The sequence below is a fragment of the Liolophura sinensis genome, chromosome 7, assembly GCF_032854445.1.
Source record: "Liolophura sinensis isolate JHLJ2023 chromosome 7, CUHK_Ljap_v2, whole genome shotgun sequence".
Classification (NCBI taxonomy): Eukaryota; Metazoa; Mollusca; class Polyplacophora; order Chitonida; family Chitonidae; genus Liolophura; species Liolophura sinensis.
This window is the reverse complement of record NC_088301.1, coordinates 5,643,740-5,715,828: the sequence shown is the minus strand read 5'-3', so window position 1 is coordinate 5,715,828 and position 72,089 is coordinate 5,643,740. Positions and strand designations below refer to the sequence as shown.

General features: G+C 40.1%; 3 protein-coding genes across 3 annotated transcripts; all 3 read right to left on the bottom strand.

The window, feature by feature from the left end:
• Positions 1-20,900: 20,900 nt before the first annotated feature.
• Positions 20,901-67,299, bottom strand: LOC135469894 (uncharacterized). Its single transcript, XM_064748528.1, has 6 exons — positions 67,002-67,299; positions 65,755-65,827; positions 61,249-61,412; positions 29,548-29,572; positions 24,750-24,823; positions 20,901-21,275 (listed from the first exon to the last, which is right to left on the bottom strand). The coding sequence occupies exons 1-6, from the start codon at positions 67,062-67,064 to the stop codon at positions 20,901-20,903; spliced, it is 774 nt and encodes a 257-aa protein (XP_064604598.1). The 5' UTR covers positions 67,065-67,299.
• LOC135469653 (pulmonary surfactant-associated protein A-like) lies at positions 30,361-36,782 on the bottom strand. The gene is made up of 3 exons (XM_064748197.1): positions 36,469-36,782; positions 34,390-34,462; positions 30,361-30,536 (listed from the first exon to the last, which is right to left on the bottom strand). Exons 1-3 carry the CDS (start codon positions 36,529-36,531, stop codon positions 30,361-30,363), a joined length of 312 nt encoding a protein of 103 aa, XP_064604267.1. The 5' UTR covers positions 36,532-36,782.
• Positions 56,395-59,180, bottom strand: LOC135469586 (uncharacterized). Its single transcript, XM_064748075.1, has 2 exons — positions 58,493-59,180; positions 56,395-57,072 (listed from the first exon to the last, which is right to left on the bottom strand). The coding sequence occupies exons 1-2, from the start codon at positions 58,503-58,505 to the stop codon at positions 56,579-56,581; spliced, it is 507 nt and encodes a 168-aa protein (XP_064604145.1). The 5' UTR covers positions 58,506-59,180; the 3' UTR covers positions 56,395-56,578.
• Positions 67,300-72,089: the final 4,790 nt, after the last annotated feature.

Genomic DNA, 72,089 nt, shown 5'->3' with positions numbered 1-72,089 from the left:
GTAAAAGCATGGGTAAAACACTGAACAAAGTAATGCTACTTTGGGCGACGTAAATCGTCACATAAGAGCTGAAGAAGACACTTAAACATCGACATCAATCACTTACCAACCAATGGCGGCTCTGCAATTCCCTGAAAAATCAATAAGGCCTTAATCAATGAAAAAAAAAAATACAGCTACCTACTATGTACATGTATTAAGCATTCTCTATGTACGTAATGCCATAATTCTTAGCCACGTTTAAATATTTGGCCAACCACTTTCTGTAATGTTCTTATAAATGACAGATCAAATTTAAACGTGCCTTAGCTTATACCTTTGTCCAAATGCAAAACAACACTGAGTAGAACATACAGCTTAAACTAGCTGTGAAAACTGATCAGTCAGAAACAAGAGTACTTTAGGGTTTCGCTGTTGTAATAAGTTTAACAGTGGCCTTATTTGTCTGGCACAGGTACAATTCTGAAGTTATACTGCAAAAATATTGTCTTGTATCACTGGCAACATACATTTAGCAAAGGAAAAACCTGTTAATTTTTCTGGAATTTGATGATATAGGATTTCTGGCTCTTCCTGCCGACAGAACCGAATTGTACAATTTGCCCTCCATACTTACCGGAAGTCCTGTCTGCCTCTGGGGACCCTGTCATCTCCCCTTGCGATCCTGTAGGACCGGAGGACTAGATGGGCCGGGCGTTTTGACAGGTTCTTATAAACCATCGCGAGCGTCTCTACCATTCCATCCGCGAAAAAACCCCGGCTATTGGAGAGTAGCACTACGAGTAAAGGCATGTTTTACTAGTTTTTCTTGGTATATTAAACAGAATGTGACTGACAAAGTAAGAGAACTGTGAAAACATTTCTCACAACTGCTCTGAATGATTCACTTGCATTTAATCTGGTTTTAATATTACTGGAAATATTTAAAATGTGAGTAGATCCGGAAACTACGTAAAACGGAAGAAGAAAGGGCAAAAATTGTAAGAGAAGTAAGCGTTTCTGAAGTCGTTTTGAGGTAGGGTTATTAATAATTGATCAAATTCTGTTTTGTTTCTATTGTGAGGCGGACATGGGCGACATGGCTTGAAATAAACAAACAAATATATCAATCAAATACTCTTCGTTTTGTTCGTTATATGGCAAAAGTGTGCACGCTAGTATGATTCTGTTGTAGGCCTCCAGAATATGGAGTGCACTAGAAAATTATTATAGATTTAATTGAACAAAGGAGGGCGTACATTATTTGTACAGCTGTATCATATGGTGTGTGTCAGTTTGCACACTTGGTCAATACGTTTGTTTGACTTAATTTTGGTGTACGTTTTTACGTTGTGCTGTGTTTGTCGAGTTTCACATAAAAACATGTATGTGATATAACAGTTATTTGAATCATTATTGTACCAACTGATACAAAATAACCTTTGTGCATTGTGCATGCAGCTTTGACCGGGCCCAGTGAAAGGTTCCAAAATGACAACGATAAGAAAATTCTTACTACAGTTGGTGTAATTCTACATGAAACGTCTTTTGAGCCACACAAGTATTTTCTTATATTTCTTTATATTTTATTTTGTCAAGCTGTATATTAGATAAGTTTAAATATATTATCGGAAATTCATATATAAGATATATGGTATTCTTCTAATCAGAGGTCAATGCAGCCAAAAGGGCGGGTGACCACATTGTCCGTCCGAGACCGTGTGCTACGTTTTAGGTTTCTACTGCAGTTCTGTCAGAATATAAGGTGGTTTACTCTTTAGAATTTCTTGTATGGAGGGTATATCTTGCTGGCAGTCGGCATACTGTGGCGTGATGGAGTTGTCGTCGGCATACAACAGAGTGACATATGTGATAAGCATCTACCTAACTGTATCGTGTCCATACTTGTTCATACTGAACACTACAGGGCTTAGAATAACCCTTATCACTTAGCGAATATACACAACATATACGAAGATTAGTTTAAGATATACCTAGTCCAGTGCTAATAGAATAGCACTGACTACAATATTGTGTAGGTCTACATCTCTTTGCATTCTTATGTACAGGCAACCTACTTGTGTTTTTTGGAAATTCTATAGCTGAAGATAAACAGTCAGCTTTCAATAGGGTGCTCTGGAGGGATACATGAGGCTGGCTTTGTCACGTACATTGTAAGGTGGGCCAGTGTTTAGGAAATGTAAAACGTTCTGCATGTATACTAAAGCCTACAGCACTGTCTTACTACATAATTACAAAGTAACGGAATGTGTTTAAGTGTGGGAACACTCAAGAATAAATCTGAAGATTTCTGACAAGTATTACATATAAGGATACTAGTTATATGGCTGACTGACACTCTGGTCTGGTCTGTGTGAAAAGACCCGTTTTTCGTTAACTTATATATTTTCAACATAAAGGCTTCATTAACAACTAATGTGTGTGAAAAACAAGGGTTATCATATCTGGTAGGAAGGACGTTATGAATAGAAATTTTAGGCTCTAGAAAATTATGCAAAACATTTGTTGCCTTTACACCTAAACTACCGGGCAAAAGAAACGTATAACTTTTAAATATAGTTTTTTCTATGGAAAAATAAGTTGAATAAGTTTGAACGTTGTGCGAATACGTTTGCACATAAGCACCCTGTGTACACGTCACTTTTTAACGAGATTCATTGAAATTGGTGTAAGACATCATGAAAAATCGGAAAAACAGAGATTCGGGCCCTGTTGAAAATTCTCGATAATGACCGCCGTATAAATACCGATGTAGCACATGGTAAGGGTGCAATACCATAAAAAACATCTAAGAGATGCCGAGACTCACACAAGCAGAACGTGATAGAGCCACTGGTATGGCCGACATGGGGGCCAGCCAACACCACATTGCCAGAACATTCAATTGCAGTCAAGCCACCATCAGCAGACTGTTTGGTCATTACCGCCTAACAGGCAGGACACAAGATCGTCCAAGATCGGGCAGGCCAAGTGTTACAACGCCTGGCGAAGACCGGTACATCCGCACAATCCACCTGCGTAACCGGTTTGTGACGGCGACGTCAACAGCGGAAACGGCGGAAACGGCACTGGGACACCCCATCAGCAGACGCACAGTCTTACGACAACTCCGCGTGAGTGGTAATAGTGCCTATCGCCCCTTCCGTGGAATGGCATTGACTCCTCTACACCGTCAAAACAGGCTGCGTTGGGCAAGAGTTGTACGTCGATGGCAGCGACGAGACTGGGAAAGGGTGCTGTTCACTCATGAAAGCCGATATAACCTCTTCAGAAATGATGGTCGAATTCTTGTGTATCGACGCAAGAGAGCGATTGGCACAAAACTGTATTCAGAATGTCCACCCTTTTGGTGCTGGAGGGGTGCTTGTATGGGGCGGAATTTGTGGACAGGTGAGAACGAGATTGGTCATCATCCAGGTAAATCTGACTGGCCAAAGATACCGAGATGAAATATTGGAACCTGTTGAGGTGGCATTCGTGCATCAACAGCAAAGGGGTATCCTTTTGCAGCAGGACAATGCACGACCTCATACCGCCAGAGTTATTCTAAATTATCTGGACACCGTTGATGTCAACGTACTACCTTGGCCAGCACGATCGCCAGACATGAATCCCTTAGAGCATCTGTGGGATCATCTTGATCGACTTCGGAGACATCGCGTCCCTCCCCCATAAAACAGGCAACAGCTCGAACAGGCTTTATTTGAGGAGTGGGACAGAATTCCTGATGACGTCATCCGGCAGCTGACGACTTCCATGAGGAGACTTATTTTGGCTTTAATTTATACAATGGGTGCTCACACACGCTACTAACGATCTGTCTTATGACATGATAGGACATTAGGTACACCTTTTTAAGGGAGTCCCTTTACTTGCATTTGTGTAATTTTTCAGATTTACCCCATGCCTTATTTACTCGCCCTAACAGCCCTTTACTCGGGCTCTGTAAGCGACCCTTATGTTTTGTGGGACCGAATCGGTGGAAGAAACAGCAAAACTTAAAGCTTAGGAAAGGTGGGAAACGGAGTAGCTTCAATATTTTGAGAGCTTTTTTTGTGTTATTTAACTTAAGTTCAGATCAGACAATGTATGTGATCTGCTTGTCGTCACACAAATATTTATTTACTGTGTTTATTTATTTGGTTGGTGTTTTATGCCGTACTCCCGAATATTTCACTTATATGACGGCGGGAAACCGGGCAGTGTCCGGGAGAAATCCACGATCATACGTAGGCCGCAGACGAAGCCAGCACGAGTATTAGTAGGAAACTCCTGTGCCTTTAAGCCACGCTGGCGCGCTTACCATTCGGCCAGGGAGAGCTGGGAGGTTTGAATGGTCATTTTCCCATTCGACACCGTTTTGCCGTAATGGGATGTTAAAGTTTGAATACTTCTTTTATACAACGAATATATAGACTAATATGATTATGTACCCGTACCTGTAGCACAATGATAAACTGCAGATAAAATGGCTATGTGTACCTGTGACAGGGAGCGTCAGGCATCAGTTAATTTTTCGCCTCCTGGATTCCACACAGCTCCATGGTTGAAAACTATTGACCATTTCTATTTTTAACGACCCTATGCATAGCTTCCATTGGTATTTTGTTTATATAATTAAGGATGTCTGCATTTTTTCGAGAGGGGTTTAGTTTGATAATTATAGGGCTTTTATAAATTACTACAGCCTTTATAATGATTAAGGTTTAAATGTCTCCGAACACCGCAGGCGGTACGTGTAGTCTGTAATTTTCGGTAAAAATACTGTAAAACGCTACAGAATACACCGAAGAATAGCTCTGTGCAAGCATTTGACAACGCAAAGCTTGGACACTTGTTTACTTCCGGTATTACCGTTTCTTGCTCCGATAAGACTTACGCCTCAAGGTTCGCGACACAGACAAAATTAATTCAAAAATACTTAACTAAATTTAACGTAACGCGCGTTTGATCGCAACATTTTCCGATATTAAACATGTACCATATTAACAGCACATAACTCCTGTTATGAACTCGACCTACCACCGTTTTTATTTGCTGTCAATGTCGGCTGCTTGTTCATGTACTGAAACAAGATAAGCACGTGTTTAGTAGACACGTGTGATTTGTCTGTCTGTCAACATACTTCATTATTGTACAGAATTGCAACAATAAGGCATAAATATTATAATGTACCGCTGATGGATAAATTAAAATAAAACAGGCTGCTGATCCAGCCTACTGGCTCTCCACTGTTGTTGAATTTTTATTCAATCCACTCAGCTACACTTAAATTTCAGGGGGAAGGGGGAGGGGGAGGGGGCTCAGACCCCCTCATCACCACACGCGCACTCCCCGCTTCTGCCGTCACTATTTCAATGAAAAATCACAATCAACCAGTCACACTCTTATATAAGGTATATTGACTACGCTTCGTTTTTTCAACCATACAACAAACAGCCACCGAGCTGTGACAACAGCCTCGTTGCTACATCACGGTAAAAACGGTTACAACCATGCAACAAACTGCTACATCTGTGACAGCAGCCCTCGTTGCTATATCACGGTAAAAACGGTTACAACCATGCAACAAACTGCTACACCTGTGACAGCAGATCTCGCTGCTACACCAGATTAAAATGTTTACAGCCATACAACAAACAGCTAACGCTGTGACAACTGCCCTCGCTGCTACATCAGGGTTAAAAGGGTTACAACCATGCAACAAACACCTACCGCTGTGTTAGCAACCCTTGCGGCTACATCACGGTAAAGACGGTTGCAACAATGCAACAAACAGGTATCGCTGGGACAGCAGCGTTCGCTGCTACATCACGGTAAAAACGGTTACAACCATGCAACACATAGTTACAGCTGTGACAGCAGACCTGTGTGTCACATCACGGCAAAAACGGTTACAGCCATACAACAAACAGCTACCGCTATGGCAGCAGATCTCGCTGCTACGTCACGGTAAATACGGTTGCAAGCATACAACAAATAGCTACCACTGTGACAGCAGGGCTCGCTGCTACATCACGGTAAAAACGGTTACAACCATACAACAATCAGCTACCGCTGTGACAGCAGCTCCAGCTGGTACATCACGGTAAAAACGGTTACAACCATACAACAAATATTTACCGGTGTGACAGCAGACTTGGGTGCCACATCACGATATAAACGGTTACAACCATACAACAAACAGCTACCGCTATGGCAGCAGATCTCGCTGCTACTACACGGTAAATACGGTTGCAAGCATACAACAAACAGTTACCACTGTGACAGCAGGGCTCGCTGCTACATCACGGTACAACCATACAACAAACAGCTACCGCTGTAACAGGAGACGTCATTGTTACATCAGGTTAACAAGAGTTTAGCTGAACACAACATATACCCCAACAAAAGCATTTATTTGAATTGTATAATAGAATACTAGCAGCATTCTGGTACGCATAACCCCTGAGGGGAATCTTCATCGCAAGTGACCGGCCCGGATAGCACATTTGGTAGAGCGTCCGCTTCGGGACCGGTAGATCCAGGATCAATCCTTGATCGAGTCACACCTAAGACTTTAAAAGAGGAAGTTGTAACTTCCTCGTTTGGCGTTCAGCATGAAGGGGATAGTGCAACGACTGGTTGACCCGTACCAGTATAATCGGGCGAGGCGGCTTACTTGCCTTCGGTAAGTCGTCTCAGTGAAGCAGCACTAAATAAAAGAGCGGTGGAAATCCGTCCTGCAATAAGGAGGCACATTACACGTGCATGCACCCTAAGGATTCCTTCGTCGTCATATGACTGGAAAATTGTTGAGTACGACGTTAAACCCCAAGCACTCACTCACTCATCCCAAGTGGACAAAGTTGTCCACTTCAAATCAAAACGTTATGCGGAAAACAGTTGGAGTTGTAGCCCTGACACAAAGTCAGTTCTATTGATGTCGTACACATATTTATTGATTTGATTAGAGTTTTACGACGTACTAAATAATGTTTCACTGATACGAAGGTTGCGTCGTAGTATACATAAGGAAACCGGCTATCTGGTTAACCACGGAAATGGACAAATGTGAGTCGTGACACATCGTCATCTATGTATCTATGCATCCACCAAAAATTAAAACTCTGCATGGAAAACATGGTTTCAGGTTAGTTGGGGGGGATGCTGTTGCCCGGACACAAAAATCAAACCTATTTATATATTATATATAAGGAAAATAGCTGTCTAGTAACCATGGCAACTGCGAAAATAGACTAATGTGAGTTACAATACATCGTCATCTGTGTATCTATGGATCCACCAAAAATGAAAACTCTATATGGTAAGCTGTTGGAGTTAAACTGTTGGAGTTATAGCCAGGATATGAAATCATATCTGTCCACAGTATGTATAAGGAAAATGGCTGTCTAGAAACCGTGGCAAGTGCGAAAATGGACAAATGTGAGTAACAAAAACATTGTCAGCTGTGTATGTATGCAGCCACCAAAAATTAAAACTCTACGTAGAAAAATGTTGTAGTTCGAGCTCGGACACGAAATCATATCTACTTATACAGTGCATCTGAGGAACATGGCTATCTGGTAACCATGGCAACTGCAAAAATGAACAATTGTTTAGTTGCAATACATCGTCATCTGTAGATCTATGTATCCATCAAAAAAGAAAACTCTATATGGAAAACTGTTGGAGCTATAGCCGGGACACGAATACCGACGGACGAACAGACGGACAGACGGACAAAATCGCACCAGGTTGAAAACAGTTATAAACAAAGTTAGTCCAACAGCTATAGATGCGAGAACAGTCCTCACTGCTACAACAGGTTAAAAACGGTTACAAACGAAGTTAGTCCAACAGTTCCCTTTGTGAAAGCAGGCCCCGCTGCCCCGCTGATAAGGGACATGTTTGCATAGCATGCACATTTGTGTAACTGAGATGTTAAGGTCTTTCTTAGTCACGATTATCTAGGTGATACACACATGAAGTCACAGATATTTCAGGATTAAAGGTAGCCTGTAATTTACAGCTTTGACGTGTTCAGGACTGCACACAAGAAAAAGACACAAGAAAGTTTCAGGTAAGTGAATAGATTATATCAAGTTACTGATTGGTTTGTCAGTGTTGGGCAAGCTACCCACTTCGCCCAATAACAGCGTGCTTTGGCTGAGGTATCGGTATTATTTCCGGAAAAGTTGGCCGTAATGCTCTCCATTATGATTAATTCGATATACCAACGTGTTGTGTGTGTATACGGCATGATATTTCGTCTCGAAGATCAATATTTTCACTCGTATTTTGAGCTCGCAAAAATATTGATCATTTCGACAAAATGCCAGGCTGCTCATCACGCCTGTATATAGCTTATAGTATTTCTGAAAGCTAACCTACTTCAAACCTCGCTACTGTGATCTGAGTCAGGTTGTGAGATCGTGATTCTACGACAGCATGTTGAAACACATCAGTGCGATATAAAACTTTTGTGCTCACGTTTTGGCCTCCCTAGAAGGGTGAAAGTTCTCGCGCTCTTGTCACCAAACACGTTACGTCTAAATCCAGGTTAATTTTTTCGCCTGCTTTTCCTGGTGCAGCATTTTTGATATTTAGTCGTACTTACAGGGCCCGTTTCACGCTGGCCTAGCTGACAGGGTTAGAAGCGAGTCCCCACAGTGCCTATACTCAGAGGTTTTACGCTGAAGGTAATTAGTTGTTTGTGCGGTTATAGAAGGTCTCACGAGACATTATAAGAGTATTGCAACTGGATATGAATTCTCCTATGCTGTTGTAGGGCGTTTTACCTGAAAGGCTTCACAAATCTATGCGTGTAGATTCTAAGAGGGCCTGGACTGGTATGACACCGTAGAATACGGCATCCACCAAAGCCTCAAATCGCGCTAACATGACATACATATATAGTTTATTACACAGCCAACTGTACCACTCGTTTTGCTGAGATAACATATATTACACAAATCTGGAAAAATCAATTGTGCCGTCGACGAATTGCTTATACATGTAGTTGTAACTAAGATATATTGATATTATTTGATACCCCTATACTGAGGTCAATCATTACATCAATGCTAATAGATTGTAAACTAAAACATTTAAAACAATAACAAATTGAACACTCTTCTTCCAGGAAAATGGGCCGATGTACGAGCATCGCTTTCCAAGCAAGTGTCCTCTTTCTTCTAGTGCCATTGGCAGTGCACTGCGCCAAAATCTTACTCGTGTCTGCTCCTATAAACAGCCATTGTTTGGAGGTGAGCTCAGTGGGATAGGACGTTTCCCTGTTGTTAGGATCGAATTTTAACCACAAAAATTACTTCCGGAAAATTAGTCATAACCAGGAAACAATTCACCCAATCATAATTAAAAGCAAACCCGATTTGAAGACCATAGAGCAGGCATTGTTAGAATTTTCTGCACTCATGGAAAACGAGGAATTAAACATTTTCAAGCATCTGGCTACAGTGGATGAGTTTACGAATTTATTGTGTCAGAACCTCTTGTGGAAAAAAGAAGGTATATACAGTTTGAAGAAAGAAAAGCTCGACTTAGCTATAGTCGATGGGTTTTACCTCAGTTATTGCATATATCTCATTACTCACGTTCTAGATTTGCCACATATTTCTGTTAGCACTGCTTTTGATGATTGTACCCGCGCCTATGTCAAAGTTTACTACCGACATGTCCTTCTGGGAGCGACTGGCAAACGCCTTCTCATACCTTATGTGTTATCTGTTAAGCAGATACGCCATGCAGCCAGAGGTCATGAATAAGTTTGCTCCGGGGATATCTTCACAAGATGTCCTTATATAGCGGCAAGTTCTCGATTGTACCGTTCTTGGCTACCCTGTTCCCACCATGCCCAACCATATTCTCGTTTGTGGTTTGGCAACCGGACCGGCAAAACCTCTAGGCAAAGAATTCGCTAAGATTTACAACAGATCAAAAAAGCGACATTGTTCTGGTCATTTTTTTGGTTCCTCTTTCGGTTTTCTTCCAGAAAGCGTGGAAAACAATTTGGTCGAGGCTCTTAAAAGGCTTAACGTTACAGTTGTGTGGAAATATCCGAAGCATGGGGACGACGGAAACATTAAGAAAGTTTCCTGGCTACCTCAGAGTGATTTACTGGGACATTCCACAACCAAGCTGCTCATCAGTCACGGTGGGACAACGGTCTCTTTGAGGTTCTCTACCACGGTGTGCCGACTCTCTACACGCCTCTTTTTGGTGATCAATTTGCGAACGCTATGAGGGTTCAGTACTGGAAGGTAGGCCGATCTTATCACGTCTGCAGAAGACGATTTGTACGCTGACATTACTGACATCATGACAACTCCTATCTACAGCGAAAACATGCAGAAAGCGTCGGCCATTTTTCACAGTCGGCCAATGAATCCTCGTCAGCAAGCGGCATTTTGGGTAGAGCACGTGCTGGAGTCCGGCTGAGGACATCTGAGATCACGTGGTTCAGATTTATGTGTTGTGTCGTACCTTGGATACGACTGTCTTAGTTTGGTGTTGTTTGTGCTTTTCCTATTTTTTATACTCGTTATAAATCAATAGTTTGTTGTTCTCACTGTGTAAAAGCAAACCAATATAAAATCAAGATGAGTTAAATTGTTACCACTAACCGCCTTAATACAGCCTTCAACGAGGTGATCGGATAAGTTGTATAAAAGCCATTGTTTAGTCCCAGTAAAACTCAGTGAACTTGTATGCATTTGATGCATATGTTTGCAAATTTCATACGGAAAATTTTAACCCCGTAAATGTCGTGCGGCAATGATGTCAAAAGTGTTCATCGATTTCCCAAACAGATACTGGTATTCAATCCTTCATTTTGGAGCCTTATCTTCTTTCCCAACCATGATATTTCCAGAACTCTCAGAAAAGAGGGTAGTATAATTCCTCATGTAAACATGTCAGCTTAGTTTAAAAACAAAACTGCTGTTGTCTCTCAGGCCAATAAAACCACTTGTGATTATCTCTGATGTCATCATCAAAAGTAGCTGTAAAGAAAAGGGACCGCTCGTGTTAATTGGGATACAGAAGAGGTGACCAATTCAGTGCGGCCTTAAGCTCGCTTCTCACAGTTCCACAATGCCTGTGTGCGCCACCCTCCTCATTGTGTTTCTATTTGGTGTGTCATTTGAGGTATTATTGTGACTTCATACGGGGTGTTTTAATGTAAATGTATACAATATCCTGTGCAGTGTTATATTGTAACTGTGTGAAGTGATGTTCTGTAACTGTGTGATGTGTCATAGGAGGTGTTTTTCTGTAACTGTGTAAAGTGTCATGAGAGGTGTTATACTGTAACTGTGTGAAGTAACATGTGGGGTGTTAAACCGTATTTATGTGGACTGCTCTGTGGTATGTTGAACTGTAACTGTGTAAAATGCCATGTGTTACATTGCGCCGTTACTGTGCGGACTGTTATGTGGGGATGGGTTTTATACTGTAACGGCGTGTTCTTTGAGGATGTTGTACTGAAACTCTGTAAAGTTTCATGGTGGGTGTTGTAGTGTAACTGTGTGAAGTGTCATGTTGGCTGTTATACTGTATGTCTGCGAACATTCATGTAAAATGTTAAATTGTAACTGGGTGGAATTAATTTATAATTTTATAAAATAGCTGTGAGGTGTTTACTGTAACTGTATAAAATGTCCTGTGGTGTATAATACTGTAACTGCGTGAAGTGTTATGTGGGATATCATATTGTGAGTGTAGAAGTGTCATTTTGGGTGTTATACTGTGACTGAGTGCCATTTGGGGTATTATACTGTAACTGTGTTGAGTTTCCTTTGGGGTGTTATACTGTAACTGTGTGTTATAATGCAACTGCGTGAAATGTCCTGTGAAGTGTTGAACTGTAACTGTGTAATGTGTCATTTGGGGTGTTATACTGTAAGTGTGTGATATTTTATGTGGGGTGTTATAATATAACTGTGTGGATCTCAATGTGGGGTGTTGTACCGTAAGTGTGTGGATTGTCCTTAATAATGTTTTTCTGTAAATGTGTGGAGTGTCAGGTGGGGTATTACACTGTAAGTGTGTGGAGTGTCCTTTATTCTGTTGTACTGTAACTGTGGGAGTGCCCTTTATTCTGCTGTACTGTAACAGTGTGGAGTGCCCTTTAGGGTGTCATACAGTAACTGTGTGGTGTGTTATGTGGGGTGTTATAGTATAGCTGTGTGAAGTAGGGAGGCGACACCTTGCGATGAACGAAGTCAGGTCGTTTTGGAACAGTCTTGTTTTTGTCAATTTTGACTGTCCTACTGTGCATGTAGATTCTAATGTATTCGTTTTTTCATCTACGTATGTTCGCTAGTGGAAAACTGTTTTCATTAGCTGCTAATTTTTTCCTGTGGTCCTCTTGTTTTCATAGTTTCACAGGGTGGTGGACTAAGGCTTTGTGCCGGTGGCGCATGCAGCGTTCGTCAGTGCTTTGCCATCCGATGTATAATATAGTGTAGTTAATATAAGTTTATTAGTGGAATAAATTAAGGATTAATAAATATCATCAATTATGAATGGACTGTGTAATTCTGACCATCTCTCTCAGGGCTTCTGTCGTTTGATCCCAGGCCTTGGGTCGCCCCAGGGCTAACCTATCTGTCTGCAGGCATAAATAATGCTGACGGTTTTATGTAATAACCTTCGCTGTCTTTTGCACACAGATATATTTGATACAGTGGAGAAAATTCAGAGTGGCCGATGAGGATACCAGAATGGCGTTCTCTACATCATCTCCATGAGGAAACGGGGTGCGAGAAACAGGTCGGTAAATGAGGAGAGGGGTGAATAACCTAGACGACCAACAGCCAGCCAGTATGCTTAGGTGAAGAATTTAAACATCATTATTTCTGCAATAGGTGACAGAACTATAGGAAGCATTAGTCTAGTAAAAGTAGGGGAGTCCTTGTACAGTGCTGTTGGCAATGATAAAGCTTGTTAAAGTCAGTTGTGGGAGAGACCTTCTTGTTACTTGTACTTCAGGCCTCAGACCCCCCATTAATTTTCCAAAAGCGACAATGTTAACATCTAGAGCTGTAGCTCAGTCCCAAACATTCCGTGGCCAATAAGCTTTGGTGCATACCTGGCCCAGCCTGTGAGAAACAAGCCATAAAAACATAAAAATCTTCACATAGGTTGACTGTCAAAATCTGGACCTTTCCATGCCGGCAGCTGGGAGGCGTGCCTTGCAACGCTAAGGGGACGTCACTCGCAGCCTCATCACTACCTCACACCTTGTGTCCTCTCGCCCAGAATTTCAAACTTTCATCAATGAATCTCATACCTCCTCAAAGTTTAGACAGTTTCCAGCATTTTAATACCAAGCATGCAACTGTACACCAAACATGGCCGCCTGGGAGCAAAAAAAGACTTTATATCCTAAAATTCTCAGAACTACAACCTACCGAAAAAACGGAAGTTGGAATGGGGGTCTGTGTCCTTCTCCAACCCAAACCAGGAAGTTACTGCAGATAACTAGCTTGGTATGGTATGATGTCTGATGTTGACAGCTGGCTAGGTCATTGTGTAGGGGAGTTATTTTTAAGAAAGTAAAGTGTAGCAGAGTCCAACGATTTCCGAAGATCAGGGATGAATTACCAACTTTGGGTGTATTGTTGTACTTTGATACTGAGACTCTGCCTTCTGATGTAACACTTGGTTATCACCTTTTCAAGTCAAACCATACATGTATATACCACCCGTGCTTAGATCCTTTAGGTGTCAACGTTACAATCACGTGATCTCAGAATGTAGGGCAGCGCAAGATGGCCAAGGTAAGGTAAAAACATGAATTTAACACCTCTACAAGCAGAATAAACAAATGAAAATTCGAATTTCTCACAGAACCCAGACTTTGATGAGTCTGTATATCCAGAACCTCAGTCCCCTGCTAGCATGACTAATTGGCCAGCTGCCACTATCATGAGCTGCTCTATGAGGTCAGAGGCAAAATCAGGGTGTACTTCAACAGATCTTGATGCTAATCTACAAACTGATGTGTATTCTGCTGTAACAATGTTAGATATAATTGCCTTTTTCACTGAAGTTTTATTCCATTTTGTTAAAGTCGCAGAATTCGAATGTAATGCTCAGCACTCTGATAATCAAAAGGGTAAAGGAATAATTAAGTCAGAAGAGTTAAAGTAAATATTCCATACTTTTACAATTTATGCTTTTCCTACATTTATGTTACTCATTGCTTCAGGTTCTGCAGCAGGCCATTCAGTCTCTGTTTGCCTATGGACAGGAGTTTAAGCAGTAATGTCTTGTCTCAACCCCCAGCCTGACATTATATGTCTTCAGGAAACTTTCAGGAAGCCTAATTATAACTTTACTTTTCCAGAGTATGCTATAGTAAGAGTAGATAGAGAGGGAGAAGCCAGAGGTGAGTTGGTTGTGTTTTACAAGGCAAGTCTTTCTGTTACCGAGATTGCCTGTCAGCATTTAAAACTACTAAATGTCAGAGTTTGCAAGTTGCCTGTCATAACAGAACCCCTGCCAGTGTTGTAAATTTGTACAATCCATACAATGAAATTGATTCTAATGGTCTTAAGGCGTTGTTAAGTTCTCTTTCTGAGTCAAATGTTATTTGTGGAGACTTTAATGCATACCACAGGCTGTGGGGTAGTGCCTATACCAATGCAACTTGTAACACTTTTAACAGCTTTGTCACTGACTGCAATTTAGTTGTGTTAAATGATGGGTTTGGTACTGGCCCAGATGTAAGATGGGGTAAATTGCCAGCCACTGACTTATCACTCTGTACAGGAGATCTAAGCACTGGGGCAACATGGTCACTTGACCATTGTTCTCTCTGTGGCACTACCCAATCTGTATTTCCTTTGGATTATCTCCCGATTACAATCATGCTGGTATCCCCCACCCCCTCACTGGCTCGGATACCACAGTTGGTGGAGCGCCCGCTCCAGGAGCGGTAGATCCAGGGTCAGTCCTGGGTCGAGTTACACTTAAGACATTTAAAGAGGAAGTTGTAACCTACTGTTTGCTGACTAGTGTATATCTCCACAATACAGAATCGGTCTCAATAATCAAGGACTAGTCTTGCAGTTATTACTTCTGAACTTACAAATACCCCAAAGTGCACGATAATGTGGACGTTTCGTCGGTGTGAAGAGATACTTTCTAGGAGTTTTGACATGAAGGAATTGTTTACAAAACCACACAAGTGTTTTTATATATCCCCTCAGGAGTGGTCGGTTTGATTTGCGTCAAACGACTATGCATTCTACTCATCCGATTGATATGGTGTTTAATGTTATTGTGTAGCGAGAAGAACATCATGGATGTAATAAGTGAATACACGTCTGTGTGTAACTCGCTTGACTGACAATGCTTGTCATTATTCTATCCTTGCGACTCATGACCAACAGTCACATGCGTCTAAATATGCTCGAAATAAACGCATCAAGTTAGAATTGACCGGGATGCTTGTATAGTCCTGACGCAGATTCTTGTGTTGAAGCTGAGCGTAGATCGAGTATAGAAGCTTTGAAGTGGTTTATTGCCTGGGATAACAGCATAGATGCCCTTACTGATACCATGTGTAAGCTAGCGTTATTATCTTTTATATTAAAAAAGCAGACTTTTGTCGTAACTAGAGTACATTAATATCTGACTGAACATTGAAAAACGAGCACAGTTTAATTCCAAATATTACTTTGTTTATTTATCAGTGTCTGTGTTTATGCATATTCCTTTTTAAATAAAACTGGTTAAAAAGGCACTCATTGCATTTCTTACTCATCTAATGTTTTCTTACATGTATGACTGACAACTCTCCTTTAAAGCCATGGTACATGTATATGTTGTGAATCCACACCACGTAGTCCAGAGGAAGTGGTAGGTAGAATGCAATAGTGAAGTGAGACACATATAGCATTTTTAATTTATTTTCACGGCGATCACAGAACTTTGAATTAGCACATTTCTCTACATTCAGTGTTCGTTCGGCCTTGGAGACAATCTACGATCGACGACGCTCGTGTGACTTCCACCAGTATGTTGTGCATATCTGTGAGTCACACACGGGAAGGTTTGCCATTAACTGGCCAAAAGGTTATACAATAATTCAATGAAGAAATAAATATAAACCTTAATCACTGGCCTTTACCGAAAGTGCCATTTAGCAATGGCTCGTGATGGCTTTCACATTGCACAACCAGGACGACCGCCTTTACGAAAGATTTTGGCCCAGTCATGGATCGTGGATGTCCATCTTAAAGACTGATGGTAGCCGACCATGCATGAGGCTAGACATTACTCGAACTACAAAACATTAGTCACAAGACCTATAAGGCTGCATTGTTTATTTTATTTGAAACCTACAAATGTAATGTTGATAAACTGAAAAGCAAACTTGTTCTTTGGGCAGGTCTTTGACAGAAATATGTACAACGATTTTGAAATCTTATAGAGCAACAGTTTTGCCGATCTGGGTCCGGTTTAATATAGAGCTCGTGTCTGTACTGATTTATTTTGTGCACACAACACATGTAACCTCATAGCCGTCAACATAGTTTGGACAGGGCAGCGCGCCACATTTAGCTTCCACAACGTACAGCAGATTCCCGTCTAAGTTAGCGGCCGTGCCGGGATGGGTGTCTGGATCCTGATCCACACACACGTACTCAGACCTATAATGCCGGTAGTGTTCTGCCATGAGAAATCCCAGATACTCCAGTGTCCATCCTGATGGACACTCCAGCCGGGCTGGGATCATCACGTGACTTGGTCTGCCCGGCGTATAGCAGACAGCACACTGGGCCTCCCGGTTATGGAAGAAATCTCCGCCGGAATTGGTCTGGTCAAACACTTTATTGCCTTGTAGCTCAAACTCGGTACCATACAGATAAGAGTTTGATTGAAAACCAGAGTAGGTTTTGTTCCACTGTGGATTTAGTGGTAGACACATTTGGTTGGCCCCAGAGCCCTTGTGGGTAACGTGCGATCCTGCCATTACACCTTTAGAAAAGAATCCACATTTTCATAATGTATTTAGTTACCAAAGAATGTTTTCCATTAATAGAGCAAATACTGAAAAAAGAAAGCATATTATTGCATTATCTATAACATTATTAAACATTGGCACAAAATAATAAAAAAGTATCATCGTCAAAAGTCCGATCTTGAATAAAGAACTTACATATACGCCACGACATAGAAACAATAACACGAACGTTGTACGCTATATCATTCTTAACACATGCCAAGCTTCGTGTCGAGCAAAATCTAGGTTTCTAGAACGTTGATTATTACTACTGTAGCAGGACTTGAGCAGTGAATTCAGGATGAGGGAGATTTGGTCAGTCTTCATATATTTTGTGGTTTTATGAATTTTCATGGAAGTTTTGTCACTAGTCATCCTGTTTAATTTATGAAGTAAATGTTTGCTATAGTTGTGTATATTTAATCTCGTAGGGAGTTTTGCAGTCATGATCCCGTTTCATCCAGCGATGTTGTTCTTGTCATTTTGGTGTTCCTACATATTTACCACAATTTCTAAGTATTGTTTCAAATATGTAGTACCACTTATGTAAAATTACGAAAATATATGTCGCAGTTTTATCCAGAACTCTTACTTCCTGCTTTCATCTTTGTTTTATGCAGTAAAATGGCATTTATTTTCAGCTCAACCTCGAAATAAGAAGTCTGTCTCGCCTGCATTTTTGTACATTTATGATACATAGGGTGTCCATAGAACTAACTTTTTAGACGTTTAGAAATCAGACAGCATCTTCATAATGTTGGCCGCCGTCGTATAAATGACATATTCTTGAGTCCGACGTGAAACACCAATCAAATAAAGAAATGGAAATCGGATAAGAGTTTTCCCACCACAGTTTAGAAAGGAATTTGTCATTAAATACCGTTATGTGGAAATCGTATATTCCTTTGTTTATGTATGTTATTTACTTGATGAGTGTTTTACGCAGTACTCAAGAACATTTCACTTATACGACGGCGGCCAGCATTATGTTGGGAGGCAACCGGGAAACCGAGGGGAAATGCACGACAATCCGCAGGTTGGCGTTAGATCTTCCAATATAATTCCGCAGAGATGAGTGAAACGAAAGTACAGAGAGATTTTTCCCTTACAACACTATGTGGAGTTTGTGAGAGAAAAGGGTAAACCACAAGTAGGGTAGTAAGAACGACTCAGTATTACGTGGATAGAACTGACCGCTTCAGTGGTAAAATGGTTAGAGGGTCCGCCTCGAATCCGGGAGACCAAAGACTTTAAAAATGGTACTTGTTGTTGGCTTGCTTAGCGCTCAGCACTTAGAGATTAGAGCCCGGCCTCAGGAACACACAGTACATGTACACACACATAATGACTTTTCGTCGTCATATCACTAAAAAAAATTGTTAAGTGCGACGTTAAACCCAAAGCATACATACAAACATACCTCCGTACAACATAGTTGCATGGCCAGGACATACTTTTCTTCCCCAGCGGGTGTAAACAGCGCCACCTGTTTAACAATATAATACTATGTCTATAATAGGCGACAGATTAAGGAAACTGGAGTTAAAATCAACCTGCGACATTAGTTCTTCCACAGATTGCATGACAAGTTTGCTTACAAAAAAACAGATTATTTCAACTGCACAAAAAATTGGCCACGCGACTTATTACGTGTTCAATTCTTTCCTGAAAATATGTTTTAAAGCTGTTATAAAATTATTAGGATTTTAAAACGCACAATGAGACGGTGATATCACCAGTGGAAACAACAGGAAACAACTTAAGTTTTGTAAGACAGCTATTGTTTATATACATGTAGTGACCATACCAGCAGTGTTTAGTAGATCGCGTTAAGCTACTGCATTTTCTTATTTCCGGAATAATGACTCTACGTGGCAAACGTTTCAGTAAAGTTTTGTGGGGAGCTTCCTGCTACTGTTATCCGTGTTACCGTTATTCTACACAAAAATGACATCAGCAAAGTTCAACAGGGCGCATTCCCGCTACTGCTTTCCCTTCTATTCAACAGATAAACCTTGCATAGTGATGACATGGACAGTGTTCAGCAAGACGCATTCTGCTTGTGATTTCCGTCACGTGCGGCGTGATGTTTCTGTGTTCAACAGAAATCCAACAGAAAGCATTCTGACAATGTTTTCTGTTGTGTAGTGTGGATTTTTTTTCACATGACAAAGAAGCGTTCATTATATTACAATCTCACAACGTCTTACTCAGCATAATGCTTTTTATTACAACTCCCCGGTGATATATACGGCATATACTATACCTGCTATTTTACTGCTATTTTCGTACTTCATACACTTTCTTACTTCTTTGATAGGTTGTGTTAAACGTCATTTTGGAAACTGACTTTGTAATTCTTGCTCTAGAACATCCATCTGGGTTGACGGTTGATATACAAATGTCTGTTGCGACTCATAGATTCAGCCGCGCTCAGCAGTGCAACTTCTACCATTGCTTTCCGTTATGCCAGAGTTATTCAAATACGCAAAGACAGCCAAACATCAAAACTAGGAAGGAAGCTTCAAAATTTCAGGACATCATTTACCAGTGAGCTGAAGACATGCTACTGTGAACACATATGTCGATCTATAGAGATGTCACAATGTCGTTTGCTATGTTTTCATTGAATTATCTTACTTCTTTTCTCTCTGTACAACATTTTTACGCTTGCAGGCCAGTACAGGATTAAATCCCTATTGTAGCGGTTAACAGTATCCTCAACAAAAGGAAATGCACCTCAACTTTTGGAAAGTTTTGACCACTTGACTTTGCGGTCATGTTGCCTTTTGTGGAAAACGAAAAACAATAGCTAGTGCGATTGAGATGAAATTTAAACTACGGTTGCACAAAGCCTAGGCATGTTAAATTTGTTCTTGAGGACTTTTTTCGGTTAGATACTGGAAGGAAATATTGTGGAAAATAGTTCTATCTGATGAAGGTTTGCACCCTGATTCCAGGTTTGCAATTTTGCAAAACCGGAAATGACATTGTCAAAACCGGGAGTGGGTATATATTTTTAATAGCCTCACCCGATTGCAAGGAGAAATATTTTGTAAACCGATAGAAGAACATGCCAAAAAATCGCCATTTCTGCAGTTTTCAAAGTTAAAAAATTTCTGCCAGTAAAAGAGCATGGCAGAAATGCGTAAAACGTATACAGTATATACAGTCCTGGAAAAAAGTTTGGAATATTGTTTTCACTGATGATAGCATTTACCAGAAACATACTTTTGTGCGCCTTACATTGAATGCACACATTCTTGTTTGGGTGGAAAATGTAGTGGATTATGTCCCCTTTCAGCTCATACACACCATAATTGCTTGTGTCACCTGAGCAAAATTACAGTTGGGACAAAGCATGACCATCCATTTCTCAGTGAAAAAGTCATGTACGCAGACGTGATTATAATTTAACCTTGTAACTCTTACAAAAGCTCGGTTAAGGCATGCCAGTGCTCCAGAGTGTTTCCAACAATACTGCTGTGATCATGAGACGTCAAATGAGTGCTGCAGTCTGCAACCGTATCGTTGGTATGAGCCTGGCTATAGCAAAACAGAAGGACATTGCAGCAGCTCTTGGTGTCACTCAGGGAGCCGTCTCTCTTAAATCTTTAAGCGACACCGACAGACGGGTGTGCCGACGCCTAGACCGAGGTCTGGTCGGCCAGGAAAGACCACCGAGAGAGAGGACCGGTATCTGGTGAGACTTTGCCGCAATGGCCGTACGAAGAGCTCCAACCAGATACGCGCTGACTGGATGAGATTTACCAATACTCCTGTGTCAAGCCGCTTAGTGCGATCCAGACTGTTGACTGCTGGGTATTTGGTAAGGAGGCCTAAGAGGAAGCCTTTGCTACAGCGTCGACACCGCCAGGCACGCTTATCCTGGGCGCGGGAACACCTGAACTGGCAGGTGGGACACTGGCGACACGTGATATTCAATGATGAGTCTCGTTTTGTCGTGTACCGGGAAGATGGCCGTGTGATGGTGCGTCGTCAGGCTCACGAGGCTCTGAACGAAGATTGCATCATTCCCAGAGTCCAAGGCGGGGGCGGTGGGGTCACCGTCTGGGGTGCTTTTCATAGCACTGGTAAATGCGACCTGCACGTCTTGGATGGACTCATGAACCAGCACCAATATCAACGGATTCTGGAAACGATAATGCTCCCATTTGCTCGGCAACAATTCAGGGCAAACTTTGTGTATCAGGACGACAACGCCACGTCGCACCGGACCGAACTGATACGGAATTTTCTGGAACAGGAGGGTGTTGAGCACATGCAGTGGCCAGCCATTTCACCGGATATGAACCCAATTGAGAACTTGTGGGCGGAAGTTTCCCGTGGGTTGAATAACCTGGATGAAGCCCCAACGAACGTGGCTGAACTAACTCGTGCTGTGCTCACTTGCTGGAGAGATATACCGGAAGAAACTTTGACTTCCTTAGTTGCCAGTATGCCAAGACGTGTGCGCGCATTGTACAATGCGAGGGGTGGGCACACCAAGTACTAAATTAATTTTCTGTATTGTTAGTGTTTTGCATATTTAACTTACCAAGTATTGCAGACATATTTCCAATCGAATAAAAGTTACAGCTCGTAATAAAATACATGGGTTTCACTGAATTTCTGCATTTGTTTGGGGCGCTTTCAGAATATCGTGAAAAACTCGTCTCCTATAACATTTAGAAATGTTTTGGTTTGAGGAAACTATTGATAATGCATCATAGAGACTAGTCCAAGTGAAACCAATCGACAGATTATTGACCTGAACGCAACGAACCACGCTCTTCGTGGAGATGGTGTGAAATTCACCAATATTCCAAACATTTTTCCAGGACTGTAGTAGACCTTGAGATAACCATTGGTGAGCAAAACTTTTGGTGTTCTCAGTTAGCAGATCTGGCGTTCATATTCATTTGATATGAAATCATGCATCTGATATAAATTTTCTTAATAAAATCATATCTGATTGACTTCAATATAGCATATTTATCTGATACAGCGAAAGTGATTTCATGTGAGAAAAAAATTGGAATTTCAAGATTCTATCCGATTTTACCGGACGAATCTGGTCTTATAGTCTTCCAGCAATTTATAATTTGCCACAATTTACGAAAAACGTTTTCCCCATATTTGCATGTCATGTGACAGAAAACTTTTACAGTTGTACAACGGTAAATCTTTGAGCTGTGTTAAAAACACAACAGACGTCATGAACCCCGGTTTTATCGCTCTTATCAGTTATGTTTCTAATTTTTTTCTTTTTTACTGTCACCTGTCACATCGAGAATTAGTATGCAACTGAGCCAACATTTCCCTTTTTGAGTTTGCACCGTCGAAAACCATTCTAATTTAGGCCACCAAAACTGGAGGATGAGATGAAGCCAGCTTAGTTTATCTCCTCTTTTCGCTGCTATAAACGTCCGAGCCGCCTCCGAACCGGCCTCTAGCCACCAATCTTTTCTAGTGTAGCCACTGTTTATGGTATCAGCCTTCTTTGTTTTTAGGTTTTTACACTTCCGCCATCGTAAATCGTGACTAAAGACCTGATGAAACCAATTGAACATCGACAGCCAAATGTATGGTATATGAGACTGAAATATTTCCTCCACACACTGCTGGTGGCTTGACGTTATTTCGAGCCTTACCAGGTGTTTGTGAATAAGTAGATACACATATACACCTGAACTGATGACCTATATAGTCAAGAAGTGCCATTTATCTGTGGCTGTTATGTTATTGTTCATGTTATAGGGCAAAAAACACGAAACCCACCCTGAACTACTCGTATCATACGAACCAGCTAATATGTCGTCATATATATGTGCTTATAGCCGAATCTAACTTTCACTTCACTCCATTTTCTTCATTTCTTCAGGGGGCCTCCGTGGTTTAGTTTGTTAGCGCGTTAGCTTAGCCTGATGATCCAGGGGTCTGTCATTAATTCGGTCGCTGTGAGTTCAAGTCCAGCTCATACTGGCTTCCTCTCTGGTCGTACGTGGAAAGGTCTGACAACAACCTGCGGATGGTCGTGGGTTTCCCCCGGGCTCTGCCCGGTTTCCACCCACCATAATGCTGGCCACCGTCGCAAAAGTGAAATACTTTTTGAATACGGCGTAAAACACCAATCAAATAAATAAATAAATAAATGTATTTCTCTACAATCTCTGCTCATCACCAAAACGTAGCTAATCAATTACTCACCAACCAATGGCGGCTCCGCAATTCCCTGCAAAGTCAATTCCAGCCTTGATCAGTAACCAAAACGTTGAACATCTATCTGTTATGTATTAAATATTATACATACTCATCAGTAGGTTGTGTCACAGTTGTGATCCCTGTGTCTATAGACTTTGATTTTTTTAAGCGATGCTAAAATTAGTGCATTTTTTTCAGTTCAAAATTAACAATCCTTTTAAAGCTGTAAATGGTACAGGTACGATGATATTTTTTTAACGGGAATAATTTGAGTTCTTGTCAAAAAAGGACAATTTGATTTGATTAGCGAACATGGATTTTTACAAAAATCCACAGGAAAATGTCTTTAAGGCAGTTGTCCAATGTGATGAATTATCAATGCATGTGCATTAACTGAGAGTTCAGTTGATTTTTTTATTTAAAAAAAAAATAAACAGTAATTGTATTTACCTAAGCTGAATTTAAGGTATGGTAGATTTACTCAAGCGTGACCTGTTTAATTTATGAAGTAAATGTTTGCTATAGTTGTGTATATTTAATCTCGTAGGGAGTTTTGCAGTCATGATCCCGTTTCATCCAGCGATGTTGTTCTTGTCATTTTGGTGTTCCTACATATTTACCACAATTTCTAAGTATTGTTTCAAATATGTAGTACCACTTATGTAAAATTACGAAAATATATGTCGCAGTTTTATCCAGAACTCTTACTTCCTGCTTTCATCTTTGTTTTATGCAGTAAAATGGCATTTATTTTCAGCTCAACCTCGAAATAAGAAGTCTGTCTCGCCTGCATTTTTGTACATTTATGATACATAGGGTGTCCATAGAACTAACTTTTTAGACGTTTAGAAATCAGACAGCATCTTCATAATGTTGGCCGCCGTCGTATAAATGACATATTCTTGAGTCCGACGTGAAACACCAATCAAATAAAGAAATGGAAATCGGATAAGAGTTTTCCCACCACAGTTTAGAAAGGAATTTGTCATTAAATACCGTTATGTGGAAATCGTATATTCCTTTGTTTATGTATGTTATTTACTTGATGAGTGTTTTACGCAGTACTCAAGAACATTTCACTTATACGACGGCGGCCAGCATTATGTTGGGAGGCAACCGGGAAACCGAGGGGAAATGCACGACAATCCGCAGGTTGGCGTTAGATCTTCCAATATAATTCCGCAGAGATGAGTGAAACGAAAGTACAGAGAGATTTTTCCCTTACAACACTATGTGGAGTTTGTGAGAGAAAAGGGTAAACCACAAGTAGGGTAGTAAGAACGACTCAGTATTACGTGGATAGAACTGACCGCTTCAGTGGTAAAATGGTTAGAGGGTCCGCCTCGAATCCGGGAGACCAAAGACTTTAAAAATGGTACTTGTTGTTGGCTTGCTTAGCGCTCAGCACTTAGAGATTAGAGCCCGGCCTCAGGAACACACAGTACATGTACACACACATAATGACTTTTCGTCGTCATATCACTAAAAAAAATTGTTAAGTGCGACGTTAAACCCAAAGCATACATACAAACATACCTCCGTACAACATAGTTGCATGGCCAGGACATACTTTTCTTCCCCAGCGGGTGTAAACAGCGCCACCTGTTTAACAATATAATACTATGTCTATAATAGGCGACAGATTAAGGAAACTGGAGTTAAAATCAACCTGCGACATTAGTTCTTCCACAGATTGCATGACAAGTTTGCTTACAAAAAAACAGATTATTTCAACTGCACAAAAAATTGGCCACGCGACTTATTACGTGTTCAATTCTTTCCTGAAAATATGTTTTAAAGCTGTTATAAAATTATTAGGATTTTAAAACGCACAATGAGACGGTGATATCACCAGTGGAAACAACAGGAAACAACTTAAGTTTTGTAAGACAGCTATTGTTTATATACATGTAGTGACCATACCAGCAGTGTTTAGTAGATCGCGTTAAGCTACTGCATTTTCTTATTTCCGGAATAATGACTCTACGTGGCAAACGTTTCAGTAAAGTTTTGTGGGGAGCTTCCTGCTACTGTTATCCGTGTTACCGTTATTCTACACAAAAATGACATCAGCAAAGTTCAACAGGGCGCATTCCCGCTACTGCTTTCCCTTCTATTCAACAGATAAACCTTGCATAGTGATGACATGGACAGTGTTCAGCAAGACGCATTCTGCTTGTGATTTCCGTCACGTGCGGCGTGATGTTTCTGTGTTCAACAGAAATCCAACAGAAAGCATTCTGACAATGTTTTCTGTTGTGTAGTGTGGATTTTTTTTCACATGACAAAGAAGCGTTCATTATATTACAATCTCACAACGTCTTACTCAGCATAATGCTTTTTATTACAACTCCCCGGTGATATATACGGCATATACTATACCTGCTATTTTACTGCTATTTTCGTACTTCATACACTTTCTTACTTCTTTGATAGGTTGTGTTAAACGTCATTTTGGAAACTGACTTTGTAATTCTTGCTCTAGAACATCCATCTGGGTTGACGGTTGATATACAAATGTCTGTTGCGACTCATAGATTCAGCCGCGCTCAGCAGTGCAACTTCTACCATTGCTTTCCGTTATGCCAGAGTTATTCAAATACGCAAAGACAGCCAAACATCAAAACTAGGAAGGAAGCTTCAAAATTTCAGGACATCATTTACCAGTGAGCTGAAGACATGCTACTGTGAACACATATGTCGATCTATAGAGATGTCACAATGTCGTTTGCTATGTTTTCATTGAATTATCTTACTTCTTTTCTCTCTGTACAACATTTTTACGCTTGCAGGCCAGTACAGGATTAAATCCCTATTGTAGCGGTTAACAGTATCCTCAACAAAAGGAAATGCACCTCAACTTTTGGAAAGTTTTGACCACTTGACTTTGCGGTCATGTTGCCTTTTGTGGAAAACGAAAAACAATAGCTAGTGCGATTGAGATGAAATTTAAACTACGGTTGCACAAAGCCTAGGCATGTTAAATTTGTTCTTGAGGACTTTTTTCGGTTAGATACTGGAAGGAAATATTGTGGAAAATAGTTCTATCTGATGAAGGTTTGCACCCTGATTCCAGGTTTGCAATTTTGCAAAACCGGAAATGACATTGTCAAAACCGGGAGTGGGTATATATTTTTAATAGCCTCACCCGATTGCAAGGAGAAATATTTTGTAAACCGATAGAAGAACATGCCAAAAAATCGCCATTTCTGCAGTTTTCAAAGTTAAAAAATTTCTGCCAGTAAAAGAGCATGGCAGAAATGCGTAAAACGTATACAGTATATACAGTCCTGGAAAAAAGTTTGGAATATTGTTTTCACTGATGATAGCATTTACCAGAAACATACTTTTGTGCGCCTTACATTGAATGCACACATTCTTGTTTGGGTGGAAAATGTAGTGGATTATGTCCCCTTTCAGCTCATACACACCATAATTGCTTGTGTCACCTGAGCAAAATTACAGTTGGGACAAAGCATGACCATCCATTTCTCAGTGAAAAAGTCATGTACGCAGACGTGATTATAATTTAACCTTGTAACTCTTACAAAAGCTCGGTTAAGGCATGCCAGTGCTCCAGAGTGTTTCCAACAATACTGCTGTGATCATGAGACGTCAAATGAGTGCTGCAGTCTGCAACCGTATCGTTGGTATGAGCCTGGCTATAGCAAAACAGAAGGACATTGCAGCAGCTCTTGGTGTCACTCAGGGAGCCGTCTCTCTTAAATCTTTAAGCGACACCGACAGACGGGTGTGCCGACGCCTAGACCGAGGTCTGGTCGGCCAGGAAAGACCACCGAGAGAGAGGACCGGTATCTGGTGAGACTTTGCCGCAATGGCCGTACGAAGAGCTCCAACCAGATACGCGCTGACTGGATGAGATTTACCAATACTCCTGTGTCAAGCCGCTTAGTGCGATCCAGACTGTTGACTGCTGGGTATTTGGTAAGGAGGCCTAAGAGGAAGCCTTTGCTACAGCGTCGACACCGCCAGGCACGCTTATCCTGGGCGCGGGAACACCTGAACTGGCAGGTGGGACACTGGCGACACGTGATATTCAATGATGAGTCTCGTTTTGTCGTGTACCGGGAAGATGGCCGTGTGATGGTGCGTCGTCAGGCTCACGAGGCTCTGAACGAAGATTGCATCATTCCCAGAGTCCAAGGCGGGGGCGGTGGGGTCACCGTCTGGGGTGCTTTTCATAGCACTGGTAAATGCGACCTGCACGTCTTGGATGGACTCATGAACCAGCACCAATATCAACGGATTCTGGAAACGATAATGCTCCCATTTGCTCGGCAACAATTCAGGGCAAACTTTGTGTATCAGGACGACAACGCCACGTCGCACCGGACCGAACTGATACGGAATTTTCTGGAACAGGAGGGTGTTGAGCACATGCAGTGGCCAGCCATTTCACCGGATATGAACCCAATTGAGAACTTGTGGGCGGAAGTTTCCCGTGGGTTGAATAACCTGGATGAAGCCCCAACGAACGTGGCTGAACTAACTCGTGCTGTGCTCACTTGCTGGAGAGATATACCGGAAGAAACTTTGACTTCCTTAGTTGCCAGTATGCCAAGACGTGTGCGCGCATTGTACAATGCGAGGGGTGGGCACACCAAGTACTAAATTAATTTTCTGTATTGTTAGTGTTTTGCATATTTAACTTACCAAGTATTGCAGACATATTTCCAATCGAATAAAAGTTACAGCTCGTAATAAAATACATGGGTTTCACTGAATTTCTGCATTTGTTTGGGGCGCTTTCAGAATATCGTGAAAAACTCGTCTCCTATAACATTTAGAAATGTTTTGGTTTGAGGAAACTATTGATAATGCATCATAGAGACTAGTCCAAGTGAAACCAATCGACAGATTATTGACCTGAACGCAACGAACCACGCTCTTCGTGGAGATGGTGTGAAATTCACCAATATTCCAAACATTTTTCCAGGACTGTAGTAGACCTTGAGATAACCATTGGTGAGCAAAACTTTTGGTGTTCTCAGTTAGCAGATCTGGCGTTCATATTCATTTGATATGAAATCATGCATCTGATATAAATTTTCTTAATAAAATCATATCTGATTGACTTCAATATAGCATATTTATCTGATACAGCGAAAGTGATTTCATGTGAGAAAAAAATTGGAATTTCAAGATTCTATCCGATTTTACCGGACGAATCTGGTCTTATAGTCTTCCAGCAATTTATAATTTGCCACAATTTACGAAAAACGTTTTCCCCATATTTGCATGTCATGTGACAGAAAACTTTTACAGTTGTACAACGGTAAATCTTTGAGCTGTGTTAAAAACACAACAGACGTCATGAACCCCGGTTTTATCGCTCTTATCAGTTATGTTTCTAATTTTTTTCTTTTTTACTGTCACCTGTCACATCGAGAATTAGTATGCAACTGAGCCAACATTTCCCTTTTTGAGTTTGCACCGTCGAAAACCATTCTAATTTAGGCCACCAAAACTGGAGGATGAGATGAAGCCAGCTTAGTTTATCTCCTCTTTTCGCTGCTATAAACGTCCGAGCCGCCTCCGAACCGGCCTCTAGCCACCAATCTTTTCTAGTGTAGCCACTGTTTATGGTATCAGCCTTCTTTGTTTTTAGGTTTTTACACTTCCGCCATCGTAAATCGTGACTAAAGACCTGATGAAACCAATTGAACATCGACAGCCAAATGTATGGTATATGAGACTGAAATATTTCCTCCACACACTGCTGGTGGCTTGACGTTATTTCGAGCCTTACCAGGTGTTTGTGAATAAGTAGATACACATATACACCTGAACTGATGACCTATATAGTCAAGAAGTGCCATTTATCTGTGGCTGTTATGTTATTGTTCATGTTATAGGGCAAAAAACACGAAACCCACCCTGAACTACTCGTATCATACGAACCAGCTAATATGTCGTCATATATATGTGCTTATAGCCGAATCTAACTTTCACTTCACTCCATTTTCTTCATTTCTTCAGGGGGCCTCCGTGGTTTAGTTTGTTAGCGCGTTAGCTTAGCCTGATGATCCAGGGGTCTGTCATTAATTCGGTCGCTGTGAGTTCAAGTCCAGCTCATACTGGCTTCCTCTCTGGTCGTACGTGGAAAGGTCTGACAACAACCTGCGGATGGTCGTGGGTTTCCCCCGGGCTCTGCCCGGTTTCCACCCACCATAATGCTGGCCACCGTCGCAAAAGTGAAATACTTTTTGAATACGGCGTAAAACACCAATCAAATAAATAAATAAATAAATGTATTTCTCTACAATCTCTGCCCATCACCAAAACGTAGCTAATCAATTACTCACCAACCAATGGCGGCTCCGCAATTCCCTGCAAAGTCAATTCCAGCCTTGATCAGTAACCAAAACGTTGAACATCTATCTGTTATGTATTAAATATTATACATACTCATCAGTAGGTTGTGTCACAGTTGTGATCCCTGTGTCTATAGACTTTGATTTTTTTAAGCGATGCTAAAATTAGTGCATTTTTTTCAGTTCAAAATTAACAATCCTTTTAAAGCTGTAAATGGTACAGGTACGATGATATTTTTTTAACGGGAATAATTTGAGTTCTTGTCAAAAAAGGACAATTTGATTTGATTAGCGAACATGGATTTTTACAAAAATCCACAGGAAAATGTCTTTAAGGCAGTTGTCCAATGTGATGAATTATCAATGCATGTGCATTAACTGAGAGTTCAGTTGATTTTTTTATTTAAAAAAAAAATAAACAGTAATTGTATTTACCTAAGCTGAATTTAAGGTATGGTAGATTTACTCAAGCGTGACCAAGGCTTTAGGGTTTAACCCAGGAAATCTTATCTCCACTATCAGTCTATTCTGTATGCCCTCAACATAGGAAGGATGCGGTCGCTGTGAGTTCAAGTCCAGCTCATGCTGGCTTCCTCCCCGGCAGTATGTTGGAAGGTCTGGCAGCACCCTGTGGATGGTCGTGGGTTTCCGCCTGGCTGTGCCCGGTTTCCACCCACCACAATGCTGGCGAACGTGAAATATTCTTGAGTACAACGTAAACCACCAATCAAATAAATAAATAAATTCAACAAACGAAGACCCTTTCAGCAGTCTGATGATATTATATACCTCTGTACATCTCTCTCATATACTCACCGGAAGTCCTCTCTCCCCCTTGGGACCCTGTCGCCCCCTCTCCCCTTGCGGTCCCGCAGGGCCCGGAGGACCGGCTGGACCGGGCGGTCCAACAGGTCCCTGCAGTCCGTCCCTACCGTCTCTACCATCTCGTCCACGAAAAAATCGACTATTGGAGGAAAAATCTACAAGTAAAGACATGGTTTGCCACATATTACACTTAGCTTGGTGGCTTAACCACAGACATGCCTGTTATAATCACCCAGTAAAAGAAAGTACCAACTTTGCTAGGGCTACACCGGGTTGCTTTGAACACGGGAAACAATATCAGAAAAGGTGCTCATGAATGCCATCGTCATGGGTCAATCTAGGACTCAGAATGAACCCGGGCTTATGTTGTTAGTTACATGGCAAATACCTAACATATTCAAGAAAATGAACTCTTGTCATTTTTAGGACAACAAGGAGTCTGAAAGGACTTTGTATGGTAAGGCGAGGAATCGGCCCCAGTGCTTGGCTTGTATCTTTACGGACACCAAAGAATGATTCCAAAGTCAAAAAAAAAAAGATTTAAAATCTTCCCATGATGTTCTACCCGTTAGTAAGTTCGCTTGTTCGCTCTACTATGAAGGATATGTGACAAACTATAGCAAAAATACGGGTTTTAAACTGGCTAGAGTATGATTAAACTAATCACAATATGGAAATTATGTTTTACATATGAATACAAAAGTCAAAGAAAAACTTTGACATCACGTATAAATGCAGGCATGAAAGTCAGTGAAAATATTTTACTGGTAAATGTTGATCTTTATTCTGTAAATTAAAAAGCACAGTACCTCGTTTGGGCAAAAAATTAACGTTTTTCATCGAGAGTGCAGTTTTAGCCGGTTATTACTAAGCAACCATCTATTTTATGATCATACAATTTTTATGGGTGTCTCCACCAAGTTTTATACTTCTGATTCGGAAATTTACAGAATTGTGCTGGGATTTTGGGGCCGATTCTCCTCCTTACCTTACCACGTCCTATTTCCCACTCATGATATTGTCCCGGTCTACCACAGAATGGTAAGTATAGTTGCAGATGGCTGGCACGATTACAGGATTGTTATCATATTATTTGAGGACTTTCGGAACAAATCCTCATTTTTCTTCTTTATCTTTTCCTCCGCCATATATAAATATAAGGAAACCATTGGGTTCAATAGATTAAGACAATTAATGAGCTTTTATGAATTATTAGCGTTGTTCGTGAATATTAAACAAGGAAACCGGGACATTTTAATTTTTCACTCCATTTCTTACATCATTGTAAAACTACGTTACTGATACATCACCATGTCCCAATCGATGACATAATATGTTTGTGTCTATCCCTGTCTATCATTGTTATAAACCTCTAGTTCTCAGCTTATAACAATATGTAGTTAACAACAACACATATATGCGTGTGTGTGTGTCAAATAATCACTAACTTGTGGCAACAGTAAGCAAAGTGGCGGCCATTTTGGATTTATTCAAGTTACGCCAATTTCACTTTCTATAGAAATGAACATCCCATCCCAGACAACTTCTCACAACAGGTTTCTCACAAAAGCCTCAGCTAATCGATTGCCTGTAATGTGGTGGTGATCTAAAACAGGTGATATTAAAGTGGATAAAAGGTAAGAAGCGATTAGACGTCATATGGGAAAATTTGGTAATTGTCCAAAGAGGAAGAAGAGAAGGATACGTTTGAGAGAAACATCGGTATCATGGGTAATACTGGGTTAACATTTTACTTTATCATATACCTCCGCGTGTTACCCGGCTGATACAGAGACCCCTGATATTTTTTCGTATCACCATCCTCTGAACATTTTGCAAGGGCGGAAGTACTTTCGCACCGAGTGACCTTTCCCTGGGAAAGCCCTGCGGTCCTTGACGGGGATTTCCATGCAGAGCTGACCTATTTACACGAACATGCGACTTATTCTCCCTAAATTTAAGACCCAGAAAAACTAATAAAATTTTTTCTACACTGTCTACATGCCAACATTATGGGCAAAAAGGTTATAATCAAATATTTTCGTCATTTTTTGTGTCGTCTGCTTCGTGATTTTTGGCGTCAAATTACATTCCACAACGCTGATAGCTGTCGATGTCAAACTACATGACTGCCCGGTTGAGGCGTACCAAGTCTACAAGGATCACAGGCCACCAAAAATATGAACAGCCGACAATCCATTTTACCTCGGCATTAATTACAAAAGAAAAGTTTGCAGTAATGTATGGTACAAATGCCAACCAATGGGAGAGCACACCCTAAAGTCAATTATGAAAACCATGGCAAAACGATCGAACTTACCTGGCTGTTTTACAAACCACAGTGCCCGCAAAACAACATGTAACCGTCTCCTTCATGCTGGCGTAGCTCCCGCGACTATTATGCAACTCACTGGCCACAAAAATGTTGCAAGTATAAATATTTACGCTGTTTTTTTTCTAATGGTATGCAGGAAAAGATGAGCTACATCATTTTAAATGCACCAGTCACAAAGCCTCCCGCTGCGAGCGTTACTCTTTCTCCCCAACCCAATACATTCACAGAAATTGATGCAGCTGTCCCATCATCTTTTACAGTACAGAATGATCTATTTGTTTCACAGAATTTCACACACAATGTAAACCATGCCACTAGAACATGTACAACTGCCGGTATTTTCCAGGGTGCATCCTTCTCAAATTGCACATTTCACCTCAATTTCTGCCACGGATCAGCTGCCCATTAACTTTGTTGACAAAGTCTTTTAAGAACTCACAGAGACTTCAGCAATTTTAAAGAACTTTTAGTCATCCACATGCAATTAAATCACTTCTTCACTTCCGCAGAGAACTCGAGCAGATACGACGATGCAGATCAGCACAGTGTGATGATAATCTCTATGTAACGTCGACGTTGACCAACATAATTCGAGGTGAAACAAATGTGAATTTGTGTTCTTCAGTTCAAACTGTTACCGTGGAAAATCTAAATGGTACTTTGTTTTATAAGTATGCATACAGTTCCGGTTAACTCTGGGCATGGGGATGGACGCGTATAATCACGCATGACACAGTTTTAATAACAACGCGTTGTTTATAAGAACAGTTGCAATAAAAGCGTATAGGTTCCTAGGATACTTTTTTGTTTGCTTCATAACACAAAGTGTAGTGGCCTGCGTGCTGGATTTGACGTTTTGAACATTACACACGTAAGTCTTTCCGACATCAGTAAAAACTGACTTTTCTTTTACTGCCGCTTAACTATTTTCCTTTAGAATTATTTGGATGCTACATGTCTTTATTATGAAAATGGACTGGTAATTTGACTTTGGGTATTGTTAAACCAGTTGACGGCCAAAACAGTGATTTGGATGAAATGCCTAATAGTGTGTGGTTATCAAAATATGCCTTAGGGAAATGTATGTAAAAACACATGCACAGGAGAAATATTCGATTTATAATAATGCATACCCGACTGAAAATAGGGCTTCGGCATGAAATAATAGCCTCGTCCGCCTTTTTGATTGTAAACCTGCCTTTAAGAACCCATGCCAGGAATTTATTTGTTAAATTTACTCTACACATTCACATATTTGTAAGGTGTATGATTTAAAATTATAACATGAAAAATGTAGAAAAGTACGTTTGTGACTGATTCGATGAATCAAACATGAGTCAAGTCCCAAGTCTGTACCGTTTCAAGCATTTAAACCCAAAAGTATGGGCCTTTTGGACTCGCGATATGGCATCCTGCTTTGATAACATTGACTGTGTTAACATACTTAATAGCAATTATGTAAACAAGAATTATTTACTACTTGTGGTAAGTTATGCTAAAATTTTGAGTATTGTAAATATTGAGTAATGATTGTAAGGCAAATTACAATCGAACTGCACGTACACTGGAGAGTATGACTAACACGCAAAATGGTGTACGACACTAACGCTATAGACGACTCGGTCAGACTGTGTCATTTAATGTGTTTTTACTGTCACGAAAAAAATTCTTACCATTGGCTCTAAATCGGCTCAGTTCAGCTACTGGGACAGAGGTCGTCGAAGGGTGGACTGTCTTCACGCTGCCCTAAAACGAAATATGCAGTGTTGTTACACAATAAAAACGGCTTCTGGGTTAATAAATACAAATACTTGTTTTTCAGCTTTTATATATGGAACCTTTCTTCCACCAATGTCTATGGGATTTTTTTTTTGACCAGTGTTATGTGCACGACTGCCGTCAGTTTGTAAATTTAGCTTGCCACTGTTTACATACGCTGAGTTCAGCGCATGCTGTCTGCCTCTACCTTAGAATATTCCAGAATGCGCTCAGTTCGGTGCCTGTTTGTTTACATCAAGTGTTCAGGAATTTTCTTATTCTGGACAATTCCACCAGGCTATATAAGACCTATGAAAGCAGGTCAAACGGAGAGAACAGAGAACGGAGAAAGGAGAATTATTGAGAGCTTGGATGCTTTTGCTGTGTATTACTTTAGTAGGCCATTTGTGCTGAATTTTGGTGTTTCTATAGCCTCTGGCGTTTTTATATCCAATCTCCACCGAGCACTTGTTCAGTCTGAACTTGTATGTTTAATTTGTGCTCTTGTATACACAGTGCCTATTAGTACACGGACCCTGTTTGTGTATATTTCGTCATACACTCAGTTATACTGTGGATTTTCCCTCTTGTGAATTTGCCTCTTAGCATTTATGCCTATGTGGTATATATATTGTGGAATATACGCGTCCGTTTGGACTTGACACCGTAAGTACTTTAGTATTTGTATAGATACTGCTATCCTTTCTTGTTCAACTTAAGTACTTTAGTATTTGTATAAATCTTATTATCTGTTCTTGTTAAGCCAATAAATTGTTGTAAAATAGAATCTGCTGGTTTTGTTTACTTTTTTGTGTGGCTAAACTGTCGTGTATTTCGAACAAGCCATCTCTTTCTAATACAGACAGTTTGGGTCGTAACACCAGCCCAATAGGAAATTTACAGAGATACAAACTCTGGAACCCCGTGGGTGTAAAAGGAGCCTGGATATCGTGCAGTGCACTGACGTACAGGAGAAGTACTGAGCCACTCTGACTAGTGTTATTAAACGGTAGATTTAACGAATCTGTGACTGTCGGCTGCAAGACATTAAGTGGCGCATGTCAATTCACGAACAAGAACCCAAGGAATTTGCCAGCTTCTGCCCCTCCCAACACAAAAGATGTACAGTTTTAACCTTTACTGGCGAGTATGGGATAATGCATGACCATCACTATTAGATCTATCGAGTGGGAAACTCGAGGACGAGCTACACACACGGTCCAAATGGAAGTACAACACATCGTTTTCTTCTGTGACGTTGCAGTGTGTGCTTCATACATTTTTTATGAGCACACCTCTGCCGATAATTGTGACGGTGTAGAGCAAAGAACGAATGCGTTCACACCACTGGACAGTCTTGATACAGACGGGAAGGAGTTTTACGAGTCAGGATTACCAGGCAATTTTGAGTGCTGAAGAGGGGTAAAGGAAACACCACCGTATTTTGTCCCACCTGAATAAATCAGTCAGGCTTAATTGTCTACATGCATCAAGTAACAAAAGACTGCATGCATGCTAGACAACTCAATTCATTTCGGCATTTTTGTTTATGGCTCAGCACGTTGTCGTCCATGGCTCTCTCCCCGCCCTCGAAATTCTTACATTTCCAGGAAAAAAAATTTGAGTCGGACCGAAATTGAAGACTCGGTTATGTTGCCCTCAACAAAAAATTTCCTTAATCATCGCCTAGATGAATTACTGGAAAAACGACCATTAAATAAAATATTTGCAGTTAAATAGTGTAAGCAGGCAATACTAAAATTTTGTTTTATAAAAAAGCATAATTTGACCGGTAACTAAGTATGAACTAAGTATTGTGCTTCACAATAACGATGCTCTAGGCGGGTTTTCATATTTAAATAGAAGAAAACTTTACGGAGATTCAGTAAATCGGTCATAGTTTTCACTCCATCAGAAATGCTCTAATATAACTCTTAACTTCGCTTTCACACCCCAACGCCTGGGTTGTCCGTAAAAGTAAAAAAAAAACCAACCTGAACTCCGACATTCAGGGCGAAACTGAAGCCCAGCAGAAGGAGAGAAACTTCGTAGATCATGGTGTCGTGGTCCGCCAGATGAATGCAACGGCAAATTTACCAGACATTTATATAGATAGGGGAGGTAGCTTGAACCGGATATTCTCGTCCTTAGAAATCAATCCGGTTCTTTTGTGCTCAATAATTTCAACTCAGGCTTCACAAGGGCATGTGGATCAAATGTCAACTTAACCTGTTTTTTCATGGGTGTTTGAAGAGGTGCTAAAGAATTTGTTTACTTATACCACCACATTCGGGATTTATAGAAGTAAAAAAACCGCGAATGCACAGAGCACCATTCTACCATTCGCCAGAAACCTGGTGAATTCCCTGATTTTCAGCTTAAGTCAACTGGGTCAAATATTCACGTTAGAGTTGCAGAAAAAAAGTATTTGGTATATCGGTCGATCAGTAACTGTCTTTGCTTGGAAGCCTGTGTCTTGTTTTATTTCACTTTGGCGATATATATATAGTAATGCGTCACAAATGCATTATTTCACCAAACGTTTGATATGCAAAAAACGCACTTTTAGAAGCACATAAATGAAACTTTTGATGCAAACACTTAGGTTTTTCTGATGGAAAATTAAACAAACTTCACAGAAATCTCTTACGTGGTTTTATATGATCGGTGAATGCATCAGAATTAAGTGGAGTATGCCAGTCGAAAATTGCTAACTTTTCGGTAAAACACAGTACTTTGCAATCATAGCGTTATTTGTTCCTTTTCCAACAGCTAGGGCGAACAGGTCACGGGATCAAATCCGACATTTTACCGGGAATTTGTAGATTCCTCTCTGTCGTAAGCCAAAGTGTACGAAGATCCTCGCGTTGCCTTACGCGCAATCTAACATTCATTGAAGACAACTTGTCTTCCGCTGATAGCTATTTTCGGGGCGCATGACCGAGATTTCTTCGCTGTGGGACAAACGTGTAAGTCCATGCGGCTTTGTTAAAGCATTATAATATTCGACAGTCGCACACATTTCAGCAGGATATGCGATTCTTCCTCAGAACAAAGACTTTAAATGAGTTCAGACATAATCAGACAATAATACACATACAAATTAGGCCTGAGCTGAACATCTGGCTTTTGTCCAAGTCTGTGATGTTGTAGCATAAGCGTGAATAACCATGCCTTTGTTTATATCACTTGTATAACCGATATCACCCGTTTTGCTCATGCGCATTGATGCACCAATTCAAAAAAACTATCTGGTTTATATAGTACATATATATCTGAAATCACATGTGAGAAATATTGTGAGTAACTCGCCAAAACTTGTGCTTCATTCAGGGCTCTCCGCTGTATCTAACCCATACTGACTGCAAACGTATATGTGAAAAGATTAAAAACTGTGAAGAGTGGTTCAAGAACACAATAGCGTCACACATGTCTATCAAAAGCCACTTCGTCCGGCCACGCCAAAGCCACTTACGCCGCTAAGATCAGAACCAGCAATTTAGACATATCCAGGAAAACGCCCTAAAGGTTATTTGGCGGTATTTGTAGTTTAACGCCATACGTGTATGTACATCCTGTGACTCAATGATATGAATTCTGATTACAGGATATGATTCTGTCCAGAAAAGGTCAAACAAAAAGGTACATATTTTACTTTTTCTCAGTAAAATTTTACATTATAGAAAGCAATAATCGACGATAGTGGAGGTAAATGGTTACAGGTAACAATTGAAATATAGGCCTCTTCTTCGTTATGATTTCATTCTAAAGTTTCTATGTATGTATCCTTGATCGTAAATAACAATTATTCATTCATTTGGCCACGAGGAGTCATTAGGTGTGTGTACATATGTTGTGTTCTCATGTGGCAGTGCGAGTTGATGCGCCAAAATGCTACAACCACTAAGACACCAGATAGGACAACCCCACCCATGTCACATTATGTTAAACACGGCCAACCAGTCCTGATCCCTTGCTTTAATTTCCAGCAAGTACCAGTTTAAAGTTTTTATTTTTCCGGGGTGTCCCAAGGTCAAGGCGGACGCTCTAACCATCACACCACCGATTTGGTCGTTTCATTCGAATTGTTCATGAAAATGTTTAAATAGAGCAAATTATACACAGGCACCTAGCATCATAGCTTAAGCGCGCCACTTTCATTTCCTACGATATTAATGAATTACGGTAGTGAACCATACAAATCTACGCAAATGAGACAGGACACTAAGAAATAAATGTTGGATATACAGGCAGCCGATAAATAGTTCACGACATCTATACCTAAAGCAAAAAACATTTTATTTCTTCAGCGGGTCTGTTGCTGACAAAAGTGCTCACTGGTAAAGATTTCGTTCTGTATTAGCCTTAATGTTAAAACATTAATTTAATATGGAGGACGGAGGGTTTGTATGCTGTTAGACTTCACCACCTACGGAGGGTATCTAATAGTATGATTTAAAATCTCTCTGACAGCGATGAATTTGAAAGATATCAACAAAACTATTTTTATACACTACACGTACACACTCAGATTTAATGTATATAACAGAATACAAACAACACACCTAAAACGAAACTGAAAATTAAAAAGAGAAACATTTATTACTGGACCAAAATAGTATGTGATATAATAGAAAACATTCTTTGAAGAGAGATTAAAACGATACTTTGATCGTTGAAAACAGTTTCAAAATCACATTTGCAATCGATTCGCTTTAAATTTTGTAAATGTATCTGACAATGCTTAAAATAAACCGACGACCTTTACCAACATTTAGTTCGAATTTTTTCCATTACCATGTTGCCAGTATGCCCCCATATAAATCTGTCATGAAACAAACAATTGTGTTTCTAGAATGTCCACTGCGTGATTAGGTTGTGATAAACATCTTCCAGACCTGGGTGTCTTGAGCAAACCAAGGCTAGTTATTTGGAGTGTTACCTGCTCTAGTATATTTATTCGCCCTTGGAATTTGTAAACCAGTAATGTTGTAACCTGTAAATCCTGTTTTCATTTTAAGCAAAGACAGCCCAGCACGCCTAAACATGCTTGACGTAAAGTTTGCCAACTGACGATTTTATAACAGCGTGCTAACCGAGTCAGTGCGACATTTGACATATACATATCGCACATAGAAAGGTTCCCTGAATTGTATACTCTACAGCCTTTATGAACCCGGATCCAACCTACTTGCTGTATTTATGGCATTTGGATTTTTAATAGCTTAAGAGGATATCGTATATCTGAACATTTTGTGATATATGCACTGTGCAACCTTCATAAACTGAAACCTGAAATGGCTGTTGTCTTTCGCATTTTAACCTTTTTGACAGTTTGCAAACAACTACCAGTCAGCAAAGTCTTCCTCACGTTTTTCCCTTGACGAGACATATGACTGTAAGTGACACCTGTCTGACTTGTTAAACAAGTCACCGTAACAAACAACCAGGATCTGAGTACATGCTGTTTAGGCAGATGTTTGTTTACACCAAAATTTTACTGGTTGACATTGTTGTTTTATTGATGACGTCGCACACATCAGTCCCGTAACGCCTAATACATCGCAATAACCACCGCTGTATTCCTACATAAAGCAGCATAAGCCATGCGTGTTGCTAAGTGCTGCCATTTGAAGCATTTACATGAATAGTTAGAGTAGAACCATAAATCAGGTAAACTGACAGGAGGCCGAATTGGACCGCGTACATATTACCTTTTGGCACCATATGGCATATTGTTGTCGCTGCCTGTTCTTGTTTTACCCTCTCTGGAGTATCGTTTTACCGTGAAAATTGGTCTCCCCTATGAGATGTAACAATCCGTGTTAAGGACTTAGGTATATATACGCTAGGTAAGATTCTCAGCTCAAAACACGAGGTCTCTGTTATGACATGATAATTGCTTTGTCATAGGAGTAGGCTTCATGCAGGTTTTACCATTGATGGCAGTGCATTTTACGAACTGCCTAAACCGAGAAGTGTCTAGGAATCGGGCAAAGCTGAATATAGCTAAAAACAGAAATGGAGGAAAAGACATTTACATCAGCCAGTGTAAGAATGCGACACGATTAAAACGTTATCACAACACGTAATAATATAACGCTGTTAAATCCTTGTAATCGGTAGCTATAATGGCTAATAACGTTACACTTGTCACAAGTGCAGGTTATACACTACTGAGAGCACTTTGCGTTCCGTGATCACTCGTTATGTTATATTATGCACCTCATTTTACACATCTGCATGTTCTATCAACACTAAGCACAATAGGTTAAATATCTCCACGTTTTTTTCTAATATGTGCGCGTTATATTTTGTGTTGTGATTCTTGCATAAAGCCTCGTTCTGTCGGATTCACTCCTTAATGATTGATTTTATTTGATTAATTAAAGTACACCGTGGCCAGCTTTATGGCGAAAGTTGCTGCCACACCATTCCACGTAAGCCTGGAGTGAGTCAGGATAATCTCGATTTGAACTAACAGCGACCGCATAAGTGTCGGACTCCTGAGTCATTGTCCTGCGGTAGCACGCTAAACGCTATGCCACGTAGACGCCTCGCCATAACTTGCACTTGGCCTCCACAACGGCTACAGGCACTACACAGTAATGTCTTGTACATGTCGTTGTGGTAGAATGATCCTATATTTTGCGGACACCGGATGACAACGCCTTTACAATTTAATGCCTAGATGCTATTATGATAGTGTGTGCGAGTTGGTAATTTCAGAAGGACCTCTTCCGCACCCCTGATGACCAGACAAGGCAAAAGGTCATGAAGATACTCATTACACGTACGCTCTAACCTTACCGATGGTATTGTCACCAGCTGGAAAAGAAAAGATTCTTTCAGGAAACAGCAGCTGCCAGATAAAGCGGACAATGCGTATGTCTCCAGTGCCTTCCGCATAAATGTTGCTTTCTTCTTAAAGCGGGGTCGCGGACTTTGCAACCAACTTATAAAGGGCTCTGGAGAAAGGCAAAGAAAGTTCTTGTATTCCCTTACGTCTTCTGGGTGCAATTTAGCCATGTCACATATTTGCATGTTTTGTACGAAATCGTTCCCACATGACCTCAAGTAGGAATGGAAAGAGTCGGGATGTTATCTTGGATAGTCTTAGTCTTCGTGATAGGTCTTGCTACAATTTTGGCAAGTCGTGAAAAACCAATATCTTGGTTTTCTCATAAGGCCCAGTCTCACTAAACCTACGACCACATGCGACCTCCGGGATTCGTCCTGATCTTTTAAGGTGGTCAATAATGCCCAATAAACTCCTACTGAAACTTGTTTGTAGAAACACACTGACAATCAACTTTGGAAAAATCCATTTCTGTTGTGACAAACCGGATGGATATCTCGGATAGTCTTACCTATGTGGTAAAATTGTTTGTCGTTGGGGTAATTGGCAATAGAATTTAATACTTTCCATGCAAGTCGTCGCATGTCCTACTAGTGCAGTTTACGGTCACACCTAAGCTGACCACTGGTTCAGTAATTAATCCATAGTAATCAGTTGCATGCATGAAATCATTGAAACCGTGCGACAAAAATGTGCATACGATTTATAAAGATGTTTGGTGATGCTCGTCCGGAGCACGTGCGCCATAACCCGATAAATTATGATTAGTCAGAATATATGTAGATCAAAGCTGATCGCAAGAAACATCTGTGCCAGGCAGGCGTGTAAATGCCTTGCCACAGTACTGGAAACCTTCTGGAAACGGGGTGCTGGACTTTGCACCAGATCAAGGATGATTTCGGGAAGAAATCGAAGAAAGTTCTGTCAATATCCAGCTCAGTGTAACAGCTGTTTTCGTTCTCACACTTCACTTAATATTTGATATTTTATGTGGGCTTAGTTCGTTTTATTTTGCACAAATCAGCCAAAAGGATACTTTCTTCCTCATCGATGTAAGCCTCTTGAATTGCTTCGTCGTTGTTAAATTGGATCATGAAATTCATGAAGGCCAATATCACATGCAGGTTCCTACGAAAGCGTGCCCACATTGTGTCACGGCATAACGCAACTTAATGACTACAAACTCAGGTCAAATACCGATATTTGCGACCGAATGAAAAAAAATTGTGCATGATAAAACCAGAAAACAAGGAAAACAATACCACGACTGTCAAGCCCTGGCCAAATCTCATGACAGTTTTGAACGTGGTTAAAAGACTTAACAAGAAAGACGCCCACTTACCAAGACATAACCAGGCTGTTCATTCGATGTAGAACTAGAGTCTCTCAAAATTCGCACTATAGAAAGTTAGATAATACAATACTATTGTAAACATGTGTAATAATTCTGATGTCCTCTAGACTATCTCATAAGTTATGAATAGAAAAAGGTGCATCATGCATGGGACCTCCAGAAATTGTATCCACCTGGTATGTACATTGTTGACTCCAAGCAACTGGCATCATCAGGTGTGGAATGTCCCAAAGTGCGCGCGTACTAAGTTTGGCACATCCAGGCTCAACAGTAAGGGCTGTGCAGACCCAGCTCCTGTTTCGACCTTCAGCTGCATGTCCACCTGCTAGCGGTATTCAACCTTGAATAACGAACGAGGAACTGGGAGCTCACCTCACATCTGAATATCGAACCGGGAACCGGAAACTAACTTCAATGACATTAAAGACGTCTGGTAAAGGGGTGATACTCTTGAGGATGCGTATGTGTAAGTTATCGTAAATGAGTTGAAAGGGTTAAAATTGTCGTATGCCACCGTACGTCAGTCTGCTTAACAGCGGTCTTAGTTTAAACTCCTGCACCGCAGGTTATTTTCATATGATTAAGCAACCTCCTTTATTTGTTCAATTTGCGGACGAATTTACATCATCGGATGCGAAGTCAGCTAGAGTATCGAACCACTGGAAGCTTTTAACAACAATTAAAGGTGGGCGACTGTACGCGGGAAGACATTCCAGCAACCTGCAAATGGTCGTGGTTTTCCCCGGACCTCTGTCCGGTTTCCTCTCGCCGTAAAGATGGCCGCTGTCAGATAAGATAAACAAACTTGAGTAGGATGTAAAACGCCAATGAAATAAATACATAAAAATAAATACATGAAGATGTGGAAACCTCAGAGTTAAGGGCAGTAGTGATTCAAAAATGGTGTGCATTAGTCCAAGTATATTTCCAACGGGTAAACTGTGGTTTAATGGAAAGTCGTTTTAAAAGATGAAGTTTATAAGGGAAGATGGCGTAACCTGCTGCCGGCGGTTTAGTTGAGAGAAGGTAGGCTTATTTAGAAGATTTCGGTTCACTACTTCTCTATTGATTTATTTATTTATTTATTTAATTGGTGTTTTACGGCGTACTCAAGAATATTTCACTTCTCTTTATACTGAAAAAAAAAATTACTGGGGGATGAATTTGTGAAGCGTGAGTTGTCGTTATTTGTCGGCCATCCTATTACGACACTAGAGACGAGCAATCTGTCATATTATACTGCTGACACAAATGTTGTAATTCTACAATCGATCTCTAGGCCATGTGACTATGTCTTGTTCTGTTGTTAAGCTTTATACGAAGCCCAGTACTGTTTAGGCTTGTGCACAAGCTGGGTAGGGTTAAGCGTTGTGCACTATGCTAAGAGAATTATGAACAAATATGTCAAATAGCCTTAAATCACGGTAAATAGCGGAGAATGTTTTCGGTCTAAAAACATGTGCCTGGGCATGTTTCTAGACTATTTCTACGCCGTCCATCACCAAAATGTAGCAAATCAATCACTTACCAACTAATGGCGGTTCTGCAATTCTCTGAAAATTCAATAAGGTCTTAATGAGTGAAAATAATATACAGCTGCCTGCTATAAACACGAATTAAGCATTCTCCATGTACGTAATGCCATAATTCTTAGCATAATAGCATAATTATTTGCCCAAACACTTTCTGTAATGTTCTTATAAATGACAGTTCAAATATAAACGTGCCTTAGTTTATTCTTTTGTCCAGATGCAAAACAATACTGAGTAGAACATGCAGCTTAAACTAGCTGTGAAAACTGATCAGCCAGCAACATAAGTACTTTACAGTTTCGCTGTGGAAATAAGTTCCCCTTGCGGTCCTGTAGGACCGGAGAACCAGGTGGGCCTGACGTTTTGACAGGTCCTTATAACCCATCGCGAGCGTCTCTACCATCTCTGTAGAGAAAAACCCCGACTATTGGAGGATAGCACTACAAGTAAAGACATGTTTTACTGGTTTTTTCCTGGTATATTGAACAGAATATGACTGACAAAGTAAGAGAACTGTGAAAACATTTCTCACAACAGCTCTGAATGATTCGACTACATTTAATCTGGTTTTAATTTTACTGGAAATATGAAGAAATATTTAAAATGTGAGTAGATCTAGAAACTACGTAAAAGGAAATAGTTGCAAAGAGCAAACATTATAAGAGAAAGTGAGCGTTTCTGAGGTCATGTTAAGGTAGGGGTTATTAATAATTTATCACATTTATCACATTGTTTCTATTGTGAGGCGGACGAGGGCGACATGGCTTGAAATAAAACAAACAACAAATATACCAACACAAATACTCTCCGTTTTGGTCGTTCTATGGTAAAAGTGCAAGTATGATTCTGTTGTAGTTGGCCTCCAGAACATGGAGTGCACTAGAAAATTATTTTAATTTTAATTAAACAAGAGAGACCTTGTATTATTTGTACAGGTGTATTATATCATATTTTCTCTCGGTGACTCCCAAGCGTTTCCCTTCGTGCCTTGTGTTTGTCATTTACGATGTTGAGACATATTATATAGCGTGGAATTTGGCGGATAATTGAAGATCATATGGTGAATCCCATTACCATTCGATTTAGAGTTGATCTCTACCAAGGAATCATTACTGGGACTAATCATTTTATTATAAAACCTGAGGGAGTCACTGGCGGGGTACATCTATAAGTAGGTGCAGCTTTTCAAAATAAGTGTGATAACTAAGATATATATACCGCCACTTACAATTGGTGCAATTATTTTTCTTGTATATCTTATCTTGTCAAGCTGTATATTAGATTAGTTTAAATATATTACAGGAAATCCATGCAGATGATATTTGGTATTCTTCCAATCAAAGGTCAATGCATCGAAAATAGTTGATGACCACATTGTCCGTCCGAGACGGTGTGCTACGTTTTAGGTTTCTACTGCAGTTCTGTCAGAATATAGGGTGGTTTACTCTTTAGAACTGCTTGTACAGATGGCATATCTTGCTGGAGGGTCGGCTTACTGTCTGGCATAATGGAGTCGTGAAAAGCGCACGAAGTTGCAAATCTCTGTTGCACAATTTGACTGGATGAAACAAAATGGCTCAAATCTAATGCAGTTGTGAAGCGTTCTTTCCGCCAGCAAACTCTGTCTACCAGCTGCGTTCAATAGGCATTGTTGAAATATGACGTGATTTCTCACACATTATTTACTCCAGCTAAAAGCATATCGCACACTCCGGGAGCGACAGTGAGATGATTTCCGATCTAGTTACAAGAGGCCCTTTTCAGTCTTTGTAGGAACTGCACCCAGGTTAATGCGTGAGTGCTCGGGGTTTAACGTCATGTTCAACAATTGTTCAGATATATGACGACAAAGGAATCCTTAGCGTGCATGTAATGTGCCTCCTTGTTGCAGGACGGATTTTCCCGCTCTTTTATCTAGTGCTGCTTCACTGGCCTTTCCGAAGGCAAGTAAAACGCCCCGCCCGAGCCATTATACTGACACAGGTCATCCAGTTGTTGCACTATCCCCCTGAACGCCAGGCGACAAGTCTTAGACTCGTCCCAGGATTGACCCTGGATCTACCGCTCCCATAGCGGACGCTCTACCAACCGTGCTATCGGGGCCGGTACCAGGTTAATGAGAGCCACCGATCTTGATCAAGTACCAGTAAAAACTCCTCTGCCTAACGCCGCAGCCGGACCGGTTCTAACACGCGCTCACATTGGTCAAATGCCTGACGTCCCCGCTACGTGAGGTACGCAGACAGGATCACCAGTGTTCTTGGAATGAATGAACGAATAAATGAATGCCTGGGGTTTCACGCCGTACTGACCAGTTTTTCAGTCATATGACAGCGAGGAGTCAATATATGTGTGTACATATGCTGAGTCTTCTTGTGACAGGGCAAAGGTGCTGCCGCCACTGAAGTATCATGTCAAAGACACCAGATGTGTGACCCCAGATATGACACCACACCCAATCGCAAACACTAGGTAAACCAATCCTCTCTCCTTGATCTATCCTCTCAGTGCTGAGCTCCAAGCGAGGCAGAGACAATTAGGCCTATCATTTATAATCAAACCAAAGCGGTCCCAGTGTTCATAGAAAAAAACATAATAAGCATGTGTACAAAAGCGTGTACACTATCGCGGGTAGAAATTTATATTGCTTTTACCACTTGGTACTGTCGCCTTGACTGACTTCAATTCAGCAACTTGGAGTAGAGGTTGTTTGGAGGGTTGACTGCTTTCGCGGTGCCCGTGAAAAGAATATACAGAAGAAAAAACTCCTATTTTTCGGCAGCCTCATATAAAACATGCTTCCATGACATAAATATATAAATCTACACAGTAAGACTGTGTTGTTTAGCTTTGTTTTGTTGACCCGTATCAGTATAATGGTTCGGGTGGCTTACTTGCATTCGAGTCGTCCGCAGTGAAGGAGCACTGGATAAAAGAGTGGTGGAAATCCGTCCTGCAAGAAGGAGGCACATTACCTACATGCTAAGGATGGGAAGTTCTTCAGTATCTGGCCAAAGTTTACTAGAGTTTTTACATGTTTTAAAATTGCGTTAAAGTACGAAACATACAACTTTGTAAATGTTGCGCTTCAAGCGAAAGTGAGTCTTTGCATCAGTTATTGATACTGTCATGTCACTTTTCCTAGCAATGAAGTTAATCAGCTACGGTTGTGACGGCTCATAAAGGCTCACTTGTACCTGCCTTCAAAACGAATCTACTCCATGTGTACGTGTAATTATAATACCAATATTTATTTATTTTATTGGTGTTTTACGCCGTTTATACCGATATGATATAGATCTATAAATCATACCAAGTCTTATCAAAACAAATTGTTGGCTATGTTCATTACGTACCATTACACCTTGTTATATCTATTCATTACTTGCCATAACACCTGGTTTGCTCTAATCATTACTTACCATTACATCTAGTTGGATCTAATCATTACTTACCATGACACCTTTCTAGTTCTAATCATTACTTAGCATTAGAGCTTGTTAACGTTGTTGATTTCTTACCCTTGTACCTTGTTAGCATTATACATTACTTATGATTACATCTTGTCAGATCTAATCGTTGCTTACACCTTGTTAGCTCTGTTCTTTTCTTATTACTGCACATTTCTACCTCTGTCATGAATAACTTGCCTTTGCTCTTTCATAACTCTATTCTGTACTTTCTATTTAATTGCCTAATTGTACAGCACTAAACCATTATATTTAACAAAAATGCGGTAACGTTTGCACTAAACTGACAACCTGAGGCACCCGACAATCAGTTTACCTCGCACTGACTTTGTTTCTGTGGGATTATTTCATGCTTATACACCATGGAACAAGTAATCGTGTTCCCGAGTGTTCACTGCGTGATCATTCCGTGATAAAAGTCTTCCTTAACATGCAGTAACGTCTTGAGCCAGCCAATGGTTATTTGGTGTGTTATATGGTCTAGTGGATTTATGTAATCTTTGGAAATTGTAAACCAGTCATTGTGCACATCCGTTTAAGCATAACAGCGTCCTGTAAATAGCCCCTAAACACGAACATATCGACAAAAGTTGGTAGCTCACTTAGGAATGATCCAAAAGCCTCTTTCGCGGTAAACAGTGCGAAACTCTAGAGTTTCCTCCTTGTTTTATTTACTGTTTTTTTTTATTTCTTTTCCAAACAATGTCAGTGTAGGCTTTGACACATTTAACAAAAATAAATATTGCAAACCAAAGCATTCCGTGAAATGTTTATACTCTCTAGTCCTCTTACCTACTTCTTTTTGTGACATTTGGGTTTTTAATACCTGAACAGAATATCACATATCTGGACATTTCGTGACTTTGCTAAACATGACACTGTAACAAAGAACCATATGTCTAAGTATAGGCTGTTTAGACAGATGTTCGTATACACCGTAAAGTCTTAAACTCATTGCGCCATACGTAACAATCGCGAGTCCAGCGTAAGAAAATATCTGGCAAGGCGTATAAGTTGCCCTTTGAGTTAGCATGGTAATGAAGTATCCACAGCTTTTTTCACCCAACACCTCGTGACAGTTCAAATGCCGGAATTGTAACCTACTGTATGAACATTATGATTAAGCACCATATCACAAAATTCATTTCCAATCCGATATGTTTTAGCTAGTTCCATATTGAATTTAAAATTATACGCCAATCTCTGTAAGTTGTCATTTAAGTTTTTCGACAATGTTTAAGTCATTACTCAGCTATAGTCTGTTTCTTTTATAGAGCCTATATTCAGCACTCTGTAAAATCCGTCATTCTCGCTACCAAAATTACATTTAGTAAGTGATACGTATCAACACAAGCTCTATATCTGGATATGTTGAAAGTCTATGTTGTCACGAAAATTAAATTAGAACACTTTTTCTTTTGGTAGAGGGTCCTCTTCGGGAGCCGTAGGTTCACGATCAATCCTGGGTCGAGTCGAGACTAAAAGACTTAAAAATAGGAAGTTGTAACTTCCTCGCCTGGTGTTCAACGTAAAGGGGATAGTGCAACAACTGGTTGACCCGTATCAGTATAATGGCTCTGGCGGGGCGGCTTACTTGATCAAGATCGGTGGCTCTCATTAACCTGGTACCGGCCCCGATAGCACGGTTGGCAGAGCGTCCGCTATGGGAGCGGTAGATCCAGGGTCAATCCTGGGACGAGTCTAAGACTTGTCGCCTGGCGTTCAGGGGGATAGTGCAACAACTGGATGACCTGTGTCAGTATAATGGCTCGGGCGGGGCGTTTTACTTGCCTTCGGAAAGGCGTCCCAGTGAAGCAGCACTAGATAAAAAAGCGGTTTAAATACGTCCTGCAACAAGGAGGAAAATTACATACACTCTAAGGATTCCTCCTTTGTCATATAGGACTGAAAAATTGTTGAGTGCGACGTTAAACACCAAGCACTCACTCATTCATAATGTTAAAACTGCATAAGCTAATACTCGACGCCAAGAACTCATTGCCTCGGGTGATGTCATAATAATTTAAAAAAAAAACAAAAACAAGTGGCACGCGGGAGAATGCGCGTGGAGAGTAATTTGTTTTACAACTGGTGCGCCAACGTGCGGTTAGAACCAACCCCTATGCAGTAAAACAGTCTACATTACACTCTAAGCGAATAGACTACATTGTGGCTTATAGCAAAATGTCATAATATCCAACTTTAAAACCATACAGCCATGAGATCATATACTGCAAGAAATAAAATAAAATTCATTTATTGACGTTATATTATACTAGACATGTTAACAATTTCAGATATGACAATGTTTAAAACGGGGTTTACAGTAAAACCGAGAGCAGATTAGGTAACTGGTGTCGACCTCCGTCAAAACATGTTGAACTCTGCCCAGTTTCCAGCATGCCAGTGTTTTTGAATCATTATGAATTCACCCGAGGTAATGGGTTCTTGCCGTCAAAACCGAGTTTTTAAACTTTAGCATTATGACTTAGAAAAAGCGTTCTAACTTCATTTCCCTTGCAATGATATGGACGTTCAACATATAAATGCGTAGAGCTTATGTTGTTATGTCTCACTGACTAAAGACAGTTTTGGTAGTTTGTATGACTGATTTTACAGGCAGCTAAATGTAGGTGACTCTCTAAACGAAATAAGCTATAATTGAGAGATTCGTAATGCTTGCTGCGATATTTTACAATAGTACAAAGATAGTACAATATTCTCTTCAAATTCTGCAGGATTTTTAATCCATTTAGATAGTTCCCTGATGAGTTAAAAATGAGAAAATATCAGTCGATTTTCCAAAAGTCCTATCACAAATGGAAGCAAGAAGCGAAAGAGATCGAGGTCTCCCAACCGTTGGATTCGCCCTCCTGCAGTGCGAAGCGAATCCGCCTCAAAGTTGGGAGACCCAGGATCGAACCTGGGTCGGGCCATATCAAATACTTTTTACTCGTTGCAGCCTCTCTTTGAGCCCAGCACTGAGAGGTTAGACCATGGAAACAATACTGGTTGGCCCAGTATAAAATGACTGCGTGGGTTGTTATGTCTGGTGTCTTCGACATGATACTTCAGTGACGTCAGCACTCTGGGGGCATGGACTCGCCCTGACACAGAAATACACAGTACATATACAAACATCCAATGACTTTTCTTCTTATGACTGAGTATTAATTATGACGTTATACCCCAGGTATTTATCCATTTATTTATTCAATTCATTCAACTGACTGATGGAATAACCGTCTTCAAGGATCTTCTGGTGTGATATTTCTGCACAGTCGTACTCAACTATATCCTGTTTATACTGAACATTACAGAACTTAAAATAACCCTTATCACTTAGATAATACATACAAAATATACGAATATTAACGAAGGTATATCCTATTGAACTGATAGTCCAATAACTTGGACTATAACATGGAGTCGATCTCTTGCTATTCTCATATACAGGTGTAAATTAGAAGGTTCCTCTCCGTACGTGGGAAGGTCTACCAGCAACCTACAGATGGTCGTGGGTTCCGTTGGGCTACCCGTCATTCTCCCACTATAATGCTTTGTCGTATGAGCGAAATATTCTTGAGAACGGCGTGAAGCTCTAGTCGAATGAATAAAAACAGAATAGAAAATAGCAAAAGGAAACCAGGTATAGCGGTTCTGACATATTCTTTATGAAACTATTTGATAGGGTTTCCTTGAGGGGTGCATAAGGTAAAGTACTTTAATGCAGGAAACGGAAAACGTCCCACCCGAGGCAATAGCCTACAGCACTGTCTTACAAGACATCGTGTATAAATATTTGAAATGGTGCAAGTGTTGGAACAAAACTAGGTCATGGAATATAAACAGTAATACGTCTATTACGCAAGTCTAGGCTCAAGTTTCGGCTAATGTCTGGGCTCAAGTCTGAGATCAAGTCTGGGCTCACGTCAGGGCTGTCAAGGAAAGTCCAGACATCTGCCTACTATAAAATCATCATAATATCATGTTTGATGACACGTCCCTTAATGATGACTTCACATAAATTGAATTGTAACAAGCTCTGCACTGTGGTAATGGAGCCCCAGGAGCATTTCCTACTCTGTGATTTCACACCTCCCTGACAAGTGTCTGAATGTGATATTGTATAATACGGTGTGGACTAAGGTGCAGTTACTTTCCAGTTGGAAGAAACCCATAGTTATTCCTGTTGCTAAGCTTGGAAAATCTACATCATTCCCTTCATCATACAGACCTATAGCCTTGAGCTCTGCTACATGTAAGGTAATGGAAAAAAAGGATTAATTCTACGCTACTTTGGTTCTTGGAGAAGAACAATATTTTATTCCCTTTTCAGAGTGGATTCCTCAGTTGGCGAAGCAAAACTGATCATGTTGTTACTTTATAGACTACAGTCTCCTTAATAAAGAATCTGTATTAGCAGTGTTTCTTGATATAGGGAAGGCATATGACATGGTATAGAGGGGTGGGTTATTAATTAAGATGAAGGCAGTGGGAATACAGGGAAAGATGTTGGGCTGGGTCAAAAACTTTCTATCTGACTGTTTCATCAAAGCTAAAAAGGGTAGAGAAAATGGTACCCCCCTCCCCCTCACCAGGGAGGTGTGCTATCACCTACTTTATTGAACATAGCAATTAATGATCTTCATTTTGTTCTTCACCCTAGATTGGATTGTTTACTTTTTGCAGATGATAAAGCAGTTCAAATGTAAGGACCTGAGTGTAGCTCAGAAGTGTGTTCTGCTTTGTTGAGTGGAGCAGACACTGGGGATTTAAATCTTCTACTTGTAAAACAGAAGCTGTAGTTTTCACGAGGCACACTTATTAAGAAACCATCGTCATTTAAGCACCTAGGTGTTATTTTTGATATTAAACTTACATGGCCAGAGGATATTAACATGATTCTGACTAAGTGTGAAAAAGTGTTGAATCTCCAGTATCAAGTAAGACATGAGCAGCAGATAACACCTCCTTGTTGATGTTGTATAGAGCCTAAATAACATCTCGGCTAGATTATTGCTGTGAAGCCTACGATTCAGCTTGTGGTACCATTACGTTTGTGCTGGACTTTGTTCAGTGTTCAGCTCTCAGAGTGTGTACGGGAGCACTCAGGACAGGACTAAATGTTTCGCAGGTTATGTGTAATGAAATGCCTTGTTTATTCGAAGGAGGCTGGGAACTTTGGAGTATACCCAGAGGCCAAAATCAGTGGAGAATAACTCTGTTTCTTGTGTGGTAGAACCTTCTGTTTATGATTGTTTGTACCACAGTGGCATTACTCGCTCCAAACCATATAATGCACGCGCTCAGCATGTTTGTAAAAAAAACTGGCGGAAACAAATTTACTGTGCAGAGGAGAGTTGTCCCCCCCTTTTCCTCAGCATAATGCCTGGAGCAAATTCATCAAAAGTGAGCGAATTTTCTGCATACGTTTACTGATGGTTCTAAGGGCCAGGGGAATGGAAAGGTTGGGGCTGGTGTACACTGCTGAACTGACAGCTATTTTATTCTCCTTGCACCTCCTAGCAGAGTTTAGGCCATATAAGGCTGTTCATTTTACAGAGTTATTTAGCTCACTGCAGGCACTACTAGCTTTTACGTGGCAAAAAGCCCTGCCCATTGTTCTTACAATTATTCTTTTGTGTAACCAGTTTTATTGCCGAGGAATTTTTTTTTTTTTTTTTTTTTTGAGTAGGTCCCCAGTCATACTGGCATTAAAGGGAATGGGCTTATAGACTCAAAAAAGACAGTGGACATAAACCCCTCTGCTGCTGATATAATAACTCACTTTAACCATGATTTTGCAAAACTATGACAAATTGATTGGGAATGCTCAACAAAAGGAAGATATTTTTATATAATCCAAGCGTTGTTGTTTCTGACACAAGAATGCCTACTGGAATAGTTGAAGTTCTACTGTGCATGCTTCTCTCTGGACACATCCAACTTAGTTCATATCTGTACATATGTAATCGTCATGATAATGAATTATGTGATATGTGTCTGGTTGATGACACAGTCTCACATTTTTATTACACTGTAATAAGTATACTACTGGAAAATTGATGGGTTTAGCGAGCTGTAATATTCCAGCCATGCGGTGTGTCCAGTGAAGTGTTATATTGTACCTTTTGAGATTGTCATATGAGTTGTTTTTGTTTTATACTGCAATAGAGAAAGGTCGGGGGTTTATTGGTTTCAGCGTCCGTCATGAAATCGCAAGACCTGGGATCAAACCCAGGTAAGGCCATACGATAAACTTTAAAAATGGTACTTGTTGCTGCCTTGCATGGCACTGACCACTTTGAGGTTAGAGCAAGGAAACACGACTTGTTGGCCCGGCGTTGGTATAATGGGTGCGGTGTGGTGTCATGCCTGGTATCTTCGGCATAATGACTTTAATGGAGGCAAGAAAATATACTATTATACACGCACCCAATGACTGCTCGTCGTGATACCACTGAAAAATTGTTCATTACGTCGTAAAAAGTCGAAAAAAGTTCACAAACACATTACTACATACTTAATCAATAAGTGGATTGGTTTCTGAAAAAAATTTGTAATGGGGGTATGTTCTATGCTGGAGAATAGGAAGAGAGTTACATGCGGAAAATACGGTAAACTGAACGAGAAGCGGGATGTTACTTTACATGGAGGCTTTTTATCCGCTGTTGTACTGGCATTTTTGCATGACTATGAAGTGTAGAAGTTCCAGTGAGTTTTATAATTTTAAACTTAAGGCAATTCTCTTGGAGAAGCAGAATATTACTTTAAATGAGGACTTTTTATCCGTCGTTATCCGTCGTTTTTGCATGCCTCTGACAGCTATCTCTAGAGAATATATAGCACAGCGTTCAGCTATAATGTTGTCACGCTTCCGTTTCCCCCACGCTTAGCTATAATAGAGTCACACTCTCGTTTCCTTCATGCCCATCTAAGATAGGGTCGCATTCTCGTTTTTTTCACGTTCAACCATAACAGGGCCCCAACTCCTGTTTCCTCCAAAATTAGTTATAACATTGTCACACTCACGTTTCCTTCATGTTCATCTAAGATAGTGTCGCATTCTCGTTTCTTTTACGTTCAACCATAACAGGGCCCAACTCCTGTTTCCTCCACAATTAGCTATAATAGGGTCATACTCCTGTAAATCATTCTTAAATAAAAACAATTTTAAAGACCAAGGACATAAATAAAAAGTATTTTTCCATTGTCCCCTTACTGGGAGCCTCAAATCGCGCTGACATGACCTACATATATAGTTTGTTGCACAGCCAAACCTAAAAAAATCAAATATATCTTCGATAAATTTTCCTAGCGATATATTTTTGTATACACATTAGTTAAAATTGTTTTATTCATATGACATTGTTTTTATCTTTACTGTTGATACCAAAATATGCCTTTATTCTTCTACAGTTAAACTAATTCCAGTTTTTTGGGGTTGTTTCTACTTTCAGTACGTGTGTCACTGCCCTTTTTCTCTGGTATAAAAACCTACTGTTTGCTGACCAGTGTATATTTCTCCAATAAAGAACAGGCCACTATAATCAAGGACTGGTGTTGTAGTTATTATTTATGCACTTACAAATACCCCAAAGTGCACGATAATGCTGACCTCGTGTTTAGACATGAAGGAATTGCTTACAAAACCGCAGAAGTGTTTTTATATATTCCCTCAGGAGTGGTCATACACGTCCGTGTGTAACTTGCATGACTGATAATGCATATCATTGTTTTATCCCATCGCCTCATGGCCAACAGTTACATGCGCCTAAGCGGCTCGAAATAAAAGCATTAAGTTACAACTGACCGGATTGCTTGTATAATCCTGAATCGGATTCTTCTCTTGAAGTTGAGCGTAGATCGATTATAGAAGATTTGTAGTGATTTATTGCCTGGGATTTCTTTCTTTCTTAGATGCTGTTACTGACATCATGTGTAAGCTATCGTTATTATCTTTTATATTAAAAAAGCTGACTCTTTATGTCATAAGTAGAGGACATTGATATCTGACTGAACATTGAAGCACGAGCACAGCTTAATTCCAGATATTACTTAATTTATTTATCAGTGTCGAGGTTTATGCATATTCCCTTTTAAACAAAACTAATTCAAAAGGCACGCATTTTCTAAGGGTTATTCTATTTTTCCTCATCTAATGTTTTTTTTTACATATATGACTGACAACTCTCATTTAACGCCATGGTACATGTATATGTTGTGAATCCACACCACGTAGTCCAGAGGAAGTGGTAGGTAGAATACAACAGTGCAGTGAGACACATATAACGTTTTTAATTTATTTTCACGGCGATCACGGAACTTTGAATTTGCATATTTCCATGTTTTCAGTGTTCGTTCGTCCTTGGAGACAATCTGCGATCGACGACGCTCATGTGACTTCCACCAGTATGTTGTGCATAGCTGTGAGTCACACACGGGAACGTTTGTCATTAACTGGCCAAAAGGTTATACAATAATCCAATAAACAAACGAATATAGCCCTTAATCACTGACCTTCACCGAAAGTGCCATTTAGCAATGGCTCGTGATGGCTTTAACATTGCACAACCACGACGACCGCCTTTACGATAGATTTTGGCCAAGCCATGAATCGTGGATGTCCATCTTAAAGACTGATAGTAGCCGACCATGCATGCAGCTAGACATTACTCGAAATACAAAACATTAGTCAGGACCTGTAAGGCTGCATTGTTTATTTTATTTGAAACCTACAAATGTAATGTTGATTAAACAATGATTATGTACTTGTTCTTTGGACAGGCCTTTGACAGAAATATGTACAACGATTTTGCAATCTTATAGAGCAACAGTTTTGCCGATATGGGTCCGGTTTAATATAGAGCTCGTGTTTGTACTGATTTATTTTGTGCACACAACACATGTAACCTCATAGCCGTCAACATAGTTTGGACAGGGCAGCGCGCCACATTTAGCTTCCACAACGTACAGCAGATTCCCGTTTAAGTTAGCGGCCGTGCCGGGATGGGTGTCTGGATCCTGATCCACACACACGTACTCAGACTTATAATGCGTGTAGTGTTGTGCCATGAGAAATCCCAGATACTCCAGTGTCCATCCTGATGGACACTCCAGACGGGCTGGGATCATCACGTGACTTGGTCTGCCCGGCGTATAGCAGACAGCACACTGGGCCTCCCGTTCGCGGAAGAAATCTCCGCCGGAATTGGTCTGGTCAAACACTTTATTGCCTTGGTATACCTCAAACTCGGTACCATACAGATAGGAGTTTGATTGGAAACCAGAGTAGGTTTTGTTCCACTGTGGATTTAGTGGTAGACACATTTGGTTGGCCCCAGAGCCCTTGTGGGTATAGTGCGATCCTGCCATTACACCTTCAGAAAAGAATCCACATTTTCATAATGTATTTAGTTACCAAAGAATGTTTTCCATTAATAGAGCAAATACTGAAAAAAGAAAGCATATTATTGCATTATTTATAACATTATTAAACATTGGCACAAAATAATAAAAAAGTATCATCGTCAAAAGTCCGATCTTGAATAAAGAACTTACATATACGCCACGGCATAGAAACAATAACTCGAACGTTGTACGCTATATCATTCTTAACACATGCCAAGCTTCGTGTCAAGTAAAATCTAGGTTTCTACTGTAGCAGGACTTGAACAGTGAATTCACAGTGAATTCAGGATGAAGGAGATTTGGTCAGTCTTCATATATTTTGTGGTTTTATGAATTTTCATGGAAGTTTTGTCACTAGTCATCCTGTTTAATTTATGAAGTAAATGTTTGCTATAGTTGTGTATATTTAATCTCGTAATTTGCACTCATGATCCCCTGTTTCATCGAGCGATGTTGTTCTTGTCATTTTGGTGTTCCTACATATTTACCACAATTTCTAAGTATTGTTTCAAATATGTAGTACCACTTATGCAAAATTACAAAAATTTATTTCGCAGTTTTATCCAGAACTCTTACTTCCTGCTTTCATCTTTGTTTTATGCAGTAAAATGGCATTTATTTTCAGCTCAACCTCGAAATAAAACGTCTGTCTTGCCTGCATTTTTGTACATTTATGGTACATAGGGTGTCCATAGAACCCAACTTTTTAGACGTTTAGAAATCAGACAGCATCTTCATAATGTTGGCCGCCGTCGTATAAATGACATATTCTTGAGTCCAACGTGAAACACCAATCAAATAAAAAAACGGAAATCGGATAAGAGTTTTCCCACCACAGTTTAGAAAGGAATTTGTCATTAAATACCGTTAGGTGGAAATCGTATATTCCTTTGTTTATTTATGTTATTTACTTGATTAGTGTTTTACGCAGTATTCAAGAACATTTAACTTATACGACAGCGGCCAGCATTATGGTGGGGGGCAACCGGGAAACCGAGGGGAAATGCACGGCCATCCGCAGGTTGGCGTTAGATCTTCCCATATAATTATGGAGAGATGAGTGAAACGAAAGTACAGAGAGATTTTTCCCTTACAACACTATGTAGAGTTTGTGAGAGAAAAGGGTAAACCACAAGTAGGGTAGTAAGAACGACTCAGTATTACGTGGATAGAACTGACCACTTCAGTGGTAAAATGGTTAGAGGGTCCGCCTCGAATCCGGGAGACCAAAGACTTTAAAAATGGTACTTGTTGCTCAGCACTGAGAGATTAGAGCCCTGCCTCAGGAACACACAGTACATGTACACACACATAATGACTTTTTGTCGTCATATCAATAAAAAAATTGTTAAGTGCGACGTTAAGCCCAAAGCATACATACAAACATACCTCCGTACAACATAGTTGCATGGCCAGGACATACTTTTCTTCCCCAGCGGGTGTAAACAGCGCCACCTGTTTAACAATATAATACTTTGTCTATAATAGGCGACAGATTAGGGAAACTGGATTTAAAATCAATCTGCGACATGAATTCTTCCACTGATTGCAAGACAAGTTTGCTTACAAAAAACAGAGTATTTTAACTGCACAAAAAATTGGCCACGCGACTTATTACGTGTTCAATTCTTTCCTGAAAATATGTTTTAAAGCTGTTATAAAATTATTAGGATTTAAAAACGCACAATGAGACGATGATATCACCAGTGAAAACAACTTAACAGGAAACAACTTAAGTTTTGTAAGACAGCTATTGTTTATATACATGTTGTGACCATACCAGCAGTGTTTAGTAGATCGCGTTAAGCTACTGCATTTTCTTATTTACGGAATAATGACTCTACGTGGCAAACATTTCAGTAAAGTTTTGTGGGGAGCTTCCTGCTACTGTTATCCGTGTTACCGTTATTCTACACAAAAATGACATCGGCAAAGTTCAACAGGGCACATTCCCGCTACTGCTTTCCCTTCTATTCAACAGATAAACCTTGCATAGCGATGACATGGACAGTGTTCAGCAAGACGCATTCTGCCTGTGATTTCCGTCACGTACGGCGTGATGTTTCTGTGTGGCAAAGATATCATTCTGGCAATGTTTTCTGTTGTGTAGTGTGGATTTTTTTTCACATGACAAAGAAGCGTTCATTATATTACAATCTCACAACGTCTTGTTCAGCATAATGCTTTTTATTACAACTCCCCGGTGATATAAACGGCATATACTATGTCTGCTATTTTACTGCTATTTTCGTACTTCATACACTTTCTTACTTCTTTGATAGGTTGTGTTAAACGTCATTTTGGAAACTGACTTTGTAATTCTTGCTCTAGAACATCCATCTGGGTTGACGGTTGATATACAAATGTCTGTTGCGACTCATAGATTCAGCCGCGCCCAGCAGTGCGACTTCTACTATTGCTTTCCTTTATGCCAGAGTTATTCAAATACGCAAAGACAGCCAAACATCAAAACTAGAAAGGAAGCTTCAAAATTTCAGGACATCATTTACCAGTGAGCTGAAGACATGCTACTGTGAACACATATGTCGATCTATAGAGATGTCACAATGTCGTTTGCTATGTTTTCATAGAATTATCTTACTTCTTTTCTCTCTGTACAACATTTTTACGCTTGCAGGCCAGTACAGGATTAAATGGCAGTACATGGCTTGTCGTTATTTCGAGCCTCACTAGGTGTCTGTGAATAAGTAGACAAACACATAATTACCTGAGCTGATGACCTACATAGTTAAAGATTGCCATTTATTTGTGGCTGTTATGTCATTGTTAATGGTATAGGGCTAAAAACGCGATCCCCACTTTGAATCATACGAAGCAGCGAATATGTCGTCATATATACGACCTTATATCTACCTTTCACTTCACTCTATTTTCTTCATTTCTTCAGGGGGCCTCCGTGGTTCAGTTGGTTAGCGCGCTAACTTAGCCTGATGACCTAGGAGTCTGTCATCAATTCGGTCGCTGTGAGTTCAATACCGGCTTCCTCTCCGGTCGTACGTGGAAAGGTCTGACAGCAACCTGCGGATGGTCGTGGGTTTCACCCGGGCTCTGCCCGGTTTCCACCCACCATGATGCTGGCCGCCGTCGTTTAAGTGAAATACTTCTTGAGTACGGCGTAAAACACAATTCAAATAAATAAAAAAATTTATTTCTTCACAATCTCTGTCCATCACCAAAACGTAACCAATCAATTACTCACCAATCAATGGCTTCTCCGCAATTCCCTGCAAAGTCAATTCCAGCCTTGATCAGTAAACAAAACGTTAAACATCTATCTGTTATGTATTAAATATTATACATACTCATCAGTAGGTTGTGTCACAGTTGTGAGCCCTATGTCTATGGCCTTTGAATTTCTAAGCGATGTTACAGAGGAAGTTTAAGCGTGTCTTAGTTCATTAGTTTCTCCAGATGGAAATTTTTTTGAGTAATAATAAAAAAAATAAGATCTACATGCAGTCTAATTGGACTATACTGGAGATTTTTAGCAACAAAACAATGCAGTCGAAGTTTTGCTCCTATTTTAGAAACAATAATTATCTTCTGTAAAATATTAGTTTAAAAATATATATAATATGCAATATTTATCAAAAATAATTTGAGTTCTTGTGAAATGGGGACAATTTGATTTGATTACAAAAATCTACAGGAAGTTGTGGATTCAAGGCAGGTGTCCATTGTGATGAATCATCAACGCAGTCACAAATATATGTGCATGAATATCCAGTTCAGTTTATTTATTATTTTTTAAAAATAAATAAGCAGTGATTGTATTAACCCAACCTGAATTTAAAGTATGGTAGATTTATTCAAGCGTGATCAAGGCTTTTGGGTTTAACCTAGGAAATCTTATTTCCACTATCAGTCGATTATGTGTGCCCTCAACATAGGACCGATGCGGTCGTTGTGAGTTCAAGGCTTCCTGGCCGGCCGTACGTGGGAATGTCTGGCAGCACCCTGTGGATGGTCGTGGGGTTTCGCCTGGCTGTGCCCGGTTTCCTCCCACCATAATGCTGGCCGCCGTGAAATATTCGTGAGTACGGCGTATATATTTATATCTGATTTCCTGCTGTTTCAGCCAACAAAGCGGAATTGCCATCTCTGTGCATCTCTCACATACTCACCGGAAGTCCTCTCTCCCCCTGGGGACCGGGTCGCCCAATCTCCCCTTGCGGTCCTGCAGGACCCGGAGGACCGGCTGGACCGGGCGGTCCGACAGGTCCCTGCAGTCCGTCCCGACCATCTCTACCATCTCGTCCACGAAAAAATCGACTATTGGAGGAAAAATGTACAAGTAAAGACATGGTTTGCCACATATTACACTTAGCTTGGTGGCTTAACCAAAGACATACCTGTTATAAAAAGAAAGTACCTGCCGAGTAAGAGAAAGTACCAACTTTGCTAGGCCTACACCGGGTTGCTTTGAACACGGGAAACAATATCAGAAAGGGTGCTCATGAATGCCATCGTCATGGGTCAATCTAGGACTCAGAATGAACCCGGGGTTATGTTGTTAGTTACATGGCAAATACCTAACATATTCAAGAAAATGAAGTCTTGTCATTCTTTAGGACTACAGGGAGTCTGAAAGGACCTGGTATGGTAAGGCGAGGAATCAGCCCAGTGCAAGACACTGTGTACCTGAAGGAGGAAAACTGACTCTGAGTGACAGTTGCGAACACACTCGTAAGGACACTACTTTTTCAGTTCTGTTTTAGCCTCTTTCTTTTTCCTTCTGGAAATGCAACTTATATAGCCCCAAACAAACAATCAAGTGATGTAGAGGTCATAAATGGGGAAAATGGTAGCCTACTCCAGTCACGTTGAAATGTCTTTTTTTTTTGCATTAGGCACTTTACAGTAGGGAAAATCATTGCATCACGGATATAACTTTTCCAAAGATTCTTGAATACGCAGGTATCCATCAATCAATTAAATACATATAAAACAAATGTAAATTTTATGCCTATAATTCAGCTATACGCGTAACATGTTAATGTTAATGAAAAACGACCACACGTGCTTAGCAGGATTCACAGGTAGTTGCCACATGTTATGTATACCACACCTTAACAATTATCCATTTAAATACATGATAACACCTATTTGACGCAAGATAGCTTGTATCTTTACGGACACCAAAGAATGTTTCCAAAGTCAAAAAAAAGATTTAAAATCTTCCCATGATGTTCTACCCGTTAGTAAGTTCGCTTGTTTGCTCTACTATGAAGGATGTGTGACAAACTATAGCAAAAATATGGGTTTTAAACTGGCTAGAGTATGATTAAACTATTCACAATATGGAAATTATGTTTTACATATGAATACAAAAGTCAAAGAAAAACTTTGACATCACGTATAAATGCAGACATGAAAGTCAGTGAAAATATTTTACTGGTAAATGTTGATCTTTATTCTGTAAATTAAAAAGCACAGTACCTCGTTTGGGCAAAAAATTAACGTTTTTCATCGAGAGGGCGGTTTTAGCCGGTTATTACTAAGCAACCATCTATTTTATGATCATACAATTTTTATGGGTGTCTCCACCAAGTTTTATACTTCTGATTCGGAAATTTACAGAATTGTGCTGGGATTTTGGGGCAGATTCTCCTCCTTACCTTACCAGGTCCTATTTCCCACTCATGCTATTGTCCCGGTCTACCACAGAATGGTAAGTATAGTTGCAGATGGCTGGGACTATATGGCCTTAGGATTATTATCATATTATTTGATTACTTTCGGAACAAATCCTCATTTTTCTACTTTAACTTATATATAAATATAAGGAAACCATCGCATTCAATATATTAAGACAATTAATGAGCTTTTATGAATTATTAGCGTTGTTCGTGAATATTAAACAAGGAAATTGGGGCATTTCAATTTTTCACTCCATTTCTTACATCATTGTAAAACTACGTTACTGATACATCACCATGTAACAATCGATGACATAATATGTTTGTGTCTGTACCTGTCTATCGTTGTTATAAACCTCTAGTTCTCAGCTTATAACAATATGTAGTTAACAACAACACATATGTGCGTGTGTGTGTGTCAAATAATCACCAACTTGTGGCAACAGTATGCAAAGTGGCGGCCATTTTGGATTTATTCAAGTTACGCCAATTTCACTTTCTATAGAAATGAACATCCCATCCCAGACAACTTCTCACAACAGGTTTCTCACAAAAGCCTCAGTTAATCGATTGCCTGTAATCTGGTGGTGATCTAACAGTTGATATTAAAGTGGATAAAAGGTAAGAAGCGATTAGACGTCATATGGGAAAATTTGGTAATTGTCCAAAGAGGAAGAAGAGAAGGATACGTTTGAGAGAAACATGGGTATTATGGGTAATACTGGGTTAAGATTTTATTTTATCATATACCTATGCGTGTTACCCGGCTGATACAGAGACCCCTGATATTTTTTCGTATCACCATCCTCTGAACATTTTGCAAGGGCGGAACTACTTTTGCACCGAGTGACCTTTCCCTGGGAAAGCCCTGCGGTCCTTGACGGGGATTTCCATGCAGAGCTGACCTACTTACACGAACATGCGACTTATTCTCCCTAAATTTAAGACCCAGAAAAACTAATACAATTTTTTCTACACTGTCTACATGCCAACATTATGGGCAAAAAGGTTATAATCAAATATTTTCGTCATTTTTTGTGTCGTCTGCTTCGTGATTTTTGGCGTCAAATTACATTCCGCAACGCTGATAGCTGTCGATGTCAAACTATATGACTGCCCGGTTGAGGCGTACCAAGTCTACAAGGACCACAGGCCACCAAAAATATGAACAGCCGACAATCCATTTTACCTCGGCATCAATTACAAAAGAAAAGTTTGCAGTAATGTATGGTACAAATGCCAACCAATGGGAGAGCACACCCTAAAATCAATTATGAAAACCATGGCAAAACGATCGAACTTACCTGGCCGTTTTATAAACCACAAAACAACATGTAACCGTCTCCATCATGCTGGCGTAGCTCCCGCGACTATTATGCAACTCACTGGCCACAAAAATGTTGCAAGTATAAATAATTACGCTGTTTTTTTCTAATGGTATGCAGGAAAAGATGAGCCACATCATTTTAAATGCACCAGTCACAAAGCCTTCCGCTGCGAGCGTTACTCTTTCTCCCCAACCCAGTACATTCACAGAAATTGATGCAGCTGTCCCATCATCTTCTACAGTACAGAATGATCTATTTGTTTCACAGAATTTCACTCACAATGTAAACCATCCCACTAGAACATGTACAACTGCCTGTATTTTCCAGGGTGCATCCTTCTCAAATTGCACGTTCCACCTCAATTTCTGCCACGGATAAACTGCCCATTAACTTTGTTGACAAACTCTTTCAAGAACTCACAGAGACTTCAGCAAATTTAAAGAACTTTTAGTCATCCACATGCAATTAAATCACTTCTTCACTTCCGCAGAGAACTCGAGCAGATACGACGATGCAGATCAGCACAGTGTGATGATAATCTCTATGTAACGTCGACGTTGACCAACATAATTCGAGGTGAAACAAATGTGAATTTGTGTTCTTCAGTTCAAACTGTTACCGTGGAAAATCTAAATGGTACTTTGTTTTATAAGTATGCATTCAGTTCCGGTTAACTCTGGGCATGGGGATGGACGCGTATAATCACGCATGACACAGTTTTAATAACAACGCGTTGTTTATAAGAACAGTTGCAATAAAAGCGTTAAGGTTCCTAGGATATTTTTTTGTTTGCTTCATAACACAAAGTGTAGTGGCCTGCGTGCTAGATTTGACGTTTTGAACATTACACACGTATGTCTTTCCGACATCAGTAAAAACTGCTGACTTTTCTTTTACTGCCGCTTAACTATTTTCCTTTAGAATTATTTGGATGCTACATGTCTTTATTATGAAAATGGACTGGTAATTTGACTTTGGGTATTGTTTAACCAGTTGACGGCCAAAACAGTGATTTGGATAACACGCCTGATAGTGTGTGGTTATCAAAATATGCCTCAGGAAAATGTATGTAAAAACACATGCACAGGAGAAATATTCGATTTATAATAATGCATACCCGACTGAAAATAGGGCCTCGGCATGAAATAATAGCCTCGTCCGCCTTTTTGCTTGTAAACCTGCCTTTACAAACCCATGCCAGGAATTTATTTGTTAAATTTACTCTACACATTCACATATTTGTAAGGTGTATGATTTAAAATTATAAAATGAAAAATGTAGAAAAGTACGTTTGTGACTGATTCGATGAATCAAACATGAGTCAAGTACCCCGTCTGTATCGTTTCAAGCATTTAAACCCAAAAGTATGGGCCTTTTGGACTCGCGATATGGCATCCTGCTCTGATAACAATGACTGTGTTAACATACTTAATAGCAATTATCTAAACAAGAATTATTGACTGCTTGTGGTAAGTTATGCTAAAATTTTGAGTATTGTAAATATTGAGTAATGATTGTAAGGCAAATTACAATAGAACTGCACGTGCAAGTACACTGGAGAGTATGACTAACACGCGAAATGGTGTACGACACTAACGCTATAGACGACTCGGTCAGACTGTGTCATTTAATGTGTTTTTACTGTCACGAAAAAAATTCTTACCATTGGCTCTAAATCGGCTCAGTTCAGCTACTGGGACAGAGGTCGTCGAAGGGTGGACTGTCTTCACGCTGCCCTAAAACGAAATATGCAGTGTTGTTACACAATAAAAACGGCTTCTGGGTTAATTAATACAAATACTTGTTTTTCAGCTTTTATATATGGAACCTTTCTTCCACCAATGTCTATGGGATTTTTTTTACCAGTCCAATAGGAAATTTACAGAGATACAAACTCTGGAACCCATGGGTGTAAAAGGGGCCTGGATATCGTGCAGTGCACTGACATACAGAGAAATACTGAGCCACTCTGACTAGTGGTATTAAACGGTAGATTCAACGAATCTGTGACTGTCGGCTGCAAGACATTAAGTGGCGCATGTCAATTCACGAACAAGAACCCAAGGAATTTGCCAGCTTCTGCCCCTCCCAACACAAAAGATGTACAGTTTTAACCTTTACTGGCGAGTATGGGATAATACATGACCATCACGATTAGATCTATCGAGTGGGAAACTCGAGGACGAGCTACACACACGGTCCAAATGGAAATACAACACATCGTTTTCTTCTGTGACGTTGCAGTGTGTGCTTCATACATTTTTTGTGGGCACACCTCTGCCGATAATTGTTTCGGTGTAGAGCAAAGAACGAATGCGTTCACACCACTGGACAGTCTCGATACAGACGGGAAGGAGTTTTACGAGTCAGGATTACCAGGCAATTTTGAGTGCTGGAGAGGGGTAAATTTTGTCCCACATGAATAAATCAGTCAGGCTTAATTGTCTACATGCATCAAGTAACAAAAGACTGCATGCATGCTAGACAACTCAATTCATTTCGGCATTTTTGTTTATGGCTCAGCACGTTGTCGTTCATGGCTGTCTCTGCGCCCTCGAAATTCTTACATTTCCAGGAAAAAAAATTTTCCTTAATCATCGCCTAGTTGAATTATTGGAAAAACGACCATTAAATAAACTATTTGCAGTTAAATAGTGTGAGCAGACAATACTAAAATTTTGTTTTATAAAAAAAGCATAATTTGACTGGTAACTAAGTATGAACTAAGTATTGTGCTTGTCAATAACGATGCTCTAGGCGGGTTTTCATATGTAAATAGAAGAAAACTTTACGGAGATTCAGTAAATCGGTCATAGTTTTCACCCCATCAGAAATGCTCTAATATAACTCTTAACTTCGCTTGCACACCCCAACGCCTGGGTTGTCCGTAAAATTAAGAAAAAAACCAACCTGAACTCCAATATTCAAGACGAAACTGAAGCCCAGCAGAAGGAGGGAAACTTCGTAGATCATGGTGTCGTGGTCCGCCAGATGAATGCAACGGCAAATTTACCAGACATTTATATAGATAGGGGAGGTACCTTGAACCGGATATTCTCGTCCTTAGAAATCAAACCGGTTCTTTTGTGCTCAATAATTTCAACTCAGGCTTCACAAGGGCATGTGGATCAAATGTCTACTTAACTTGTTTTTTCATGGGTGTTTGAAGAGGTGCTAAAAAATTTGTTTACTTATACCATCACATTAGGGATTTATAGAAGTAAAAAACCGCGAATGCGCAGAGCATCATTCTACCATTCGCCAGAAACCTGGGGAATTCCCTGATTTTCGGCTTAAATAAACTGGGTCAAATATTCACTTTAGATTTGCAGAAAAAAAGTATTTGGTATATCGGTCGATCAGTAGATGTCTTTGCATGGAAGCCTGTGTCTTGTTTTATTTCACTTTGGCGATATATATATATAGTAATGCGTCACAAATGCATTATTTCACCAAACGTTTGACATGCAAAAACGCACTTTTAGAAGCACATAAATGAAACTTTTGATGCAAACACTTAGGTTTTTCTGATGGAAAATTAAACAAACTCCACAGAAATCTCTTACGTGGTTTTATAGGAACTGTGAATGCATCAGAATTAAGTGGAGTATGCCTGTCGAAATTGCTAACTCTTCGGCAAAACACAGTACTTTGCAATCATAGCGTTATTTGTTCCTTTTCCAGCAGCTATGGCGAACAGGTCACGGGTTCAAATCCGACATTTTACGGGGAACTTGTAGATTCCTCTCTGTCGTAAGCCAAAGTGTATGAAGATCCTCGCGTGGCCTTACGCGCAATCTGACATTCATTGAAGACAACTTGTCTTCCTCTGATAGCTATTTTCAGGGCGCATGACCGAGATTTTGTCGCTGTGGGACAAACGTGCAAGTCCATGCGGCTTTGTTAAAGCATTATAATATTCGACAGTCGCACACATTTCAGCAGGTTATGCGATTCTTCCTCAGAGCAAAGACTTTAAATGAGTTCAAACATAATCAGACAATAATACACATACATATTAGGCCTGAGCTGAACATCTGGCTTTTGTCCAAGTCTGTGATGTTGTAGCATAAGCGTGAATAACCATGCCTTTGTTTATATCACTTGTATAACCGATATCATCCGTTTTGCTCATGCACATTGATGCACCAATTCAAAAAACTATCTAGTTTATATAGTACATATATATCTGAAATCACATGTGAGAAACATTGTCAGTAACTCGCCAAAACTTGTGCTTCATTCAGGGCTCTCCGCTGTATCTAACCTATACTGACTGCAAACGTATATGTGAAAAGATTAAACACTGTGAAGAGTGGTTGAAGAACACAATAGCGTCACACTGGTTTATCAAAAGACGCTTCGTTCGGCACGCCAAAGGCACTACGCCGCTAAGATCAGAACCAGCAATTTAGACATATCCAGGAAAACGCCCCTAAAGGTTATTTGCGGTATTTGTAGTTTAACGCCATACGTGTAAGTACATCCTGTGACTCAATGATATGAATTCTGATTACAGGATATGATTCTGTCCAGAAAAGGTCAAACAAAGAGGTACATATTTTATTTTTTCTCAGTAAAAATTTTACATTATAGAAAGCAATAATCGACGATAGTGGAGTAAATGGTTACAGGTAACAATTGAAATATATGATTTCGTTCTAAAGTTTGAATGTAAGTATCCTTGATCGTAAATAACAATTATTCATTCATTTGACCACGAGGAGTCATTAGATGTGTGCACATATGTTGTGTTCTCATGTGGCAGTGCGAGTTGATGCCGCCAAAATGCTACAGCCACTAAGACACCAGATAGGACACCCACCCAGTCACATTATGTTAATGCACGGCCAACCAGTCCTGATCCCTTGCTTTAATTTCCAGCAAGTACCAGTTTTAAAGTTTTTATTTTTTCCGGGGTGTCCCAAGGTCAAGGCGGACGCTCCAACCATCACACCACCGATTTGGTCGTTTCATTCGAATTGTTTATGAAAATGTTTAAATAGAGCAAATTATACACAGGCCCCTAGCGTCATAGCTTAAGCGCGCTACTTTCATTTCCTACGATATTAATGAATTACAGTAGTGAACCATACAAATCTACGCAAATGAGACAGGACACTAAGAAATAGATGTTGGATATACAGGCAGCCGATAAATAGTTCACGACACACCTAAAACAAAAAACATTTGTTTCTTTAGCGGGTCTGTTGCTGACAAAAGCGCTCACTGGGTAAAGATTTCATTCTGTATTAGCCTGAATGTTAAAACATTAATTTCATATGGAGGACGGAGGGTTTGTATGCTGTTAGGCTTCACCACCTACGGAGGGTATCTAATAGTATGATTTAAAATCTCTCTGACAGCGATGAATTTGAAAGATATCAACAAAACTATTCTTATACACTACACGTACACACTCAGATTTAATGTATATAACAGAATACAAACAACACACCTAAAACGAAACTGAAAATTAAAAAGAGAAACATTTATTACTGGACTAAAATTGTATGTGATATAATAGAAAACATTCTTTGAAGAGAGATTAAAACGATACTTTGATCGTTGAAAACAGTTTCAAAATCACATTTGCAATCGATTCGCTTTAAATTATGTAAATGTATCTGACAATGCTTATAATAAACCGACGACCTTTACCAACATTTATTTTGATTTTTTTCCATTACCATGTTGCCAGTATGCCCCCATATAAATCTGTCATGAAACAAACAATCGTGTTTCTAGAATGTCCACTGCGTGATTAGGTCGTGATAAACATCTTCCAAACCTGGGTGTCTTGAGCAAACCAAGGCTAGTTATTTGGAGTGTTACCTGTTCTAGTATACTTATTCGCCCTTGGAATTTGTATACCAGTAATGGTGTAACCTGTAAATCCTGTTTTCATTTTAAGCAAAGACAGCCCAGCACGCCTAAACATGCTTGACGTAAAGTTTGCCAACTGACGATTTTATAACAGCGTGTTAACCGAGTCAGTGCGACATTTGACATATACATATCGCACATAAAAAGGGTCCCTAAATTGTATACTCTACAGCCTTTATGAACCCGGATCCAACCTACTTGCTGTATTTATGGCATTTGGATTTTTAATAGCTTAAGAGGAGATCGTATATCTGAACATTTTGTGATATATGCACTGTGCAACCTTCATAAACTGAAACCTGAAATGGCTGTTGTCTTTCGCATTTTAACCTTTATGACAGTTTGCAAACAACTACCAATCAGCAAAGTCTTCCTCACGTTTTTCCCTTGACGAGACATATGACTGTAAGTGACACCTGTCTGACTTGTTAAACAAGTCACCGTAACAAACAACCAGGATCTGAGTACATGCTGTTTAGGCAGATGTTTGTTTACACCAAAATTTTACTGGTTGACATTGTTGTTTTATTGATGACGTCGCACACATCAGACCCGTAACGCCTAATACATCGCAATAACCACCTCTGTATTCCTACATAAAGCAGCATAAGCCATGCGTGTTGCTAAGTGCTGCCATTTGAAGCATTTACATGAATAGTTAGAGTAGAACCATGAATCAGGTAAACTGACAGGAGTCTGAATTGGACCGCGTACATATTACCTTTGGCACCATATGGCATATTGTTGTTGCTGCCTGTTCTTGTATTACCCTCTCTGGAGTATCGTTTTACCGTGAAAATTGGTCTCCCCTATGAGATGTAACAATCCGTGTTAAGGACTTAGGTATATATACGCTAGGTAAGATTCTCAGCTCAAAACACGAGGTCTCTGTTATGACATGATAATTGCTTTGTCATAGGAGTAGGCTTCATGCAGGTTTTACCATTGATGGCAGTGCATTTTACGAACTGCCTAAACCGAGAAGTGTCTAGGAATCGGGCAAAGCTGAATATAGCTGAAAACAGAAATGGAGGAAAAGACATTTACATCAGCCAGTGTAAGAATGCTACACGATTAAAACGTTATCACAACACGTAATAATATAACGCTGTTAAATCCTTGTAATCGGTAGCTATAATGGCTAATAACGTTACACTTGTCACAGGTTATACACTACTGAGAGCACTTTACGTTCTGTGATCACTCGTTATGTTATATTATGCACCTCATTTTACACATCTGCATGTTCTATCAACACTATGAACAATAGGTTAAATATCTCCACGTTTTTTTCTAATATGTGCGCGTTATATTTTGTGTTGTAATTCTTGCATAAAGCCTCATTCTGTCGGATTCACTCCTTAATGATTGATTTTATTTATTTAATTGAAGTACACTTATACCACCGTGGCCAGCTTTATGGCGAAAGTTGCTGCCACACCATTCCACGTAAGCCTGGAGTGCAAGTCAGGATAATCTGGATTTGAACTAACAGCGACCGCATAAGTGTCAGACTCCTGAGTCATTGTCCTGCGGTAGCACGCTAAACGCTATGCCACGGAGACGCCTCGCCATAACTTGTTGTTGGCCTCCACAACGGCTACAGGCACTACAGAGTAATGTCTTGTACATGTCGTTGTGGTAGAATGATCCTATATTTTGCGGACACCGGATGACAACGCCTTTACAATTTAATGCCTAGATGCTATTATGATAGTGTGTGCGAGTTGGTAATTTCAGAAGGACCTCTTCCGCACCCCTGATGACCAGACAAGGTAAAAGGTCATGAAGATACTCATTACACGTACGGTCTAACCGTAAGTCGCGGACTTTGCAACCAACTTATAAAGGGCTCTGGAGAAAGGCAAAGAAAGTTCTTGTATTCCCTTACGTCTTCTGGGTGCAATTTAGCCATGTCACATATTTGCATGTTTTGTACGAAATCGTTCCCACATGACCTCAAGTAGGAATGGAAGGAGCCGGGATGTTATCTTGGATAGTCTTAGTCTTCGTGATAGGTTTTGCTACAATTTTGGCAAGTCGTGAAAAACCAATATCTTGGTTTTCTCATAAGGTCCAGTCTCACTAAACCTACGACCACATGCGACCTCC

Bases quoted from the DNA above. Each gene is read 5' to 3' on its own strand.
- LOC135469894 (XM_064748528.1), bottom strand. From the start codon at position 67,064: ATGATCTACGAAGTTTCCCTCCTTCTGCTGGGCTTCAGTTTCGTCTTG. The intron at 29,573-61,248 runs GTGAGTATGTGA...TTGACTTTGCAG, and splicing joins AGGGGGAGAGAGGACTTCCG to GGAATTGCGGAGCCGCCATT. The intron at 21,276-24,749 runs GTATGTATGCTT...CTCCTGTTCCAG, and splicing joins TGTTGTACGGAGGTATGTTT to AAAATTCCGTATCAGTTCGG.
- LOC135469653 (XM_064748197.1), bottom strand. From the start codon at position 36,531: ATGATCTACGAAGTTTCTCTCCTTCTGCTGGGCTTCAGTTTCGCCCTG. The intron at 34,463-36,468 runs GTTGGTTTTTTT...ATTTCGTTTTAG, and splicing joins CCCTGAATGTCGGAGTTCAG to GGCAGCGTGAAGACAGTCCA. The intron at 30,537-34,389 runs GTAAGAATTTTT...CTTTACTTGTAG, and splicing joins GAGCCGATTTAGAGCCAATG to ATTTTTCCTCCAATAGTCGA.